The following is a 72,089-nucleotide window of genomic DNA, read 5'->3' as shown; positions in this document are numbered from 1 at the left end:
GTGTTAGGGTCGTGTTGTTCGAGCGTTGAGGTTACTGTGTTCGAGCGTTCGTGAGCAAGAATCGCTGAGACGAGTCTACAAATGTTCTTATCCTTGTTAATTTGAGTTTTCATGCTGTAATTTCGGTATTGATTGCATAACTGTATGTCGATTGTAATTTGTAATGTTCATTCATGATTGTAATTTGGAATGAACTATTTTCTGCTGCTCACGGAAATCTGATTTTGATTTCCTTCACCTACGAGCTTCGAGGAAACTACTAATAGCTCTGATGCTAGGTAATGGATTGAGGCCATGAATTATGAAATGAGGTCTCTTAACCTAAAAGATACTTGAAAACTAGTATCTTTACCTAAAGGGTATAAACCTATCTCATGTAGATGGATATACAAGTTTAAAGAAGAAATTCTAGGAATACAGAAATCAAGGTTCAAGGAAAGGTTAGTTGCAAAGGGGTTCACACAAAAGAAAGGCATAGATTATACAGAGGTGTTCACCCCTATTGTGAAACACACATCAATTAGGCTACTCCTCTCCTTATTGGTTGAGAAGGATCTTGAGTTAGACCAATTGAATGTGAAAACAACTTTTCTACATGGTTTTTTGAATGAAACCAACTATAATAAGCAACCTCAAGGATATGTGAAGAAAATAGAAGAAGAGTAGATACACTAGTCCTTTAAATGGGATTCAAGAGAAGTTCCTATGACTGGTGTGTGTATACCAACACTAAAAATTTTGAAGGACTAGTGTATCTACTGTTATATGTAGATGACATGTAATTAGCAGGGAGCTCTAAAGAAATGCTAAGCCAAGTCAAGATTCTTCTAAGGAAAGAGTTTGACATGAAAGACCTAGGGGAATCAAGAAGAATCCTAGGTGTTGAAATAAACAGGGACAGGAAACAAGATAGACTTTATATAAGTCAAGTTGACTACTGTGACAAAGTGCTGCAAAGGTTTAAAATGAGTAGTGCCAAACCAGTCATCACCCCTCTTGCACCTCATTTTAAACTCTCAACAGCTAATAGTCCTAAGAGTACAGATGAGGATCAACTTTATGAGGACAGTACCCCACTCCCAAGCAGTGGGATCCTTGATGTATCCAATGACATCTACAAGGCCGGATTTGTCCTATGCTACAAGTTTGGTCGGTAGGTATATGTCTAATCCTGGAAAACGCCATTGGGAAGGTATCTATGCTCCTCTAAAGGAGCTCTAATCCTATACAGATAGAATGATCCTTCTAATGATGAAATGTATGGTTATGTGGATGCAGACTATGCGGGAGATCTAGACAAAAGGAATTATCTATCAAGGTATGATTTCTTATGGAGAAATAATCTAATAAGCTGGAAGGCTAGGCTATAATCTGTTGTGGTTCTATCACAACTAAAGCTAAATTCATAGCTCTATCAGAAGCAGTCAAGGAAGGACCATGGCTGAAAGGGTTACTAAACGATTTTGATATCATACAATTTAAGTGATAACGCGTAGAAATACAAGTTATTATAGCTCAAATAAGTAAAACAATGAGAGAATGCGATGGTAAAAATAAGCAATATCATGTCCAAAAGCACTAAACTGAAGAAATTACGATCGCATGTGCCCATCGCATAAAAGCAATTAATTTACTTATTTTGTGCAGGAAAAATGTGATGGCACAAGTAAGATTGCGATCCAAAGGAATGAGGTGTCAGCACGCTTGAAGATTGCAATCGCATGTGCGATCGTGAGAAGCTTCTTAAAAAGGTGGCCACATAAATACTGCGCATCAAAGTGACAACATAATAAATCATGATGTGACGGAAAGCTGATGACGGTTAAATCCGAAATTAGTTGACAAGCCAAGCCACACTGTAGCAAGTACACTCAACTTTCGGTGACCATTAATCGGCGCATCAATGCAGGGGATTTAATGCTCGCTTATCATTGCAATCATTAGAAATGAAGGCTGTTTCACCTTGAGCTCTATAAATACCGAAGGCCACCATTGTAACAAGATAGAGAGATATAGAATATCAAATACAAGTTAGGGAGTCGTTAATCTGTTCACGTACATACTCGTACTTATACTTAGAAGACGGAAACGAACAAGGAGACAAGAAAGCCGTGAGATCATTCTCGGACAGTTCGAGAGACTGTCAGAAAGCATTACAAAGGAGAGAGAGCCAACACTTGCGAGAGTAAGAATATACATTTGGAACAGAGTTGAAATGAAAAAGAATAGTGTAAAAGGCCACGGTAAGCAGGTAGAAATTTGGCCATAAAAATGGGAACTTATTAAAATTAGACCCTAAACTTGTGTACATAAGATTCCTTGAACATTTAATTTGAAAAATTAAACTTTTAATTAGTTATAAACTTGTTAAAGGTAAATTGCAAAATTTACTTAAAAAGTACTAGTCCTTTTAAATTGACCCTTAAACTTATATAGTGGTAGAAATTTGGCCATAAAAATGGGAACTTATTAAAATTAGACCCTAAACATTTGTACATAAGATTCCTTGGGAAGCAAGACATTGCTTACCGGGCTTCTTATCTCTCAATTCCATTTGTTATTTTGTATTCAGTACTTTATTTATAGAAAATGGAATTCTCATTTCAATCTATGTTCTATCTCTCTATATTCCGCATGAGTAGCAAAATTTCTAAATGGGTTGAGAAGTACTTAACTAGCATGACTTAAGATTTACATCTTATACGATCATCTTATCTTGTGTATGCGTCATTCACCCTTTAGAGATACCTGAGAAAGTAGGCTAAAGATAAAATCTAGACTTAATAGAGTAAGATTAGAACCGCATAAGCAAGAAATAGAAACTTAGACATAAGTTCTATTGCTATTAACACATCGCATGCACCCTAGAAATAGGATATGATTGTATACGGTCACCTTGTTTTATGCATGCAACATTCATCATCGCATAGACAAGAATAGATGCTTAGACATAAGTCTTGTCAACTTTTTCGTATACATCGTATGCGTCCTAGAAATAGGAATTATGGCATTCTGCATTGAGAGATGATGTGCTGTTATTTGTGTATAGCATGATCGCATAACTTGTGCATAATTATAGGAAGTGTTAGCTAAACCCCTTCTCAACCCCTTCTTTTCTTACTCATTGTAACTCTCGATTTCATCAACTCTTCGTTCAAACTCCATCGCATAGGAAATATCCTTAATCAAAACACCATCCAACTCATTTGTTTTCACCACCGCAAGAGAATCAAAGTAACTATCGCATATTTACTCAGTAGTCCCTGTGTTCGACCTTGGACTTACCAGGAAACCTAGTGAGGCTTATACTTGGGTCTTATTAGGAAAACTTGCATGTTCACCGCATAACACATCACTGCAAACTCACACCATAATCGCATCACAATTCACGCCCATTACTAAGGTAAGGTCTACTGTGACAATCAAAGTACAATTTATTTGTCTAAAAATCAACAGTTTTACAATAGAACGAAGCATTATGATATTAAATATCATTTTATAAGACAATAAATGGAAAAAGGGGAAATAGATCACAACGTTTTCTTGAATGCTTCTACCAACCCATTTGCAGTAGCATTGTACTTAGATGACTTGAACTGCTTGAACTTGCCTCACACAACCGTCCATCAAGCGATCGGAGAACTACCTCCCATTATCTGTCACAATTGGATGGGAGATATCATACTGGTAGATGATGTGAGTGCGGATAAAGTCCACCACATTTTCTTTCTTAGCTTCTCTCAAGGCGATGGCCTCAGCTCACCTTGAAAAGTAATCATTGGTTGCGAAGATGTAAGAATGCCCTCTGATGACTTAGGTGTTATAGAGATGACAAGATCAAGTCCCCACGCTTCAAAAGGCTAAGAAGCTATAGTCGGATGTAGAGGCTCGGGCAGTTGATGAATGAAGTTTGCATGGTATTCACAAACCTCACACTTCTTTGCATACTCCATCGAATCTTGGATCATTCTTGGCCAGTAGTAACCCATCCTTTTCAGTTGGAACTGTAGCTTTGGTCCAGATTGATGTGCGCTGTAGACGCCTGACTAAAGCCTTTATTGATTCCTATTTTCTAAGGCATCGAAGAAAGAGTCCTTCAAAGGAGCAGCGGTATAAGAACCCTTTGTGATAAATAAAGTGAGCAACTCTTTTTCAGATCTCATTTTTATGGCGGGGATCGTCCGAAAGCCTCCCATGCTTAAGGTAATTTATGGGTTGCTGCTAATTTTCCTCATCAATTAAGCAAATTATTATTGCATTCATTTCTTCATATTGATGCACGCTGGAAACTGTAGCTTATGGGCAATTTATGGGTTCCTGCCAATCTTCCTCATCAGTTAAGCAAGTTGTAGCTTTAGTCCAGATTAATGTGTGTTGTAGATGTCCGGAGGTATAACCCATCTTCGACAAAGTGATGTAATTAGGGATACATCGTCTAAAACTGTCAGGACAGTAGCCAAGTTTGCCAAGGCATCTGCCTTCTTATTTTCTGACCTCGAGACATACGCTAATGTCACGCTGTCGAATTTCTCTATCAACTGTCAGGCGTAAATGAAGTAAGGCTTCAAGTCATTATGCTTCACATCATACTAGAATAAAATCTGATTGATTAACAACTTTGAGTCACCAAAAATCTCCATGCACGATACCCCCAATCTCCAAAGCCATTAAGAGGCTGATTACAAATGTCTGGATTTTGGCGACATTGTTCAAGCACAATATAGCAAATGCAAAGCTATACGGTAGCAAGTGTTTCTCCGATGACATGAAGATGATGCCTGCCCCCGCACCACTTTTTCCTACTCCACCATCGAAGAACATGATCCAAGGTTCCATGATTTCTGTGAAGAGAACTTCATCATCAAGCAAGTCTTTTTGTAACTTCCAATATGATGGAATTGGGTGATCTGCCAAGAAGTCGTCCAATGCTTGTCCTTTGATCGCCTTTTGTGGCACATAAACGATGTCGTATTGCTGAAGCATGATTACCCATTTGGCCAAATGTCTAGAGATGATCGGCTTAGATAGGACGTACTTGATCGGGTCAACTTTCGCAATTAGATGAGCGGTAAAGGCCTGCATATAGTGTCTCAGCTTATCGATAGCAAAAAAGAGTGTAAGACATGTTTTCTCAATAGGAGAATAATTGATTTCAGCTCCGTTCAAAGTTCTGCTTAGATAGTAGAGAGCATGCTCTTTTATCTTCTCCCTTTCTTGCGCAAACAATGCCCCCAGAGCCTTTCATGGTTTTGGTGTTTTCAAGCTGGTTCAAGTGGTTTTTGGCCGGTTTAGGTTGGTTCAAAGTGTTTGAAGCCGGTTCGAGGGAGCTGCTTGTTGAATTATGTAATAATTTAGTTGTTTGTTTGCTTTTAATGCCAAAATCGGTCCATTTTAGTGTTGTTTACTTATTATGCATGTGACGTATAATATTTTTTTATTATGTGTGCATAAAGTATGCCATATAGTTTTTTTTTAAAAAAACACCACCATAGGATAAGCATGTGGTATGCATTTGTTATATATTATACATGCTTTTGTTATATTTATAAGTGTTATAATGTATATAGTATGCTTGCTTAGTTTTAATATAAGTTTTATATTAAAGCATGTTTGTTTAAGGAAGCATGTTATAGATGAATGTTGTAGGGTTATAAATGTTATAAAATAACCTAGACTTTTAAAATCTATAATAAAGATAAGATGCATGCTCACCTAGAGTTAACTGGTTCAATTCAATCGCCTTTTTAAGAGTAAGAATAGGTCGATTACTTGTAAAACAAGAATTGTTTACTTACTCGAGGAGATGTTGTCTAAGGTTGGGGGTACTTAAGTTGACAGTTTACGGAACACCTCCTATCTAAAGATCAAACTGGCATCTAAGTCAATAACCCTAGTTTTATGAGCATGCATGAGTGGTGTAAGGTAATAAAATTAGTTTATCACCTAGACATCATAGGTTAATCTCGATATAAGAGTTATACTAGGAAAAATCACCTAGACTTAGGTTGTTAAATATTAGTCAGTTAATAACCAAGTAATTACCCAATCTTTTATAAAATAGAACACTTCAGTGGGAGATTAATAGTATATGAGATATATTATTTCTAGCTCTCACGTCCTAAGAGTTCACACTGTGAGATCCATACTCAGCTTTGCGTTGTTATTAGCAGGAACCTCCATTCGAAAAGTGTTTGTATGAGTCAATCACAAGATGAATAGGGAAAGTAATTCATAGTAAGAGGGTGAAGGGTGTGTATCAACACGTCCTATGGTCTCTTCTATTAGGTCACACTATGAGATTCCTATGTTGCACCTACTGGTTGGCTTTATATGACCCCATGCTAGTCGTTTAGTGACAACTATCCCTATGAAGGGTTGTAACATAGGATTCGGAACACCGTAAACTCCAAAATGGATAGGGTTACTTAGGTCCATTTCCAAAAAAAAATTTCTCCTTCGAGGGCTTGTTTGATTCCGATCTCTGTAAGTGTTAGTAAAATTCTATTCAAATAAACGGTAACTAAGTACTATAAGGATAAGAGTTATTCTGGTATTAGTATTTAGTCAAGAATGTCTTGATTCAGTGAAAGAGTAGTCGACTGCCCTTCGGTGGGGGCTATTCTAACTCACTGAAGTATCGTAACAAAAGAATAATGAGAATGGGTACATTATTTTTGCTAAATAAACTAGATTAAAAAGAGTTAAATCAATTCTCTAATAATTTGTTTACTTTTTTTACGCAATGTCAACATCCATTATACAACTGCTTGTTGGGGTTGATGCCTTAAAGTCTTGTGTCCTGTAGTTTTTAAACAGTTTGTACGAACGCTTGTGTTGTATAATATATGATATTTACTTCACATTTTGTATTTTCCTCAGTTGCTTGTTTTATTTGCTTTACCATAAACCAATAAACATAAAATCCCTAGTTATCTGTATGTGACTCAAGCATGTATGTGGTGACATACAAGTGGATCATGTCTTGAGTGATAACCAAAATGGTTTGTAGTATATGGATATAAGAGGGAAACCTTGTCCTTGTAGCGCTACGGATGTGACCCGCTTTGTGGAATGGTCACAAGTGTTGTGACTTGTCACAGATGGTCTGATCCTGATAATTCGTGTTGGGGACATGCAAGCGGGGGTGTTATATACAAAGAGTTTGTATAAGACCTAACCACGAAGTGTTAACATCTCGTTATATAACACTATTCATGATAGAGACTTCGTTTTACTAGGATGACCATAGGTAACATAACCTCAATCCTGAGTGAGTTGGAAACTCCTGCCATTGAGGGTGGTCTTTTGATTTGTATAGGTGCGAATGGCCAGATCCCCGATTTAAACCTACCATTTTGGGGATTCATCTGATTTGGGAGCTGAGAACTCATCTACACAAGATGGAATTCACTCCTTCCCCGAGGCAGGGGTAAGTAGATAGGTAGTTTCTTAAGGGCTGATTCCAGGGCTTGAACGATGTGGCACCACACACATTCTCTTAGCTTGAGAGGTGTTCACACATAGTTGGACTATGTTGTATTGTTCATTAGAGGAATCAGTGGTACTTACGGAGTAAGATTAACTACAGGGGCAAAATGGTAATTTGGCCCAGCTGTACTTACGGGCATCTGTGAAAAGTCATCGTATTCGTGATTGGTTATATTCGATGGACACAGAAATACATCTATGGTAAAAAGAGTTCAGTTGTTAGTCTTTAGTGAAATGCCTGACAGTTAACAGATGGTGGATCTCATGGCTAAAGAGTTTAGTCAGCTATTCACACACCGTTGGAGCTTCGAGCCACAGATCCATTAGGTCCCCTGGGTAGCTTGGATAAAGTCGAGAATCAGTGTTCGGGTTAATTTGAAATGTTCAAATTGACAAGAGGAAGTTCGATTATATATGATATAATTGGACTGGTTAATTATATATGATATAATTGGCTAAATGTTCGAGACACATTATTTTGGAGGAAACTAGATATAAATATGATTTATATCAAGTAGAGGAGAAAATACTATTGTAGATATGTGATATCAAACTATAGGTTAAAAATATAATATGATTATTTTATTAATATTTTAATTGGTTAATTATATGATAATTAAGCAAAAAATCACGTTCGGACGCGTGTTAGTGGGAATGCGTCGGTTATTGTAACCGATGAATTAAAATGAAATTGGTTTTCATTTTGAATCGTCAGTCCAGAAAAAAAAATAGAAGTCGCGCGTTGGTGAAATCATAATCGATCACTTAAAATCAAGAGCCTATACGATAGTCGCTCTGCACCTAAACGATCAAACACTAAGTCCTAAACGATCGGATAGCTTTCCTAAACGATTGTATAGTGTGCAGTGTTAGCTAAACGATCGTATACCTTTTCCTAAACAATCGTTTAGTAAAATCTACACGATCGTGTAGCTTCTCCTAAACGATAAGCATTGTGCTATATGATAGCGTCTTTTCCCTCCCACTTGCTTATCGCCTACACGATCTGTTCGTCCTCCTTCCTCTACCAAATTCACCAAAGACCATGCTTCGGGTTCTCACTCCGAGAACACCTAGGGCTCTTTTCTGGTGTTGTCGTCCCCACGACGTTCGTGTTTGTGCGGTTGTTCGTGTTGCTGTAGGTGACGCTTCTACTAGGCATTGGTTGATCGGGTAGAGGTTTCCGCTGCATTAAGTTCCGAAATTTGAAGAACGTCTTCAACTGGTATGGAAACTCTCTCCCTCGTTTATTTTTGTTCAAAGCATGTCTTTAATTGACCGTTTGTTTACATAACTGTGTGTTTGAATGTATATTGTGTATTTTGGTCACTGTGAAATTGGAGCGATCTGAACGCGCTCATGGAATTCTTCGGTAAGAGATCCTTCACTATTAGCTTCTGAAAACCTTAACGATGATAATTATGGAACTTGGAAATCGAATATAAACATGATACTAGTAATAGATGATCTTTGATTCGTTTTAACTCCTAGTCCCAACATAAAAGGAATAGTTCGGGATGCATATGATAGATGGGTCAAAGCTAAAGAAAAGACTCGGGTTTATATTTTAGCTATATATCTGATGTGCTGTATAAGAAACACGAGAGGTTAGCTACTGCAAGAGAAATCATGGACTCTTTACAGGTTTTATTTGGACAACCGTCCATGTATGTCATGCATGAAGCAATTAAATTCGTTTACAACTGTAGAATGAAGGAAGGAACCTCCATAAGGGAACATGTTTTGAACATGATGGTTCACTTCAATATTGTAGAAGTGAACAGAGCCGTCATGAATGAGAAAAGTCAAGTTGGATTCATCATGTAGTCTCTTCCGAAGAGTTATTTTCAATTCAAAACGAATGCCATGATGAATAAGATAGAGTATAACTTGAGGACTCTTCTCAACGAACTCCAGATTTACGAATCTTTATTGAAAAATAAAGATTCAAAGGCAGAAGAAAATGTTGCTTCCACTTCAAAAAGGAAACCCTAGAAAAATTCGTCTTCTTGGAGTAAATTTGGCTCTTCTTTCTCCAAGAATAAAGGTATTCAAAAGAAAATGAAGGAAACTGGGAAGGGGAAGGCTTCAGCTGCACAGAAAGGCAAAAAGGAAGTTGCGAAAGGAAAATGTTTCCATTGCAACGGAAGTGGGCATTGGAAAAGAAATTGCCCTAAATATTTTGTCAAGAAGAAAGATGAAAAAGAAAGACAAGGTAAATTAGATTTACTGGTTATTGAAACATATATAGTGGAGAATGAAGATTTTACCTGGATATTAGATTCAGGAGTCACTAATCATGTTTGTTTTTCTTCTCAGGAAACTAGTTCCTGGAGGCAGTTTGAAAATGATGAGACTACTCTCCGGGTTGGATCAAGGGAGCATATCTTAGCAAAAGCAGTGGGAGCTGTTAAGTTAACTTTTGGAAATAGATATTTGTATTTAGAAAATGTTCTTTATGTACCTTCTTATAAAAGAAATTTTATATCTATTTCCTGTTTGTTGGAAGATTTGTACAAAGTAAATTTTTGTCTTAATGAAGCGTTCATTACAAAAAGAGGTATACAGATCTGTTTTGCAAACTTAGAAAGTCACTTATATAAGTTAAAACTATCTAAAGTTGAAGCTGTATATAACACAGAAATGTTTAAAAAAGCTAAAACTCAAAGAAAAAGGCAACACATTTCTTAGAGTACCTATCTTTGGCACTTGAGACTTGGCCACATTAATCTCAATAGGATTGAGAGACTGGCTAAATGTGGACTTCTAAACAAATTAGAAGATGTCTCTTTATCACCGTGTGAGTCATGTCTCGAAGGAAAAATGACAAAAAGATCTTTTTCTGGAAAAGGTTGTCGAGCCAAAGAAACCTTAGAACTCATGCATTCGAACCTCTGTGGATCGATGAGTGTTCAAGCACGGGGAGGTTATGATTATTTCATTAGCTTTATAGATAATTATTCAAGGCAAGTTACATTTACCTAATTCATTTTAAGTCTGTATGCAACTCTTTCTTTTCGATTTTAGTTCTAATTTCCATTATAACGCTTATAACCGGAAACAACAAAAACCATCCACAACGCGGAGCAACACATACAAGGCATTCATAACTATTATAAACAAGCCTAAGTGTCATGCTCCATGAATTGTTCATTCATTGGTACTTTTATTTAACACTCATATAACAAAGCAACGAACCAAGCATACATGCTTCCATACACCTTTATACTATAACGCTTATAATATAAAGATTGAAGGAAATCGGAAGCGAGATTTCCATGAGCAGCGGAACAAGACTATTCCAAATTACAATCATGAATGAACATATATTTATAGTCGACTTCAAAACAAACAGTTATGCAAATAATACAGATATTACAGCATGAGAATCTCAAATGTACAGAGGGAAAAACTGTATGAACAAATGCAGACGCGTCTCCACACTCCAATGTGCACGATCGCTCGAACAACAACGACCACGAATACTCAATCTACACGACTGCAACACTGCACGAACACTTCACACTCGTCCTCAACTATCTCCTCGGTCACGAAATCCTCCGCAACACGAACGAACTTCTTTGCAGCACCACGAATGGGGTCCAGAAAACCTCGACGGTGTCGAGTTGAATCTGACTCCACTAACAAGGCGACCTTGTACTCTCGGTGTGAAAAAACAGAGGGTGGGCTCGTTTCGGACTTGGTATGAGGCAGACGAAGGAGGAAACACTGATCGCATACACGACTGGGCAAGTGGGAGATGGCTGAGACCTATCGTATAGGTCGATTCCCAATCGTTTAGATAAAGTAAAACGATCGTCTAGCAAAAGCTATGGAATCGTTTAGCTCAGTCATTCTCGTACATACTCTACACAATCGTTTACCTTAGGCCAGTGATCGTCTAGCAAAGCTATGCGATCATTTAGTAAATACTGCACGATAGTTTAGCTCGCACCTGCACGATCGTTTAGCTCGCCCAGCCGTCGTTTAGTAAATTCGTATTTACTTGACGACTTTGTGAGTTTCTTTTGCGCGGAGAGAAAACTCAAAACCTTTTCAAATGTTTGTAAAACTTCTTTTTCAAATAGGAAACCACTTTCCTTTTAAGCTCACAGTTACCATGATCCAATAACCACCTACTACTTTAGTTATTTAAAAGAAAAAGAATTAATTATCCAATAATTAATATTATTATAAATATAAATGATAACCAACTTATCATACTATATTTATAACCTATAGTTTTAATATTTCATCTCATGAAACATATAAACCATAGTTGTTCTTTTTCTATTCCATGGTACTTAATGTAAATCTCATTTACATCAATCCTCCACTAGTTGTATCTCATACATCATACCGATTATATCATATATAATCAAAATACCTCTTGTCAATTTAAACATTTCAAATCAACACCAAGAATTGATCCTCAGCTGAATCCAAGCTTCAACTGTACGTGAATAACTAACTAAATTCTTTAGTCACGGGATCCACCATCCGTTAACTGTTAGTCATAGTACGAGTTGTGGCCACTATGTTCAAGTCCCAGAATCAGCCTTTAAGGGAGCAATCTCTCTAGTCCTAGAATCAGGATATAACATGAAGTCTGCATTGCATAACCTCAAGCTGAGTCTGAAAGATGAGCATAACTTATCATTGACCGAACCATGTCCAACTAGATTTTATTTCTCCTTTATGATACACCATTCTGCTGAGGATTACCGGGGGCCAAGAGTTGGGACGCATTCCCATGTTCTATCATATAGTTATGGAATAGGAGATCCATATACTCTCCATCACGACCAGATCATAGTGTTTTTATCTTCTTACCTAACAAGTTTTCAACTTAAGCCTTATACTCCTTGAACTTGTCAAGGGCTTCAGACTTACGTTGCATTAGGAAGAGATACCCAAACCTTGAATAATCATCTATAAAAGAGATGAAATATTCATACCTACCTCGAGCTTTAACATTCATCGGACCACAGAGGTCTGAATGTACAAGCTCTGAGGCTTCCTTGGCTCTATAACATTTTTCAATAAAAGGTCGTTTGGTCATCCTGCCTTCGAGGCTTGATTCACATACCGACAAGGAGTTTTCTTTTAAACTCTTTAGAAGTCCACTTTTCACCAACCTCGCAATCCTATTGAGGTTGATGTGACCTAACCTTAGATGCCAAAGATGGGTGTTTTCCTTTGGATAAACCTTTAGTCTTTTAGCTGTTGTTGCTGTACTGAACATTTCACTGTTAAACAAGACTTTTATGACTAACGGTCTTAATACATATAAGTTATTTCCATTATACCATAACCAATCTCCATTCCATTCATGAAAATAAACACTTTATTCTCAGAAAAGGAGACGATGTAGCCTTGTTCAATGAGACAAGAAACTGAGATTAAGTTCCTCTTAATATGAGGAACTACAAAAACATTATCCAGTAACAGATAATGTTTCTTATCAATGAATAACTTTAGCTTGCCTACAGCAACAACTGAAACAACCTCACCAGTACCGACTCGAAGAGTCATCTCTCCCTGTGGCAACGTTTGCCAGGAACTAAATCCTTGGAAGAGGAATTTACAATATTGGTAGCACTTGAATCTAGGATCCAAGCAGAATCATCATTCACTACCAGATAAGTCTCCAAGACCAATAAATTATATTTACCATCTTGTCTCTTCTTTTGGAGAGTAGTCGGATAGAGGTCGTTTGCCATGAAATTCGTTTCACACAATTCTTTCCACTGCAAATAATCGGTCATTTTTTAAAAGCTTTAGACGGAAATATTAATGAGTTGCTGAAAAGAAAAACACATTGACCTATGTTAGGTTTTAAGCAAATACCCGTTGTAAAACAAAACAACATCCAATAAAGTTGTAGCAAAACTAACATGAACCCTGTGTGCATCTATTTTCATAATGACGCTTCAAAGGTTTAAGACAAAAGCCGCCAAAGGGAGGTCAGTTATCCCTCCTCTGAATTGAGAAGTTCTCAACTAGTCATTAATACCAGAGCAACTCTTGTTCTTATAACGACAGACCATCATTGATTTGGCCAAGAGATCATTAACTTACTTAACAATCTCCCCTAAGTGTGACTCGCCGTTTTAAGCCCTAGAGGTCTGTCCCAAAAGGCCAATCCGAAGGGAAAAAATCCGATTAGGGCAAAACCTAAAGCGACCCTATCCATTTCTGGAGTTCACCTTGATATTGATCAACAGCACAAACCTCATCCGAAGGGAACGCTTCCAAGGAGACACGAGGGCGTACAAAATGATCTCATGGTGTGAACCAATGATAGAGACCATAGGACGTGTTGAAACACACCCTTCACCCACTTACTATAAATACTCTCTCCGTCCACTTTGATATTGACTCATGCAAACACCATCCAAAGGGGATGCATCCTGGGCATCTCGAGGCCAATCATGAATCTCACGGTGTGAACATACAGGGAGAAACGTGAGTGGAATCATAGACATATATGATATGCCTCTTCCTCCCACTGAGTATTTTTAAACCTATGGTTTAGTTTACTTAGAAAAAACACGACTAAGGATTTTAACTAAGTGACTTTTAGGTTTTCCCAAGAGTAACATTTACCTTGGATAGTTAAACAACTTTTGATCATCATCTATTAAACTCTTTAACAGAATCTTTGACCAAATCGTTGCATGCTTGTTGAAAATCTATCTAATTCACCTTTCCAGGTAGGTTCCTAAGTAGGGGTGTTACATTTCCGTCAACTTAAAAACCCCAGCCTAGCCAGAACCCGCCTTAGACAAAAGGTTCCTTATAGGTAGGTTTACAACAAATTTAATCTTTTATTCTAACCAATTTAATCCTATTAGATTGATTTTAAAAGATTAATATAGGTTACTAAACTCTTTAGAGCCACTTGAACTTAGGTCTATCTCAATCCAATTTTAAAACCCTTTTAAAACAATTGAGTTCACCCTAAGTCCGCATGCAACTCTGAAGTATTGATTTTAGGTCTAATTTCCTTTATAACACTTATAAATGGAAATAACCACCATGCTAAGCTAACACATGCAAGACATTCGTAACGATTATAAACAGCCTAAGTGTCATGCTCAATGTATTGTCCATTCATTGCTACTTATTTTATATAACACTTATACAAAAACCGCAATGAAAAAAGCAAGACATGTTTCCATTCACCCTTAGACTATAACATTTATAATAAAAGGATGATGCATGATAATGCTCAATGCATGCAAAATATAACTCCTATATTGTATGATGCATGCGCATGCTTTCAAGTAATTTCTTCATGCAATATTATAACAATTAAAATACATAATGCATGAATAATTGCACAACCTAAGGTGGGTTTTTAACTATATGACAAACACTTTGGCATATAAGCACCATATATCACATGTATAAGCAATCAAAGTTGATGAACCGGGTAAGATTGCCTTAAAACACAAAAAGGAAAGCTAAATATTACAAAGACAAGGAGTCTCCGGTTCAAATAGGCGAACCGAGTTTTGAACCGCTCGGCAAAGCATCGCTTCTCCTACCATTCATTGTGTACTGAGCACCCCGCGATCGTCTACACGATAAAACAAAAGCTTTGCTCTACCATTTACTAGCACTCCCAGAGTTAAACGATCATTTAGCATTTACTATATGATCGTCTAGAAAAATCCAAATGATCGTTTAGTTATTACTACACGATCGTGTACCTTTACTAAGCGATGAAGCCTGAAGTACACGATCGCTTAGCACGCTCTGCACAGCGCCCACCTTCCGCGATCGTCTAAGCGACTACGATGCCGCAAAGCACCATCACCTAAGCGATCGTTTAGCTAGAGCCTCCGTATCGCATACACGCGATCGCATAGGTAGTAACTAAGCGATGAAGCTTGCTAACTACATGGTCGTCTAGCGCGCGCCTTCTACTAAACGACGAGCATCGCATGATCCCACTACGATCGCCTACCTCCAGCGCCTATGCATTTGCGCAACCAATTCTACGCGATATGGTAAACGATTTACCCCATCGCTTAGCATTAGCTAAACGATCATTTTGAAAATACTACACGATCACCTAGAAAAAAAAATCTAAACGATCGTTAGTTAAATCCCAACGATCGTTTACCTGAGGCTACATGATCCGACAAATGCTTGATCTTCTTCTTCGTTGAGAACTGCATCGCCATGCGCCAAAGCTTCATCACGGACGACTTGACGAACTCGAACTTTTCGAATTACAGACTCGATTGCAAAGTTAATATTCCCCAAAAACACAGGGGCCCTTACAATTAACACTTTGTAATACCGAAAGCTTTAACAAAAAGGCAATTTAAACCCGAAACGTTCATCAAATTCATCCAAAAATGCAGAAAATGGTTAACCACAAATGTAGAAACCCACCGCGACTGTAAAAAGCGTTCAATTTAGATCTGTAATTTGGAATATCAGATAACCGTGCTCTGATACCAATTGAAGGAAATCAGAACTCGAGATTTCCATGAGCAGCGGAACAAGACTATTCCAAATTACAATCATGAATGAACATATATTTACAGTCGACTTCAAAACAATCAGTTATGCAAATAATACAGAAATTACGACATGAGAATCTCAAATGTACAGAGGGAAAAACTGTACAAACATATGCAGACGCGTCTCCACGCTCTAATGTGCACGATCGCTCGAACAATAGCGACCATGACCACTCGATCTACACGATTGCAACACCGCACGAACACTTCCTGCTCATTCTTAACGATCTCCTCGGTCACAAACTCCTCCGTAGCACAATGAACGGCCTCCAGAAAACCTCGACGGTGTCGAGTTGAGTTTGACACCAACAACAAGGCGACTTTGGTATTCTCGGTGTGAGAATCCAGAGGGTGGTCTTTGTTCGGACTTGATATGAAGCAGACGAAGGAGGAAACACTGATCACGTACATGACTGGGAAAATGGGAGATGGCTGAGACCTATCGTATAGGTTGATGCCCAATCGTTTAGATAAAGCAAAACGATCATCTAGCAAAAACTATGCGATCATTTAGTTCATGGTTTAGCTTGGTATATCGCGTACAGACTCTACACGATCGTTTACCTTAGGCCAGCGATCGTCTAGCAAAGCTATGCGATCGTTTAGTAAATACTGCACGATCGTTTAGCTCACACATGCATGATCGTTTAGCTCGCCCAACCGTCGTTTAGTAAATCTGTATTTACTTGACGACTTCGTGAGTTTCTTTTGCGCGGAGAGAAAACTCAAAACCTTTTCAAATGTTTGTAAAACTTCTTTTTCAAATAGGAAACCACTTTCCTTTTAAACTCACGGTTACCATGATCCAATAAAGATGACACATGAATATGCTTACTGCATGCATAAATATAACTCTTATATTTCATGATGCGTGGGCATGCTCTCTTGTAATTTCATCATGCCAAAAACTATATTATAACACTTTTAAGATATGATGCATGAATAATTGCATAACCTAAGGTGGGTTTCAAATCTATATGTCATACACTATGGCATATAAAAAACATACATCTCATGTATATTAAACAAAAATTGATGAATCGGGATAATTAGCCTCAAATCCTCAAAAAAAAAAAAAAAACAAAACAAAACAAAACAAAGCTAACTATTACAAAGCACAATGAGTCTCTGGTTCAAACAGACGAACCAGGTCTTGAACCGTCCGGACGAAGAAACGCATCTCCTTGATCGTGTACCAAATTCTTGTTATCGCCTACACGAGAGAGTAAATGCCTTACTCAATCGTTTACCAACGCTTCCTGAGCTTAAACGATCGTTTAGCAATGATCGTGTACCTTTGACTATGCGATGAATCATGAAGACACGCGATTGTGCAACGCAGGCCATAAATGATCATCTAAACGACAATGATGCGATGAAGCACAATCGTCTAAACGATCGCTGAGCAAGCGCGAGGTATCGTATACCGGGTGACCGTGTAGTCAGTGACATTAGCTAAACGATTGTCTAGTAAATACTACACGATCACGTAGAACTTTTCTACATGATCGTTTTGCCAAATCTCAATGATTGTTTACCATAGGCTACACGATATGACTAACCTTTAGTCTTCTTCCTCGATGAGAACCGCATCCGCATGCTTCGAAACTTTATCACAAACGACTCGACAACTTCAAACACTTTGAATTACAGGCTCAATTGCATGTTAAATATGCTTAAAAACACAGTTACAAATGAACAATTTGTAATAGAAAAGAAAGCTTTAAATAGAGGCAACCATCCCGTAAACATTCATCAACACATTCATAAATACATTTAACTGTTAAACGCAATGCATAAACCTTAAAAAATCCACCACGATTGTAAAAAAAGTCCAAAACAGAAATGGTATTTGGAATATCATAACAACCTAACTCTGAAACCAATTGAATGAAATCATACACGAGGATTTCCATGACCAGCGAAAGGATCGTTTGATATTCCATTTCAATTTAACATAAACAATTATAGTATAAGAATGGAAACTAATAGGTCATGCACAACACGAAATTACAGCATGTTAACAAGAGTATCAAGGGATAGAGTATGCGTACCATTGAAGAAACATTCTTCAAGAATCCTTCGATCAATCTACAAGCGTTCAAGAATAGCAACGCTCGAACGCAACAACACGATCAACAGCAAGAACACAACGAACGACCAACAACTCCTCGAAACCAATTGAGTTTAACTCGATCCACGAACTGAGTGAGGACACTACAACAATGGTTACCTTGGTATTCTCGGTGTGAGAATCCAAGAGTTGTGAGCTCTTTATGATCTTGGCTTGAGAGAGAGACTAAAGGACAACGATCGAGCAAGTGGGAGATAATACACTGTCTATCGTATAGACGATGTGCTCGATCATTTAGTAAATGGTAGCCTATCGTATAGACTATGCCACTCGATCATTTAGCTACAATCAGCTGATGAACTATCGTATAGTCAAAGGTACACGATCATTTAGTCTCTGCCAGCTATCGCTTAGTTGAACTCTTTCACTTGATAGCTTTACTCCGTGAGTTATTTCCAAATAAGGAAACTCTCTAAATTTAGGAAAACAATTTTTCTTTTTATCTCACGGTTACCATAAAACCACCAATAACCTCCCACTCAATCGGTTATTAGAGAAAAAAAATTAATTATCATATAATTAATATATTATAAATAAATATGATAACCAACTTACCATATTATATTTATAACCTATAGTTTTAACATTTAATCTCATAAAACATAGAAACCATAGTTTTTTTTTTCTATTTTATGGTACTTAATGTAAATCATATTTACATTAATTCCTCTACTTGATGTATCTCATACATCATACCAATTATATCACATATAATTGAATTTCCTCTTGTTAATTTCAACACTTCAAACTAACCCCAAGAACTGATTCTCAACTTGAATTCATTGAGCTACCAAGGGGACTTTATGGACCTGTAGCTTGAAGCTTCAACAATACGTGAATAACTGACTATACTCTTTAGTCACAGGATCCACCATCCGTTAACTGTCGGATACTCCACTAAAGACCCACAGCTGCACTCTTCTCACTATAAATATATTTCTGTGTCAATATCAACCAATCAACAACACGATAACCCTTCACAGATCGTTCGTAAATATAGCTAGGCTAATTTACCATTTTGCCCCTGTAGTTACATCTAACTCCTTAAGTACCGTTGATTCCTCTAATGAATAATAAGTCATAGTCCTACTATGACTGGGTCCTCTCTTCTAAAGAGAGGATGTGACCACTATGTTCAAGACCCAAAATCATCGTTTAAGGTAGCAATCTATCTACTTACCCCTACTTTGGGGAAGGAGTGAATTCCATCTTGTGTAACTGAGTTCCTAGCTCCCCAATCAGACAAATCCTAAAAAAGGTAGGCTTGTTATGCTGGCATCTGGCCACTTTCACCCATACTAATCAAAGAACCATTCTCAAAGGCAGAGGTTTCCAAAACACTCAAGATTGAGGTTATGTCACCTATAGTCGTTTTAGTGAGATGTAAGTCTCAAGTATCAACGATAGTATATAAAGAAACGGATCATCTCGTGGTCTGGTCTTATACAAACTCTTTGTATAGGACACCCCTGCTCGCATTCTCCACATGAATGGTTAGGATCAGATGCCCTAAAGTCTCGTGTCCTGTAGTTTATAAACAATATGTACGAACGCTTGTGTTGTTAATATATGATATTTACTTCACATCTTGTATCTTGCTCATCTACTTGTTTTATTTGCTTTACCATAAAAAAAAATAAACATAAAATCTCTGGTTATCTGTATGTGACTCAAGCATGTATGTGGTGACATACAAGTGGATCATGTCTTGAGTGATAACCAAAATGGTCTGTAGTATATAGATATAGGAGGGAAACCTTATCCTGATAACGCTACGGATGCGGCCCGCTTTGTGGAATGGTTACAAGTGTTGTTACTTGTCACAGATGGTCTGATTCTAATCATTCGTGTTGGGGACATGCGAGCGGGGGCGCCTTATACAAAAAGTTTGTATAAGACCTGACCACGAATATTAACGTCTCGTTATATAACACCGTTCATGACAGAGACTTCACTTCACTAGGATGACAATAGGTAACATGGCCTCAATCTTGAGTGAGTTGGGAACTACTGCCATTGAGGGCGGTCCTTTGATTTGTATGGGTGCGAGTGGCCAAGTCGCCGATTCAAACCTACCAGTTTGGGGATTCGTCTGATTTGGGAGCTGGGAACTCAGCTACACAAGATGGAATTCACTCCTTCCCCATGGCAGGGGTAAGTAGATAGATAGCTCCCTTAAGGTCTGATTTTAGGACTTGAACGATGTGGCGCCACACACCTTCTCTTAGCCCGAGAGGTATTCACACATAGTTGGACTATGTTGTATTGTTCATTAGAGGAATTACTGGTACTTAAGGAGTGAGATGTAACTATAGGGGCAAAACGATAATTTGGTCCAGCTGTACTTACGAGCATCTGTGAAGGGTCATCATACTCATGATTGGTTATATCCGATGGACACAGAAATATATTTGTGGTAAAAAGAATTCAACTATTGGTCTTTAGTGGAATGCCTGATAGTTAACGGATGGTGGATCTCGTGGTTAAAGAGTTTAGTCAGCTATTTGCGTACCGTTGGAGCTTCAAGTCACAGGTCCATTAGGTCCCCTGTGTAGCTTTGATAAAGTCGAGAACCAGTATTTAGGTTAATTTGAAATGTTCAAATTGACAAGAGGAAGTTCGATTATATATGATATAATTGGACTTGTTAATTATATATGATATAATTGGCTAAATGTGTGAGATACATTATTTTGGAGGAAATTAGATATAAATATGAATTATATCAAGTAGAGGAGAAAATACTATAGTAGATATGTGATATCAAACTATAGGATAAAAATATAATATGATTAAATTTATTAATTAATTAGTTGGTTATTTATAAGACAATTATGCCAAATTTCACGTTCGGACATGGGTAAGTGGGCAACGCTGGTTATGGTAACTGATGGGTTAAAATGAAAAATGTTTTCATTTTTGAATGGTTCAATCGATCGCCGATCATTCACCCATAAATATTTTGTTAAGCGCACGTTGGTGAAAAAAACGATCGCTCGAGAGCCTATACGATAGTCGCTTCTCCGTCTTAACGATACCACAATCAAGAAATTCATTCTTATTACGTTAACTCATGTAGATAGTCTATCTAGCGCTAAACGATCGCACACTCTCGCCTACACGATCGGATAGATTCTCTAAACGATCGTATAGTGTACCGATTTAACTAAACGATTGTATACCTTTTCCTAAACGATTGTTCAGCAAATCTTACACGATCGTATAGCTCCTCTAGATGATAAGCATTTCTGTTATGCGATAGTGGCCTTCACCCTCCCACTTGCTTATCAACTACACGATTCGTATTTCCTTCGTCCTCTACCAAATTCACCAAAGCCCACCCCTTAGGTTTTCACTCCGAGAATACCCGGGGCTCATTAGTGGTGGTGTTGTCCCCACGACGTTCCTGTGTGGTTGTTCGTGCTGCTTTTGTTGACACTATTGCTGGGCGGTGGTAGATTGCTTTGAGTTTCCGCTGCATTGGAGTTCTAAAGATTGAAGATTGTCTTTAACTAGTATGGAACTCTTTCCCTTGTTATTATCTTTGTTTGTAGCATGCCAATAATTAAGTTTTATTTGTATAACTGTATGTTGAATGTATATTGTATGTATTTCGGTCACGGAGAGATCGGAATGATTCGAATGCGCTCATGTAAATCGTTTACCTGGTTGCACGCATCGTGTAGACGATGAGAAGCTCGCGTATCGTTTAACGCGCGCGCTAGACGATCGTTTAGGTCAGCAAGTTTCATTGCTTAGTGACCGACTAAACGATCGCTTAGCATCGCAAGGTAAATCGTTTACATGCCGTCGCGCTACACGATCGCATGGACGATCAGGCTTCGCAGCCTCGTCGTCGTCTACACGATCGTTTACTTAAGCTTTTATTGTCTAGTACGCGCTGAACAATTGTATACCTACTGAAGTTTGCTACACGATGAAGACATCTTGGCAGTTCAAGACCCGATTTGCCTGTGAACCGGTTTGCTCGATGAAAAATGTGATAGATAGGGTTTTTTTTCATTCCAATTTTTGTAAAGGCTCATCCCGATCCATTAATCCTTTATTTATTACATGCGATGTATGTTTATTATAGGTCATATGGTAATCATATATAGTAAATCCTACCTTAGGTTATGCAATGGTCATGCATCATCTCTTTATTGTAATTTTTATAATTTAGAGAAGCATGATTTAATTATGTAAGACCATGCTCATGCATCATATAATATAAGAGTTATATTTATGCATGCATAAAAAGCATTGACATGCATCATCTTTATATTATAATTGTTATAGTATAAGGGTGAATGATAGCATGTTTGCTTGGTTATTACACGTTATATAAAAGTTATATATAGTAATGACCGGACAATACATGAAGCATGACACATAGATTACTTTATAAAAGTTATAAATGCCTCGTTGTGCGCAATGATTTTAGTTGTTTCTTTTTAAAAGTTAAAGAGAAATTAGAACTAAAAGGGATAAGAAAGACATACATGTTCACTTAAGTTTAATTCATGGCGAAGTACTAAGTAGGGGTGCATCGCCGACTCCACTATGGAGGCGGAGTACGTAGTGGCTTGCGAAGCTGCTAAGAAGGCCGTCTGGCTCAGAAAGTTCTTGACAGACCTAAAAGTTGTTCCAGATATGTCTAGGGCCATTACCCTTTATTGTGACAATAGTGGGGCAGTGGCGAACTCCTAGGAGCCAAGGAGTCATAGACGTGGCAAACACATAGAGCAGAAGTATCATCTGATCTACAAGATAGTACATCGAGGGGACGTGATCGTCACGCAGATCACTTCGAAGCACAATGTTGCTGACTCATTTACGAAGGCTCTCATGGCTACAGTGTTTGAGGGTCACCTACAGAGCATGGGTCTACAGGATCACCCGCGGCTGAATTAGGGCAAGTGGGAGATTTTCTTATACTGGGCTTTTATGCCCTAGTTTATTGTATTATACTAGTTTATTGTGCACCCTACTTTGCTTTAGGACAAGTGGGAGATTGTTGGGCTGATGTCCTAAAGTTTCGTGTCCTGTAGTTTGTAAACAGTATATACGAATGCTTGTGTTTTTAATATATGATATTTACTTCACATCTTGTATTTTGCTCATTTACTTGTTTTATTTGCTTTACCGCAAACCAATAAACATAAAATCTCTAGTTATTTGTATGTGACTCAAGCATGTATGTGGTGACATACAAGTGGATCGTATCTTAAGTGATAACCAAAATGGTTTGTAGTATATGGATATAGGAGAGAAAAATTATCCTGGTAACGCTACAGATGCGGCCCGCTTTGTGGAATGGTCACAAGTGTTGTGACCTTTCATAGATGGTCTGATCCTGATCATTCATGTTGAGGACATGCGAGGGAGGGCGTCCTATACAAAGAGTTTGTATAAGACCTGACCACGAAGTGTTAATGTCTCGTTATATAACACCGTTCATGACAGAGACTTCATTTCACTAGGATGACCATAGGTAACATGACCTCAATCCTGAGTGAATTGGGAAATCTTGCCATTGAGGGTGGTCCTTCAATTTATATGGGTGCGAGTGGCCAGGTCGCCAATTCAAACCTACCATTTTGAGGATTTGTCTAATTTGGGAGCTAGGAGCTCAGCTACACAAGATGGAATTCACTCCTTCCCCGAGGCAGGGGTAAGTAGATAGATAGCTCCCTTAAGGTCTGATTTTGGGGCTTGAACGATGTGGTGCCACACACCTGGCCCGAGAAGTGTTCACACATAGTTGGACTATGTTGTATTGTTCATTAGAGGAATCAGTGGTACTTAAGGAGTGAGATGTAACTATAGGGGCAAACTGGTAATTTGACCCAACTATACTTACGAGCATCTATGAAGGGTCATCGTACTTATGATTGGTTATATTCAATAGACACAGATATATATCTGTGGTAAGAAGAGTTCAGTTGTTGGTCTTTAGTGGAATGCCTTACAGTTAACGGATGATGGATCTCGTGGCTAAAGAGTTTAGTCAGCTATTCACGTACCGTTGGAGCTTCGAGCCACGGGTCCATTAGGTCCCCTGGGTAGCTTGGATAAAGTCGAGAACCAGTATTTAGGTTAATTTGAAATGTTCAAATTGACAAGAGAAAGTTCAATTATATATGACATAATTGGACTGGTTAAATATATATGATATAATATGCTAAATGTATGAGATACATTATTTTGAAGGAAATTAGATATAAATATGATTTATATCAAGTAGAGGAGAAAATACTATAATAGATATGTGATATCAAACTATAGGATAAAAATATAATATGATTATATTTATTAATTAATTAGTTGGTTAATTATAAGATAATTATGCCGAATTTCACGTTCGGACGTGGGTAAGTGGGTAACGTCAGTTATGGTAACCAATGGGTTAAAATGAAAAATGTTATCATTTTTTAATCATTCAATCGATCATCAGTCATTCGCCCAAAAGATTTCGTGAAGCGCACGTTGGTGAAAGAAAACGATCGCTCGACAGCCTATACGATAGTCACTTCTCCGCCTAAACGATCGTCCATCTCGCGCTAAACGATCGCACACTTTCGCTTACACGATCAGATAGCTTCTCAAAACGATCGTATAGTGTGCTGATTTAACTAAACGATTGTATACCTTTTCCTAAACGATCGTTCAGTAAATCCTACACGATCGTGTAGCTCCTCTAGACGATAAACATTTCTGCTATGCGATAGCGGCCTTCACTCTCCCACTTGCTTATCGCTTACACGATTCGTGTTTCCTTCTTCCTCTACCAAATTCACCAAAGCCCACCCTTTGGGTCTTCACTCCGAGAATACCCGAGGCTCATTAGTGATGGTGTCGTCCCTGTTGTGGTCGTGAGGTCGCGTTGATCGTGCTACTGCAGTCGACGTTTCCGCCGGACACTGGTAGATCACTTGGAGGGTTTTCGCTGTGTTGGAGTTCTAAAGTTTGAAGATAGTCTTCAACTGGTATAGAACTCCTTCCCTTATGGTTTTGTTGTTCATAGCATGTCGTTAATTATAGTTTATTTGTATAATTGTACGTGTTGAATTTATAATGTTATATTTCGGTCACGGTGAGATCGGAGCGATCCGAACGCACTCATGGAACTCTTAGATATGAGATCCTTCAATTGGTAACCATAGCTACACAGAGCCTTCAAGCTATCTATAAGTCCCAACATGGTTTAGTCCATGTGTTGTCTGCTTTCTCTTCTCATCATCGCCAACTCGATGAAATAGAATACAACCATCTTCATCGCATCCTTATCACTCTGAAACTCAAGGTCAGAAAAATCTTTGTTCAACTCAGTCCCATTCATGTTAGACCTATCGCCCAAATATTGCCCAAATCTAAGAGCTTTATTCTGTTCAAACTCAATTATATACCTAGGCCTATTACTCAACACTGTCACTATATCAAACTTGTCACGATCAAAAGAGACCTTCTTCCCTAGTAACTTAAAGTTAATAATGGTTTCCCTATCCTCCTATACCTCCCTCAAGAGAATATAATGGCACAGAGACCCATTAAAAACTAACTTAACATCATAAAAAATGACAAAAAAATAGTTTGCCTAAACATGTACAACTACCTAGATGTTAACATCTGCTTAATATTCGAGAAACTTTTCGCTAAATGGAAACATCAAGTCAAATTTGTCAAAAAATAGTCAAAAGTGCGGATTTTAGGTACCAATGTCATCTGCCAAATAGACCACAAAATAGAAGTACGTTGGATAATCAATTATAGAAAACAACAACAAATCAGAAACATTATCTATGGAAACTACCTTAAATCTCGAGGAAAACTCAAGGTAAACTTGGTCGAGATCGTGTATTATTCATGAAGAACTCGGGACATTTACACTAGCGTGCCACGAGATTAGGATTTTATTTCCATTTTGTATAAAATCTCGAGGCATTTTCGGGCCACATATACCCCGAAATTTTATATATAACGATGCTAAAATCTCAATAGTCAGCCAAATGTTGGGACACATTGAATGAATCTCACTGAAACTTCATCCAATCTCATCAGAGATTCAACTAGATTTCGGATGAAGTCTCCAGAAAATCATCGAATTAAGCCAAGATATATTAAAAAAAACAAAAATATGGAAAGAACGCAACTATATAACATAGATTTCTCAGATATCTCAGAGAACTTCTAAAAACTCTAACAAGCGTTCAATTAAAACTAAAGTATCTAACTAAACCAAAGAAATAGTGGAATTCCTCTACAAAATGAGGATGCAAATAACAGTGAATATGAGCTAAATTTGAAAGCAAGTTGAGCGAAAATTCGGATGAAGTGAGGACTTAGAATGGTTTCCGTAAAGATGCAGAGTTTTTTCAATCAGGGGTATTTTTGTCATTTCACAAGATTGTATCAATTGAATTCCTAACGTTTCAAATTAAATCTCGGTGAAGATTTCGGCCGAGAAGGTCGAAGAAAAACCATTTAACCGACTATTAAAAAATGGTCTATTTTGGTATGTCAAAACTTAAGGGGGTTATTTTGGACAATTTTCCATCTTTTTCTCTCTATAAATCTCTCACTCACAAGACCCACTATTGCCTGCCTCTCCTCATGTCGTTCGCTCGATCAATGACCGCCACGTCTGTGATACTGTTCATTGAACTCCAACGTCCCTCGGTCTCTGGCCATAGTAGCACTGTCATTGTCCGTACCTCTGCCGTTCTTCATAAGAGTTGTGTTTTAGACCTAAATTATGTTTACCCATGATATTTAGGCTTTAAATTGGAGTATTAGAGGCTTTTTGAGGTGATGTTCGACAAAATTAAGATTGTTTCAACATATTGCAGGTAAGTATTAAGGGTTTCAGAACCCTTTAGATTTAATATTGCTTGCTATAATTTGAATTTAAAACATGTATTGGTGGTTTATGTATAGTTTGGAATCACTGTTGTTCATAGTGTTGGAGTAAGTTTGGATCAAGTTGCAATTTGGGTAAGTGATTTGAAGACATCTTAAGGTGAATATATGTTTTGGGTTTAAGCTTAAGTAATGAAGTTAATTTTGGTTTATTAAATTGATACTTTGAGTTATGGTGAGTGTGACATATATTTATCATGAAATTTATGAATGGCATTTATTAGCAAATACATGTGGTTTGTGATTCTAAAGCAAAATATTTAGACACTTTGACATATGGTTTGTGGGTGTGAAAAGTTTATAATATTTTTTTGTGACTTTGTGATTCTAAAAGTTTGTTTTTTCATGAACTTAAGAAATAAATGAGGCATGTTTTAAGCCTCAATCACTTTAGTAACATAAGCAGGTCAAAGAACATTATTTTAACTTGAATGATTGGATCAAAGACAAGATATGAGTTTCAATCCCATGTTTATACAATTTGACATTTCTAGTTGTACTACTAACAGATAAGGTAGTCGAGATAAATATGACTTGTTAATGATTGTTAAGGTGCCCTAAATCTAGCTTGTTTTGTAACTATGATGTTTCTACTATTGCATTAAACCGGAGAATCTTCCTTTAGTATCGCCTTGCATTCATCTTAGATTGAGCTTTTCTCTAGCTCTCTTGTACTTACATTCTTTTAATGAATGCATATCTTTTGGTCGTGGGATGTATTGATGGTGCTAAAGATGTGTAACTTAGTTGAGATATCCCAATGCATATACTGACCCCTCATCTTGTTACTTATTAAAAAAATGATTGTTGTGGAATTTGTTTATTTATTTTTGCGGAAATGCATATGATTGAGGAGTCTAAGGTCAATTTGATGGGACATATATATCCCTTTTGCAGGAATTAATTAAAATACATCTAGTCAAACAACAAGATGTGAAGACTAGATGACGTAACTCAGAGAAACTAAAAAGGTTACTTTGGGCCGTTTAATAAAGTTCTCATTTCTTTTTTTATGTTTCTATTTTGAAACTAAAAAGGTTATTTTGGACCGTTTGATAAAGTTCTCATTTCTTTTTTCCTGTTTCTATTTCTCATGTTTGATACCTGTTCCTTTTTTTTGTTTCTAAAATTTAAGAAACGTTTCTAAAACTAGAACCAAATTTGAGAAATTACAAAAAATAGTTTCTCTTGTTTTGGTTTCTATATGTATTTAAGTTTTTTATACTCATCTTACACATTTGCTCCATTGGTAACAGATGCCCAGATAATCTTTTTGTATTTTATTTCTTTTGTTTTCTTTTCAGAGATTTTTGTTTTCTTTTTAAATATTTATTTTGTTTTTATTTATTATATTTCTTAACCTTTTTTTAGACTTTTTATATTCTATTGCTATTCTGTCGCTTTTGTCTTATTCATCATATTTCTGAAGTTGGCTATATTTATATCAGTTTAATTTGAATTATAATTTTTTCAATTTTAAATTTATATATTATTTTATTTTTTAATATATAAATTATTTTTTAAATTTTAAATTTTGTAGAATAGTATAATTGAGTTAAATGTAAGTTAAGATCATTTAAGACAATCGGTCGAGTGAAGGTTTGACATTGTCAATTAAATTTGTGTAATATTTTAAAGATAGATATAACTTTGTTTTTGTATTTAGTTGTGTGTCGAGACTTATATGTATTAAATTATATAAACTTTTAATAATTTTTTTATAATTAATATATGACATATCATTTTATATATGTATCATATTACTACAAAAAAGAGAAAAAAAAGAACAAGAAACATAAAATAGTTATAAAACAAGAAATAGCCGTTTGGCATGTGCACTCAAGGTCATCCATGGCTTTCACTGTCTTGGGTTTAATTCCCACGTAAGACAATTTCATGTTATTTGTCTCGTTTTATATATTTTTCTTTTTTATATATCTTGATTTGTTTATTATTTTTTTATATTCATATGTTAATTTAATTTTGAATTTTGAATTTTTTTCAATATTTCAAATTTTCATTAGGTATATTTAAATATCTTTTGAATTTTGAATTTTGAATTTTCGAATATTTTGATTTATATGTTATTTTGATTTTCAAATTTCAAATTTTTAATATATATATTTAAATAATTTTAAATTTTAAATTTTGTAATATGCATTGCAAATTTAAATTTATTGCTTTTAGTATATTTAAATCGGTTACAATTTTGCAATATATAAATTTGATTTAATAAGACATTGATCATTTAGATTCACTTTGATATTTTACAATCACAACATCTATATAATAATATAATTGAGTTGGGTTTGAGTCAATACCATTTAAGACAAATGATGAGAAATAATATTGCAAATCAAATTTTAGTAACATGTGATTGATAGAAATAGTTGTATTATAGTTATTAATTTTGCATAAGGACTTATATGTATTTGAAAATGTAAATATTTTATAATTATTTTGTATTTTAATATATATATATATATATATTACATAATCAAATTATATTTAAACTATAAAATAAGTAAAAATGTTAGAGGAAAGAAAATACAAGAAACGAGAAAGAAGAAATGATTATCAAACAAGTTTTGTTTCTGCTTCTTTCTTTTTTTCTTAATTTTTTTTTTAAAAAAAACAAGAAGCATAAATAGTTATCAAACGCATTCATGTTTCTAGTTCTTAAAAATTTAGAAACATGAAACAAGAAATAGGAAACAATGTTATCAAAAGACCCTTTTTGTTTTTTTATTTACTATAATGTAATTCATAGTGTTGTAATAATTAAAGAGTTATACTATGAGTGATATATATATTTATACTCTTACTTTTATGTGAATGTGCTTATATTAAAAGTTTTTATGTTAATTTACTTTGTAGAGTGGTGTAGTTGAGTAAAGTTGTTATTTTACAGAAGTTGTTTGAAGTTGTTGCTTTATAAGGTTGTGTAGTTATATGTTAATCTGCAAGAGTTGTGTAATTTTTGGTTTGTAGTTGTGCTACAAACTTTACGTAAGTGATTTGGTATATGTTGTTTGTGTATAAAATATAGGTTGGGTACTATGAGTTCCATGTGTGAATGCAAATTTCGAGTTAAAAACTTCTTTTTTTGGGGGGGGATTACATGTTGCACTTGACGGGTCCCAGTGACCCCATTTTTTTTATTGGTATAGTTGATGCTTAAAAACCATCAATAAAAACATATATTGATGGACAATGATATAGTTTTCTTGACATGCAAAAAATTTAATAAAAAGATCTTTTTGACGTTTTCAAAAAATAATTGATGGACAAAAAGTCAATATTATCTTACTTTGACGTTTGAAAAGTATTGATAAAAGAATTTTTCTTGATGATTTTTCCATATAGATGATGGGCAGAAAACGTCAAAGTACCTTTTCTTGATGGCCAAAAACATCAAGAAAGGGTTTTTTGTGACATTTTTTAGCCACCAGGAAAACCACTTGATGGTCGGACTTTCTTGACGTTTTTTAGCCATCAAAATAGACATTTCTTTGACATTTTTTGCCCATCAACAAAAGCCAAATTTGCCGTACTATTTTAAATTAATAATTTTATGTCTAAACTTTTATAGAAATAATAATTCAATCTTTAATAGTGAGCTTAGATCAATGATAATCGACATGACTTTCCATTTTAAAGGTGAGAGGTTCGGTCCCTCATTCCTACATTTGTTATACTAAAAAAAACAATTTAGTCTTTAATCTTTGGTTGGTGATGATTTAGTCTCTAATATAACGATTTAGTACGTTTCAAAATTATAAAAAGATAAAATGAAAAGATTATGTGTGTTAGAATGAGAAATTCAAGCTAATCACGAGTTGTCACATCATCACAATGGAAGCCCTAGCCTATCCCAAAAATTATAATTGGGATCAGGTCCACCAATTAAAGAGAAAATTCATACTTATAGCATTAATTACACTTTTATTTGGAAAAATAGCAAAATGTAGAATTGTTTTGAATTATAACAAACTACATCATTTACACGTGATCAGACTTTCTCGAAATCCCAAAATGCCCTTCATAATCCGTAAAGTGTAATTAAATTTGATGGTTATAAAGATTTCATAATCAACTAAATTTGACTTTATCAAAAAAATCGGGATGAGTTGACTTGAATCATGAATTTTGATAAACTCTTTATTTTCAAATATGAATTTATCGAATCATTTCATTTTATTCACATATTTTTGTATATTTTAGATTTTATTTTCAAATATCAAATAATCTCAATTTATCTAATTATTTTTCATTTTCTCTTCTTTCTAATTTATTTTTGTGTTTTCTAATTTTAATAGTTTATATCATTTTATTTTATTTTATATTTTGAACCCTTTAAACACATGTATTTTATTGAAATTTCAATTTTTTTTCAAATTGATTATCATATATTATTATTTTTTTCAATTGATTTCAAATAAGCATTCATAACCCTCTTGTTTTTTATTTACCTGAATCAATTCTTGTATTTGTTGTTTTTCCAATTGTTTCCAAATAAGTATTCATAATAGGTGGGATGATACTTTGTAGAAAGCACCATTGATTTCTCTTTAACGACTCTTTGAAGAACAATGAAGCTCGACTAAAAAACAACTTGTTTGAGAATGGAAGTTTATGAGTTAATGAAGGATCCTAACTTCAGGTTCGATTTCTTTTTTCCAACTCTATAAATGTTATTTTCAATGCTAATATCGCCCTTAGGTTCAAAATTTTGTTCAAATTACACATAGCCCACGAATTTGTTTAAATTTTACAATGTCGCAAAGATAATATCTTACTTTCTTTTAATAAAATCTATTTTAAACACTAATAAAATCTAGGTTGTTGTGATTTTAAAAAATATGTATTTTTGGAATAAATTAATTGTAGATACTATATAGGATATTACTATAATCTAATAATTAGTAATTAATTAAATCCAAATTAGATTGCTATTTTTCATAATAAAAAAACATCTTGCTATTTTCCAAAATGAATCTTAAAATGTTATTTATCTTGTTAGCCCTAATTAAAGTCACTTGGGTCCAACCCAATTAAAACTCATGGTGAATATTTGGACCAACTAGCAGATTGGGTTCATGCTCAACTAGAGGTCTTCTCGCACCATTTTATTGAGGTAGGAATAGTTGAACGTTGAAACTCTGAAGCTCCAAAGATCTAATTAAAGATCCAAAAACTAAAGCTTAGAAGGTCAAAAGGTTCTAAAGCAAGTTAGAAACTCCAAAGGGGCGATGCAAGTTCACCGACAAGTTCAAAGACGATGATCGACAAGCTTAAGAATTAAAGTTTACTTTTCGAGAAAAAAAATCAAAGAATAAAATATTAGAAAGTGTACTCATTATACTATACTAAAATTAATACACATGCAAAGTTCAAATTCCACAAATTAAATTTCTCTGAAAATCTCGTCGAACAATGTGTTTCACTTATTACACCTACTATATTCGCATATTCATTCCTACTACTAATGAGTTCTTCCAAGTTCCTCATGGTTACGCTTGATGGAGATATTTACTGTTTCGATTTGGCTTCATCCTTACCACAATGCAATACAAATTGTTTAGAGTTGGTATAGAAGAAGAACCTAATTCCAATTCCACAATGGATGTTTTGACGTTCGGTAGAAGTGAAATCATCAACCTTAAACAATACAAATGGAGTCATCTGTACGCTCTGCTTATTGACTTCCATTATGGTGGTACTTACATGAATGGAGTCGTCTATTAATTGGAAAATATACTCTTGATGTTAAAACTGAAAAAATTAGATTGGGTGTTATCTTGGAAGTTGGTCTCTTCTCCAATCCCAACCACACGTACATACAATAATTTATGGCAGTGTTTATGCAATTTTTCACATCTACCAAGCAACTAATGGGAGCTTTCAAGTGTGGAAAATGCAAGAGAATGACTCATGGATTAGAGATTTTGTTATTAATGATAGACCATCTTAAAGATTTGGGCTCAATTACCCTCATGAAAGCCTATAAAAATTGAGATATTATATATATATATATATTTTTTGTATAATCCTTTCACCAAGAGGAAGAAGATCATAACAATGAAGAGCAAAAAAAAAAAAGGTATTCATAGGCATTTGTCAAATAGAATCTTTGAATTTTGGCTCTCTCCTAGAGCAAAATTATGAAAAGGAGAACCATGAGAAGCAAAAGGAAATTGATGAGAAGGATACTGATGAAAAACAGAAGCAGACTTTAGAGAAACATTTTGATGAGAAGATTATGATTTAAATTATGATTTTTTTCCTTAGAATGTTCACAGCTAATTTTGATTATATTTTTATTGGTTTATAGTATGCATAGGAGTTTAAAATTAGGTTCAAAATAATTCTCTAAGCAATACAGTCCATCACAAGTTAAAATTTGTCAACTTTCAATATTGAAAGGAAATTAACAAATCATACCTCAATCCAATTATAGAATATGGTTTTGCTTTCCACAAAATTCGAATGATTACATGTCAAAATATCATATCATGAACAATATATTAACGTTGAAAATAAAGAAACAAAATGAATTTTTAATAGAAATAGGTACCATTCTTACGATTTTAACAAGTCAAAAAATGTTTATTTTTTATTTCCTCTATACAAAAAGAAAAAACAAAAAACAAAAAATAGAGAAAACTAAGCTATTTATTCCATGGAAGAGTCGCCATTGAAAAGAGTTGTCAAAAGTATATAAAAAAGAAAACAAGGCAACTTCCATAGAAGAATAGTTCTAAATAGCTTCACAAATCCAAAAGAAAGCAAGCAATTTCCATATGGAAGATCAACAATCAAGAGCCCCTAAAGAGGGTTAGAGCAATCTATATGACTATCAAGAGTTTAAAGCTATGACTGGTCACCTCAACAGGTTTTATCCAACCATTTGACCAATTCACCATTTTATCGTCAACATTTGAATGAAATTTATAAAGATAGTATTGGCTCAACTAAGAGGATTATGTAATATGAAACAGATGATTATTTTATTTTATTAAAAAAAATTAACTTCATCAGAGACATGTAAACTCAAAGACAATTACATTTTAACCAACTGAGTTATGTTCAGGTTAGCAACAAAAAGGAAAAATTGACACTGCAAAAAGAATCAGAAAGCAAAAGGGGTGACATCAAATACTGGGAAGCTATGGAAGCAAATTAAGCTAGGCTTAATGGGCATTCTTCCAAAGAAAAATGTGAAGTAATTATGGTTTTATCTTCTATATATGTATATTTCCATAAGTTACATTCACTTTGTATACTTTTATGTAACAACTAACAAGGAAAGTCTTTCCGTTAGCATCTCTTACGAACATTCTTCACTTCATGCATATCCCACATTTGAAAAATGGTGTTAATGATGCTTTAGCAAATTGGGGATTTTAGGAGTCTAAATCCCGAACTTGGATTTCTAAATTTCCAAATTGATTAACGACATTAGTAGATCGTGATATGCTTTGATGATTTGGTTTCTTAAATTTAAGTTTGTACTTCTGGATTTGTTTTAAAAAAAAAAAAAAAGGAAAAAGAAAATAAAAAGAAAAGAAACTAGACTTGCTTGGGCTAATTTTGATCTGCATGTCTTTAATCCATAATATAAGCTTTAGCAAAACTATTCTAATTCGTAATCTTATTCATATGATTGTATTTTAAATTTCATCAATTAAACTTTAGAATTACTACAAAGTGTTTCGATTTTTATGGTTTTATTTTTGCTAATTCATGCACTAATTTTAACCAACGGTTACTAGACATGCACACCCAAACTATTATAAGTCTCAAAACATTTACTTTTATATCAAATGACATACTAAACTTACAATTTCATGTCTAACAAATCTCCAAAACAAAATTAAAAATTTTGAAAAAAAAAACCAATTAGATATAAATTTAAATCCAATAGAACTCTATACATTCCATTTGTGTTGTAGTTATATGCCAATGACTGAAATTATATTTTCAACCTTTTTCATATTAAGAAAATCTAAAAGAATTGAGAATTGACGAGCAAAGTGCATATACTCAAAGCAGACGAATAATAAAGTAATTACGTTCCCTTTTAAATTCATAATAAATTTAAATTAAATCAACTGCATTCCAACCCATGAATCAACCAAAGAGTGTGTTTGATTTAACTTTTGAAGAGTTAAATTTTGGAAAAAAGTCATTTTCAATCAGGAAAAAAAAATGAAGTGTTTGACAAATCTCAAAGTATATTTTTTTCAATATTTTTTAAATAAAAAAAGCTTAAATAATAATTATTAAAAAAAATCTCTAGGCCTCAACTTTAAGCCCATTTGAGATTCAAGTGAATTTGAATGCTAAAAAAAATCTATTTATTGTAACATCTCACTTGGCTCCACACTATGGTATCTACTCGACAGTAAGAGTAAAGTAATAATTGATGTACGTGCAAACTAACTTTGGAAATAAAGTGTAGACCTCTTAAAATTTGTCCTCCATCATATCTGCCCACATATTACTTGAGATCATAATATAAAAAGTCACTGTAAAAAGCTCCTAAGATAAATTAAGTCAAAGAAAACAAACATTATAACCATTCTAAATAAAGAGTCTTAACTTTTTGTTCCTGGTCGGGCAGGACCCAAGTAATTCGTCACTAATCCCATAATAGCAAACCTGGATTCGAGACCAAAAAATAGTTAAAATCAGAAAATGGGTGTAAACCCGATGCTATTGAATCATATTAAAATGTTTTTTCTTAGTACAATAATTGGGGATTGGGGGATTCGAACTTGCCAATCACCATTGAGCTAAGCTCGCGCAAATCATATTAAAATGTTGATAATGTTAAAAGAAAAATCATTCAAACAAGATGGTTCAAGATGATATACTTAGACTTGACTTTATTAGATGCTCCAGAAAAACAATTTGGAAACCCAAGATGGCCGGTAAAACTCAATATGGGTAAAAACAAAATGCTAAATTATAAAATATAGGTAAAAATAAAATGCATCTAACACCTTTATATAATAAATTTTCAACAATTGTTTTGAAAATGTAATGAAAATCACCTATATCCTCAAAACTGTTGGGTAACATTATTATAGACAATCATACTACCATCTCTCCCTTATCTTAAAATTCTTAACCCATCATCGAAGGGAGAAACTAAGAGATGTAGTTTCACATGTCAGTTGGCCTCATGGGACACTGTTACCATGCCACAACTCAGGTTGGAGGAGCAACAATTTGAATCAACACAAGAACAATCAATAAATGGAACTCATTATTTACTCGTAGCTAGTTTTCTGCAGCCTCTTTTTTTATATCTGTAAGTGTCCGAGCCAGCTTACACGCACCTCGACTAATCTCACTGGACAACCCACCTGACCCTACAACATTCGGGTGTCAAAGAAACTCGTAGGATATTAAATCTTAAGTAGGTGACTACCATAAATTGAACTTATTGCCCCTTAACCATTTGGCTATTGACCCTTTCTCTGCGGTCTCATTGGTCACTCATACCTAAATTTAACAGAGTAGATGTAGGAAATATTATTACAATTCTAAGGGCATATTATCATATCATTAGCTAAGGAGTTTGCTAGTGATAGATGATTAAAAAATAGAGTGAGTGGAAGCGGGGAAGGCTACATTTATTTAGTACTCTTGGATAATTTACTGTAGTTTCTTATTTTGCAAATTCTCAATCTAAATTTCATTTCAATTCACTGATTCCTATTCCCATGAAAAGTATTTTTTATGATAATTAATCCCGATTTATAAGTTACCTAGTTTATGCTCTAAACTCATACATAAAGGAAAGGGTAAGAAGCAAGTACAAAAAGGAAAATGTTTACTACTTTGATCATACTTTTGGTTTTGTTCATTTTAGTTCATATACTTTGAAAATGTTCGTTTTGTCCTTAGAGTTTCATCTTTGGTTCATTTTGGTCCTTAAATTTTTCAAAAAGTGACAATTTTGATCCCTTAAAAATGATATAACAATGAAAAATGAAGAGACCCAAAATGGTAACTTTTTCAAAGTTCAAGAATCAAAATGCTCCAAGGTTGAAAGTATGAGGATCAAAATGGACATTTTGAAATTACAAGAACCAAAAGAAACCAAGTATAGGAACCAAAATGAATATTTTAAAAGCACAGAAACCAAAATGAACAAAGTCAAAAGTACATAAACCAAAGTAGTATTTAAACCAAAGGAAAATTAGAAAAAGATAATGGAATATGTCAAGGGAGGAATGTTCATGGTTTGCATACAACATTTAAGGCTGACTCGAGGTAAACTAAAACTACAATGATAAATGCCAAACCATATCTAAGATTCAAGGTTCCTAAATCTCAAGTATTGAGGACGCAATCAATTCTGAATCTGAAAAATCACAAAACACGATTGCTACTGTAAACTATTGTAAATACTCTCTCTTCTTCTTATAACGGTGTTGCAAATTAGATATTCATGAACTTGTAAAGCAAGACAATTAGCAACTTTGCAAATTTTGGTATCTATAAACTTATAGGATATAAACAACTAACCAATACCCTGAGTTAACACATGAGAACCAAGTCACCTAACATGACCAGTGTTCACCTAACACAACCCAATACCCTGAGTTAACACATGAGAACCAAGTCAGGACACCTGTATGAGGGCAGTAACATTTGGGATGGTCCAAGTTTCACTAGATTTCAGTAATTTATGGGTCTTTGATTAACTTTTCAAAGTTTAAATTTGAAAATTAGCTATTTTGAAAAAATTGAAGTATTTGGCAATGGCAATCACTTAAAATAGCCTTTGAAATACTTTCAAGTTCATTTTAAACCCTTTTTTTTTCCTTTATAAAAAAAAATTAAAATAAAAATGCTTTGAAATTTTTTTTTTTCTCTAGTCAATCTAAACATACCCATATGCATTGATTGATGTTAAGAGAACTCACTAACAGGAAATCCTATATTTTATTTGTTGTTGCAACTGATACATTTGTTTTTCATTTTCTGTTAATTAGTTGCTGGGTTGTTTATTTCTTTTTCACAGTGGGTTCTCGATATAAACTCATTATGTTGGTCACTTTAATCACTTGAATAAAGATGCATTTTGTGATCAAATTCCCTGTTATTAGAATTCTGTTTTCTTTAGAATTCCTTTATGGTATCAGAGCTTGAAGTCTAATCAACTGAAGAAAAAAAAAATTTCCCCTTTTTCCGATAGGTTTCTTCAGCAATGGATACTCCCACTAGAGAGCAAATTTCGTCTGAAACAATTTCTTCTCCAACTCCATTCAAAGTTATCAATCCTAGAAGCAAGATTACAACTCTGAAATTGGATGAGAGCAATTTTTTATCCTGGAAACTTCAGATTACAACGACTTTGAGAGGATACGGGCTTGAACGATTCATCGACCAAGAAACTATTGCTCCACCGAAGTTTATATCAACTGAATCACCATCTTCTTCTACAAGAATACTAAATCCAGAGTATGATTTCTAGGTAAGGCAAGACAGACTTATTGCTTCTTGGCTTCTTGGAGCTATGTCGAAGGAAATTTTGTCTGAAATGTTGGATTGTTCAACGTCTCAAGGAGTCTGGAGTATTCTCATTGCAAGATTTGCTTCACGCAATATGGCTCGTGTTCTTGATTTAAAAGGAAAATTGGAAGCAATGAAGAAAGGGAACATGAAATTGGAGGAGTATTTTCAGAAAATCAAAGCCCTAGTTGATTCGTTAAAGGCAGCCGCTCGAAGAGTATCCCACAAAGACCATGTTATGCATATCTTAGCCGGATTGGGACCTGAATATGACTCTACAGTGTCAGTAATCATAAAAGGGTCTACTCTCAATTACTTGTTCAAGAAAATCGGATTGAAAGACACGGCTTGATTAATGCAAATGGCTCTACTCCTTCAGTCAATCTAACCACGCAAAATCAATCAAAACAACCTTCCTCTTCTCAGTTTCAATCCAACAACAATGTTGGTGGTAACAGACGAGGTAAGAATCCAAATGGGAAGCAGAACAAACAGTTTTGGAACAATAATGGTAAACCTCAATGCCAAGTATGTGGCAAGTTTGGACACACAACTTTAAAGTGTTATCTTCTTCTTGAGAAATGGTTTCATGGACCAACTTCAAGCCACAATACACAGAATGCTTCCTCAAATCATCAAGGACAGAATATAAGTTCTTCTTGTGTGAATACTCTATCAATACAAAATGATCTCAACCGGGAAAATCAGTGGTTTCCAGACTCTGGAGCTACTAATCATGTCACAAATGATGCATCAAATCTGACTTTTGGAAATAAATATCTTGGGGACAACAAGGTTGTTGTAGGCAATGGTGCGGGTTTGAATGTTTCTCATATTTGGACCTCTTTTATGCAATCTTCTTTTCCTAATGCTTTTTTGAATACCATTTTCCAGCTTAAGAATCTTCTTCCTGTGCCTAAAATAACCAAAAACCTTATAAGTGTCAGTCAGTTTGCTAAAGACAATCATGTCTATTTTGAATTTCACTCTAATGTTTGTTTTGTGAAGGACCTCAATGGCCAAACTCTTCTCAAAGGCAATCTTATTGATGGACTCTATTGTTTTGCAATGGAAAAAGCCAAGTCCCAGAGGATTTTCTCCAAGCATAAGCCAACACCAAAAGCTTTTTCTCAAGCTCTTCACACATCAATCACAAAATGTAATGGCAATCAGTCCTTTGTTCTTTTTTTACTTGATATATGGCATAATAGATTAGGCCATCCAAGTTTAACTACTGTCGAGCATGTTCTTCAATCTCGTGATATTTCCTATTCCAATAAAAATACTTTCTCTGTTTGTCATGATTGTGCAATAGCTAAAAGTCGTAATCTTCCATTTATCAATTCTCAAACTACTTACTCAAAACCCCTACAATTAGTTGTAATGGATGTGTGGGGACCATCCTATCAAACTTCTAGGAATGGCTTCAAGTATTATATTAGCTTTGTTGATGCCTTCTCAAGATTTACATGGATTTACTTTCTTAGAACTAAAAATGAGGCTTTCAATGCATTCTTATCCTTTAAACAAACTGTGGAAAAACTTTTAGGTCATTCCATACTTTGTCTTCAAACTGATGGAGGAGGTGAATTTCGTTCATTCATCCCTTATCTAAAATCTCAAGGTATTCAACATCGAATGACTTGTCCTCACACTTCTCAACAAAATGGTATGGTAGAGAGAAAGCATAGACATATTGTAGAAACTGGTTTAGCCTTGTTATCTCATTCATCTCTAAATCTTGACTTTTGGGATGATGCTTTTTCCACTGCAATGTATTTGATAAATAGACTTCCTAGAGTAGTCCATCAACAAATATCTCCTTTAGAGAAGATTTTTGGCACTAAACCTGACTATTCATTTCTAAAAACATTTGGCTGCCTATGTTATCCATCCTTGAGATCTTACAATCAACATAAACTTGATCCTCGATCCACTCCATGCCTTTTCTTAGGATATAGCTCTATTCACAAAGGATATAAATGCCTATCCCAATCAGGAAGAGTGTATATTTCAAGGCATGTTATCTTTGATGAGTCAAAATGTTCTACTTCAGCTTTTCTTCAAAATAGTACATCAGTGTCCTTTCTACCAGCTTTTGCTTCAGACCCTCCTATCCTATAACATTATCAGTCATCAAATAGCCAACCAAATGTGTCAACTCTGTGTCCTGCTATCAATGACTTGACCAAGTGTCCTTTAATAAATTTTGATTGCCCATTGTCTAATGACCATTCTATTACCTAGTGTTCAAATGAAATGCATAGTAGTCCCACGTCTGTGCCTTCAAATACTCCCTTTTCTTCTTCCCCTAATAATGACAACTCTTTGCCAGAGTCTTCTTCTCTACCTCCTACTCAAAATTCATCTCCACACCGCTTGCAATCCATTTCGACTGTCCCAAATGAAAATGAAGGATCATTCACTCTTGTACCTCTGCCGAGCTCTTCCTTAGTTGTTAATCAACATCCAATGGTCACTCGGGGCAAGAATGGGATTTTTAAACCCAAAATATTTGTTGTGGAGTATGTCGAAGAAGAGCCTCCAAATGCTAAAGAGGCATTAAAATGTCCTCATTGGGTTCAAGCTATGACAGAAGAATATAAAGCGTAGATTGCTAATGACACATGGTCTTTGGAGTCTCAACCCTCTGAAAAAAAGGTAATTGGATGAAAATGGGTTTTCAAAATCAAGAGAAATTCTGATGGTTCTATTGCTCAGTATAAAGCACGGTTAGTTGCTAAAGGATATAATCAAGTTGCTAATCTTGATTATACAAAAACTTTCAGTCCAGTTATAAAACCTATAACTATTAGGGTGTTATTTACTCTTGCGTTACACGATGGATGGAATCTGAGACAAGTTGATATTAACAATGTATTTCTTCATGGTATATCAGAGGATGAAGTATACATGACTCAACCACCAAGAATGATTGATAAATCAGCTCCTACAAAGGTATGTAAACTAAGAAAAGCACTATATGGTCTAAAACAGGCTCCTCGTGCTTGGTTTGATCAATTAACATCCTTTCTCCATCAAAAAGGGTTTCAAAATTCTAAAGTTGATTCTTCTCTACTGATTTACAACAAAAAAGGGTGTTATGTTATATTCTCATATATGTTGATGATATTGTCATTATAGAGAGTTCATCATCTATGATTGATAGATTGATTTTTGAATTAAACAACAAGTTTTCTCTTAAAGATCTGGGCTGACTGAACTATTTTTTGGGTGTTGAGGTGTCATATCCTGAGTCTGGTGGTTTGTTTCTATCACAAAAGAAATATATATCAGATCTGTTATATAAAGCAAAGATGCAAGATGCAAAATCTATTGCCATTCCAATGGTTAGTGGGTCTATTTTATCAGCATTTCATGGTGAAAGGTTTGATGATGTAAGGCTGTATAGAAGCATAGTTGGAGCTTTGCAGTATGTAACTTTAACAAGACCAGAAATTTTATCTTACAGTGTAAACAAAGTTTGTCAGTTTATGCACTCTCCAAATCGTCTTCATTGGCAAGCTATCAAGCGAATTCTAAGATACTTAACAGGAACAATTGATCAGGGGCTATTGTTTAAGAAGCCAAAAGATTTGACTATTCAAGGTTTTGCTGATGTTGATTGGGCCTCAGATCCAGATGATAGGAAATCAACATATGGAGTTTGTGTATACTTTGGAGGAAACCTGATACAATGGACTTCAAAGAAACAAACACTTATTTCCAGATCAAGTACAGAGGCTAAATATAGAAGCTTGGCTCTTGCTTCATTGGAATTGGTGTGGTTACATTCTTTATTCACAGACTTACATATTAGATTATCACAACCTCCAACTTTATGGTGTGATAATTTGAGTGTTGTTCACTTGAGTGCAAATCCAGTTCTTCATTCTTGTACAAAATATGCTGAAATAGACATTTACTTTGTTCGTGATCTTGTGCAACAAAAGAAGATTAGAGTTCATCTTCTAGCTAGTGCTCAAATTGCAGATGTCTTCACCAAGCTCTTATCTCCTACATCCTTTCTTCCATTAAGGGACAAGCTCAATGTGTGTTCTTCTCGACACATAGGCTTGAGGGGGGTATTGAGAGAGCTCACTAACAGTTGGTTTTCCTATATTTTATTTGTTGTTGCAACTGATTCATTTGTTTTTCATTTTCTGTTAATTAGTTGTTGGGTTACTTATTTCTTTTTCATAGTGAGTTCTCTATATAAACTCACTATGTTGTCACTTTAATCACTTGAATAAAGATGCATTTTGTGATCAAATTCCCTGTTGTTAGAATTCTGTTTTGTTTAGAATTCCTTTGATTGAATAGTGCATAAATGGTTGAAGTGTGTGCACGACTATAAATGTGGAGATTATCAAAAATATCATAATCCCTAATACAGTAGGTGGCAAAATTTGCCACCCAGCATGGATGAACCCTTAAGAATTGGTTCGAACCCTAGCTCATAAACATTAATTCTTGCATCTACAAAGCGACGGAAAAATCAACCTAGAGAATTTAGAATGTTTAGATTTCAGACAAACTCCAATTTAACTATTGATCCGTATGAAGTAAGTGTGAAATAGAGATCGGGAAGGGAAGAAAACTCACATCATTGCCATGGAAATCTGCTTAAGATCGTTCTCAACATTCCTCATATTCGCAAGCGATTGGGCGCAAAATATGATTGCCAGCCACGAACTAAGCTTGTACTGTCCAATTTCAACCAAAAGGAAGAGCGTGGAATGAGTAAAAAGTAAGATCGCCATAGTAACCGTATGAGTACTCGAAAATAAACAGAAATTACCCTGAACATGACACCGGCGATGCCGAAAACTACGGCGATGAAACCGGAATAATCGACGGGGAGATCTTGCGGATTCACTGCCGGAGCAACAAAAGGCTTCGCCGCCGACGGCTGCCGTGGATCATTCGCTTGTGTCGACATCTCTTGACTGGCTCTCAAGTCTCGACGACTCGGCCTCTCTCCACTCGCCCCGATATAATTGCTTTGGTGAATCTGATTCTTGCGCATATAGAAAATACCGGTTGCGGTCCGGTCTATTTTCGGCCTGCATGATAAATATGGACTGATTCAACTAAACCGAACCGGCTCGTCCAATACAAAATGATATTTAATTTTTTTTTTTCATCCGTTATCAGTTTATTCCTCCAACATATATTAATTTTACTCTAAACTTTTAATTTCATTTAATGACACTCCAAAATTACAAGTTTTTCATTTGAAAATTCTTTAGAAAAAAAAATATTCTCATATGTTTTCAATAAATTATAAAATATACGTGAGTACAAAATGGAGAAGACTTCAAAGAAAAATAACAATTAAGCTAAATTTTTTGTAATGCTTGATGAGTTTGTCAATATTGTTCCATGGTTAATCTGTACCTTGATCAAATTTAAATTTGTATAATTTATTATTATTTTTTTACCATATATGAAATGAATTTCTAACTTCAAGATTAATAAAATGTGCACTATGTTAATTGAATTATATTTTATTTTGATAAATTTGTGCAATATTTAATATTATTTAGAAAAAAATAAGTTTATGAAAAAAAATTATCTTGTGTTTTAGTTAAAACCAATCGGTGAATTATGTTGTGTTTTTGTTTTTGTTTTTTTTTTAAGGTAATTTAGGATATTGTATCTTATATGTCCATTAACTTTTGACTGTATAACTATTTGGTTATTGGTCTAAACAACAATTTTTAAATTTATAGACTTATTAGACACAAAAGTACATATTTAGAGTTATAATAGGTACAAAATTTTTACTATACTTCTCATTTGGATAATCTAACAATTAGTCAAATTTGATTCATTTATGACAATTTAAGAGTTTATTTAGTATAACTGTAAGTCTCACACAATTTTCTTTTAACGAAATTTAAATGACGACATAAATTGATACGATTATGAGTTTCAAACATTTAAATTGAAACAATTATCAGTTCATAATTTAATTAATACAATTTTCAAAATTCATAAGTATATATTCATAATTCTCTTAACACCTATGTAAAATTTATCAACCTCAATTTTGTATCTAATAAAACTTTAATTCTCAACTTTTTATAGGATAGTATACTAAAAAAAATTAATCATGAGATAAATTTATTATTGTGAAAAACAGTCAATGGACCTTTTTAAACTCAATACCAAGTTGGAAAAAATAAATTTGTTAGCCAAAATAAGCATAATAGTTTAACTAACACAAAACTTTACTCGGCCTCATAAATTAAAATTTTGATTATTTCACTCCTCATGTTGTCAATTAATAAAATAGATAAAGATACGCCTAAGAAAATAATTATGTCCAGAGTAATCCTCTGAATTTTTCATGTTCTTCCCAATTGAAAAGAGACACACGAGTTCAGGTCAAATATACACTGCCCATTAGTAGAAAATAAAATAATAAAAGAATATAAAAGGGAATATTACAACATATTGATTAATGTGGAGCAAAAGGACCGAAATAAGCATAACAAAACGAGAACAGCAAAGTCTTCTAGAACCCCATTTGGAAATTGCCCGATACACTCCACCTCAGTTATCAAATGTTGATGAGTCTTTAGTTGGATGGGAAAAATTCTAATCCTACGGTAGTATGGACTCTTCCATATCTCTCTTTTCATGAGTGATATGTGTCACCATTATATTTTCTTATATTAAATTTTCACATGTCACACCTTTAGTTTTAAACAACCATATTTGTCATTTTTTTCTTCAATTAACAACTTCCTCTCTCTATCTTTCAATTATTTTTTTTTCATTTGCCTAATTTTAATTTATTTCATTCTCTCTTTTTTATATTTGATTTATAACTCTTCACAATTCCGCTTATTTTTATCTTCTTTACCAATTTTCTCATTATTTTCATTTGAAAGCAAATAAAAAAAAAAAGAGTTGATTTTATTTATTGATCTCTAACAACCCATGTATTCATATTCTTCTCTAACAACCCATATATTAATTTTTTAACCTTTATTTTCAAACTAATTTCAATTCTTTCATCTCTATTCCTAGTTTTATTTGTTTTTTTACTATTATTTTAATTTATTTTGTGTACTTTTAAAATAAAAAATAGAAGAATAATGATTTATTTCAAATTAATTATTATATTTGCGTTATATTTATAATTATGCTTATCCATTATGATATTTTTTTACTTGTAACTTTATATTTGAATAATTATTATTTTTTACAAATTAAATCAACGATTAATTAAAAAAGAGACTTTAATGTGAAAATAATAAATTCTTAATCCCAAACAAGCTAAATTAAATTTTATCTTATCTTATTTTATCATGATAGACTAAAATTCTGAATGAAGTAAAATAATTGGAGTGCAAACCTTCAAATAAGGATGATGAAGTGTGAAATTGTATTGAAAATTGATGGAGAAGAGACTAGAGAAGAGAGGATGAAGATCAGAGTGTGACATTGTTAAAATGATATGAAAATAATGAAGAAATTGATAAAGAATATAAAAATAAGAGAGTGGGAAAAGGAAAAAAAAAACAAAAATAAAAATAAAAGGGAAATCAAATATAGGAAAGAGAAAATGAAATAAATTAAAATTAAGTATATAAAAAATAATATAAATTAAGGATGGAAAGAGAGAGTTTTTAGTGGAAGAAAAAATAAGCAAATACAATTGTTTAAAAGAAAAGGTGGAGCCATGTAAAAATTTAATATAAACAAAAGTATAATGGTGGCACATGTCATTCTCTAGAGAGGGAGAGTATGAAGAGTCCATAGTAGATTTTTTCCCTTGAGGAGTCACTATCTTTAATATTATCAAAATAATGCTAATAACAATAATAATAATAATAATAATAATGAACTTATTGTTGAACATAATTACGAATCAATCCAAAAAAATGAACCAATCAGTTCGGTTAAAAGTCGGTTTTATACGATTAATAGGATGAGATTCGGTTTGGTTTTCCAATATCTTAATCTGGGAAAATCAATTCGGTTTGGTTTTCTAATATCTTAATCTAGGAAAATCAATTCGGTTCCGAATTTGATCAAAAGCAACTTGGGTCTCTCAGGTTTCGGTTTGAGCATTTTGTCTTCCTCGGCCGGCCACTCCTTCGATAACCCTCGACGGCTGGATAAAAACCCTAATCACTATGGAGGTTCAGTATTTCTCTACGCCTCCTTCTTCTAAAGGAGCTACTTCGAAATCTGGACGCGTTGCAACGCCAAGCTCATCGCCTCAACTTTCATAGGTAATAAGGCCATGGAGACCATCGATGTAAAGGAACATTCGGAATCAATGGTCGAAGCTGTCTTCACTCAAACAACAATGGATTTCTTCTTCGCCTATGGGGCGATCTCATGCTACCTCCATTGTGAATGCCTATCTATCTCAAAAGTACTTCCATAAACTCCAACTCCTCTACTTGCTCTGATTTAACATGACTGCTAGGTTTTAGTTTTTTGAGATTTTTATTGTTGATTTTATGGTTTAACATTCAGGTATATGCCTTCTGTGGAGCTAGGCTCTCTCAATGAAGCGTTTGATATACGAAACAAAGCTTGGTTGAAATTGTCTTAGCAGCAGGTAATTTTTATCTTAGCTGGTAGTTTGCTGGATGTCATGAACTTAGTTAATCCTTGGGTGTGTAATTTTGATATTCAATTTCTCACTGTGATTGCCCTATCGGCTTAATTTTGTTGGTTTGGTAATGATTTTTTATATGCTCCAAGAGTACAAAACCAAGAAGTTTTCTGTTCTGAGTCTGCTCTAAACTATTGGGTAATTCATGACTTTTGGCATGAGGAGAGGAATATAATCTTTCATGTTAGCATCGTTTATAATTTTTGTTATTAGTTCACATGGGATTTCAAACCACTTTTCTCCCTACCATATTTTTGTTATTAACCAAATATTGTTTTTTTTTAACAGTTACTCATGTTTTCATAAGGCAAGGATTGAACATTTTTACCATATACAAAAAAGTAAGTCCATCAAATCCTTGCATTTTGAGTTGTTTAGAATGGAAAAAAAAAAAAAAAGGTTCTTAGCTCTACTTGATGTGTGCTTAGTTCCTATTTTCTTGATGTTAGTTGTATGAGCTAGAGGAAGTCGATCAAATAAAGTTGTGAAATTTGATGACTTCATTTGGCATTTGGAGGCTTTGGTAAAACCATATTTTTCCTTTTTATTTAGAACAATCAATAATCTTAGTGCATATTTGGGAGCAATTTGTGGTATAGTTACACAATTAATGCAAACATGAGATCAAACTTCTCAATTAGTCAAAATGAGTATAACTCAACTGATATATTGCTTGTATTATCAATCTCAAAGTCGAAGGTTTGATTCTACTACCTCACATATTAATTCAATACCTTTAAAAATAATAATAATAACAACAAAAAACAAAAAAACTTCTCATTTAATTAAAGTAAATCAACAAAACCACCAACCTCATTGTAGTTCGTGGAATTTTGAATAATCAAATCTAATGATACCAAATTGAGAAGTATGGAATATCGATATGTTAATCAAATATGTAGGGTAGACTGGCAAATGGCTAAAATAAAATGACATTTTAGAAAAATGACCAAACAGATTTTTCTTTGCGAAAATGACCAAGAATAATTTGGATACTATTTAAGATATAACAATGGACAAAAGTATCCTTATTGTGAAGTCCAAACAATTATAACAACCTAAAACAAGATCTAACAAACTAAATCACCCTAAATCAAGTCGCCTCCTCCAGTAAGGTAGCTGAGGGTTCTAACGATGATGTTGATTAATTGTTCTTTGAGAATAGTGTAAATAAACCTCTCCCGCATTTATCTAGGACCTTTCTACAACTGAAATAACGCAAGGCTTGCGTTAGTTTGTCATAAAATCCCCGTGTTCGACCCTGGACTTACTAGGAACTTGAGTTAGATTTATACTGGATTTGATTTAGGAAAAGTTTGTACACATTATACAAAGTGCTTAGCATCATCTCAACGCATCGCCTAATCCTCTCACCCAGAGAAGTGATTCATCATTCATTTCCATCTATCTCAACCTCACTTTTCACCCTTATTTATACGCACTTTTAGATACAAATCACAAGGCAAACAAAAATAAAAGAAAATATGGATTTTGGAAAAAAAAAAAAAAAAACCACTAAAGTGGGTTTTTCCACTAGCATGAACATCACACAATTCTACTCAAATCTCCAAAGACGAGTGGCCTTCTTGAGGTTTTTCCTATTTGCATGGATAAAAGGGATAAAACTCAGTTAACCTAGAAAAGAATATGACGATAGTAGTTAACAACCCTTTCATGACACTTACTGTCTAACTAACTTGTTTAGCCTAGGATAACATAACAACATTCAAAAGCTCGCGGAACATCACACATTTTAAGCAACCTCAAGCACCATACATAGCAAACTCGTAACATATTTATAGAAGCAAGGTTCAATGGATCCCACCCTTAAAACTAGTCCCCAATATGCAAAAAATATGTACAGTTAAAAACAAGGTAAACACCAAGACTCTTCTTCAACTATATCTTTAAGTGACAGAGCAGTAGTGTAATTATCCTCTAGAGGGATGACCACTACCTAGGAAAAGGAAGACATTTAAACGAGTGAGCTACTAGCCTAATGAGTGACTAATAAAACATAAACAACATGCTTTAAAACAGAAACTTGCCAAGCAAACTCATACTTAAAACTTTCATCTTGATATAGCTTAAAACATAACCTTTCACCGTTTCTAAGTTGAGAGAGAACCCTTTTGCTCAATCCCTAAACATTAAACCTTAGTTGATGTAGAGTGTTATCAACATAACCAACACCGAATCTACCAGCATGTACATGGTTATTACTAAGTACCGTCATTCCTTAGGTATTATTTCCCGGATATCTTCTCATTGTCCTTCAGTATCAGGTTCTGGTAATCATCATAGTACTCATACTTTGAAGTAAATCTTACTTTGAAAGCATAGCATCATAAATCATATGCTTAAACATTCTTGCTATTAAGCATTACTTCCAACACATGCTTCTTGAATATTAAGTATTAAAAAACTTAAGTCATGCTTATAAACTTCGTTAAAATTAGCATGCGTTAATAGTTTAATGAAACATAGTTTGCTTGGAAATCATTTTAAACATTCTTTAACATAGGCAAGCATGAATCTAAACATTAAGTAAAGCATGTATTACTAAAACATTTGGAAATCATAAACTTTTGTCACTCATAACCTTAAGTGTTTCTCTTAGGGTTGATAGACTTCTCCTATTGGTGTTAACCCTATGGATATAAACACCATGTTTAGTTACTAGCATTGGCCTCCTTGGGAGGTTAATTTTCATAAATGAGTTCAACATATAACTTAATATAGGGTTTCATATCAACGCATACCTATATGCATTCAACACTTAGAAATTTCCCCTTGAAGTTTAAGCCTTTTCCAAGCGGCCAACACACATCACCATCGCACACACTCATGCGTCAATCGCATGTCCTAGGTGCCCCTTTCAGCCGCACATCAACGCACACACTACACCTTTATGTGTTCAAGCCTTTAGCAAACGTCCACACAGCCCAACGCATAGCTCAACGCATGTTGGCACTCAACCTTACCCTTGCATGCACGTTAGCCTAGTGAGCTACCTGCTTATTCAACCTAAGCAGCTACCTGCTTGTTCAAAATTTTCAGATTCAATTTTAAGCTCAAATAACTTATTATCCAGACTTTATCTTAAAAAATTTCCTTCTACAAACGTGTTTAAAATTGTCTTAACTAGATTATCTAAAAATTTGAGCTCAGAATTCTTTCAACTTCCACCTCTGGCCTAGATTCATTCAAGAGTGTGTCCTTTTTGTAATATCTCCAGCTTCCAACTTAATTCCTATGGAGGTTTCTTTTGGAAGCCTTAGGATATCAACTAGACTCACTAAACCTTTAAATGGCTCTAGAATCACCTCAATAGCACGAAAGAAGAGTTTAAATTGAACCTTTGAACTGAAGTTTCCTTCTTTATACCAAGCTCTAAATGACTTCAAGCATTCTTAGGCTACCAAATCAATCACTAAGTGGGATTAACTCACTTAAGCTTGATAGATGGTCCATTATACCCAATGATTGAGTTGCTACCACCGTTTGATCAATGCATGGCTTAACCTTTTCTTGACACAATCAACACATGCCTTTGGCCTACACATGGCTTCAACGTAACTAGCCCCTCATTTGGTCTCACTCCTTTGTCGTGGCCCGTATTTAAACAACGCGTAGACTTAATTAATGCAATGCAACCTTGTCCCATAGCTCCATTGCTAATGCCATCGTGTAGCCTAAGTGTCATCGCATACCATTTTTTGGTCGCATGCCCTTCTCAGCCATCGCATGCCTTGCGCCCAACGCTTGGCCTACGACCTTCCATTCTCACAGCTCATGCTTAGCCAATGCCTCATCATGCCCACCGTCTATCGCACTTGCCTTGCACATCATTACCCAACTAACCTCGTATGGCTTATTCAACGCATTGCCTATGTTTAGCGCATGGCAACCTCACGACCACACTCATCTTCATGGCATGGTCTCGCGCCCATCACTGCTCTAAATAATCTCTACGAGCCTTGGTTACCGCACACCCCAAGCTCCATGTGCCAATGCCTCAAAATCCAATGCATGGTCATTCTTGGCTTCCATACTTAGCCAATTTTCTTCATCCATTGCTCTTTTGAATTACCACTCGAAAGCCATATATTTCAATACTTAAAATTGTCTTCCTTTCTTCCTTAATCGTCTTCATTCTCTTCCCTACAAACATAACATTAACTCATGCTTAACATACTAACATATTAATAAATATACCTATGTAATGAAAATAGGGTTCGTGGTTTACAATTTAACTGAATGATTAAGGCATGCAAGGTAATTTTGAAGCTGAGATTGACTGAAGAAGTGTTCTTGTTTTTCTCAGCAAAAACTCTTCTCTCCTAAAATTTCCCAAAAATTCTTACTCATTTTGGTTCCCACAAGCCAATCTAAGGTCTAGGAGAATAGTAGGGAAGAACTATTGGTGGTTTACATCTTGTACAAGAGGAGACTACAGCTGATTTTGTTGATTAAAGTCTTCAAATGTGAGTTATTATGAAATCCTTCTGATATTCTATGAACATGCTGATTTTGATGCTAAAATTAATAAATTAGAATGCTTAATGATCCTGATTTCTTCAGCTGTTTGCTTGTTTAATCCAACAGCCGATGCTTTGGAACAGATGTCGAACTATTTGAAGTTCATGAAGGAAATGCTGTCAAAGAAGAAGAAATTTGAAAATATGAGACTATGAGTTTAACTGGGGAGTGTAGTGCCATACTGCAGAAGAAGTTACCTCATAAATTAAAGGATCCTGGGAGTTTCACTATCCTTTGCACTATAGGGAATCTTACAGTAAGTAAAGCTCTTTTTGATTTAGGAGCATCGATAAATCTAATTGTTGGGTTTTATGTCCTAAAAACTCGCAGTTTGTAAAATAATAAACATTTTCTATTATCAATATACTTGTTATTGATCTCATAAATTGTATGAAAGTCTAAATCCAATTAACTAAGACCCATGACTATTGTATGAGTACTTGAACTTTATGTGAAGACATAAGAGTGGATCAGGTTCGAGTAAATAGTCAAAATGATATATAATACATGAATGAGGTTGAGTACCTTATTCTGGTAACACCATTGGATGCGGCCTACTCTGTAGTTGTTACAAAGAGTTGTAAAGTACTACATATGATGTGATCCTAATTCGTATATGTTATGACATGAGGAGTGAAGGTGTCCCATGCAATGAGTTTGCATAAGATCAGGACCAAGAAATAAGTCACTCTTACTTTATAACGTTGTTTACTATTTAAGACTGATTATTTCACCTAGATGACCTAGGTAACTCAATTTTAATCCTGAGCTAACTATGAACTCCTGTTTATTCGAGATTGCCTTTAGATTTGCATAGTTGAGGGTTGGTTCAACAGCGCCGGCTCAATAAAACTCCCATTTCAGGGGTAAGACCAAATAGATAGTTGGGGACATAAGATGCAAGACGGAGTTTACGCCTACCCGATTTAGGGATAGGAGAAAAGTTGTTCTCTCAAGTACTGAATCCAAGTCTTGAACAAGGGGCCCCACCCTCTCACTGGGCTGAGAGAGTTTGGTTTAGTGATTGTATCACAAACCAGTTGTTCATTAGAAGATCAGTAGGGACTTGAGGAATAAGACATAATCTCGGGGGTAAAACAGATATTTGACCCAGCCGTTATTATGAACAACCTGTGAAAGGTCGACTTGCTGATTATGGTTAAATCATGTGGACATAATATATCTACAGTGAGGGAAGTGCAACTATGGGCTTTAGTGAAGTGACCCATTAGTTAAAGAATGGGGATTAATTTGGCTTAATGAGTTTAGCTAATTAATCTCGGATCATTGGAGCCCATGATCTGTAGGTCCGCGAGGTCCCCTACTAGCTCGTAACGGACTAGCTCTAGAATAGCGTGATAAGTTAATTTGAAACATTCAAATTAGAATTAAGGGAATTAATAATTATATAAAATATAATTATATGTTTAATTTTAAAATTAAATGAAATAGGAGAATTTATATATTTAAATATGATTTAAATATATAAAGATAGATATGTGTTAAAATTAATTTAATATTTGATATTAAATTAATTAAATTTTATTTAATAATTAATGTATGAAATTAATTAAATTTTTCATTTTAAAATCAAAATAGATTTAATAAAATCAAAATTTGATTTTTTGAGATAAAATTGAAAAAGGAAAAGAAAACAAAACACTTAAATGGAAAATGAGAATATTCCATTATCCATCTTTTGAAGTAGCTCACACAAGAAGCAATATCTTTGCCTTTTCTTCTCCAAGCATGAGCTGCAACTCATGCAACTTTTTTCTTTGCATGTTGATCTACAATATAATGAAAAGATTGAAGTGAAAATCGGGCATACAATCTATAGAGAATTTTAGATAAAATTCATGTTGAAGAAAGGGTTCTTCAACAAGGTTGTTGCAGTGAGTCTTTCTCCTTCATCCTTTGATTCAAACTTGTTTTGAGTCCCACAACTCAATCTAGAGCACCAATAGAATAGTAAATAAGATCTTGAGGTGGTCTACAACAAGATTTGGAGAAGATAGCAACTGGTGAATGAGCTTTGAAGAAGTTCTACAAGAGGTATGTCTTGAAACCCACTTGTTTCTGCAAAAACATGCATTATATTTTGCCAAAATTAGTGAATTTGAGTGCTTAGATGATTCCTGTGCTTCTGCTGCTGTTGATGCAATCCTACACTAATGTCATTATTTGTGTACAGGAAATTGGATATAGGGGAAATGCAGTCGGCGACTATATCACTTCAGCTAGCAGATTGTATAGTAAAGCACATGTTAGTTAAAGCTGATAAGGTCATTTTCCCAGCAGACTTTATTGTGTTGGATATGGAGGAGGATGCAAAAGTTCCAATTATTTTGGGACGACCATTTTTGCCAATAGGTAGCGTTTTGATAGATATCCAGGAAGGTAATCTCACATTAAGAGTAGATGATGATGAGGTAAAATATAACATCTTCCGGTCTCTAAAATTTGTTGAGCTTGAGAATTCTTGTCATAAGATAAATGGAATAGATAGTAAAGTGGATGCTCCAGAAAATTGTGAAAAATTAGAACAAAATCTTGGTAAGAAAAATGATAAAGAAAATGTGTTCAGTCCTAAAAGACCTCCCAAATATGGTACAATGAACTTTCTCGATTATGTCCATAAAGGTGATGTAAAGTTAATTGATCAAGAGAAATTAAACTATTCATTTACTGGTGATTGCAATTCTGCTAATATTTTTTGTGAATGCCAGTGTGGGCAAAAATTGATGATCTCAGGTGCTTCAGTGCATGGAATAGTGAAGCCCTCTTGGGATCTTGTTTGACTTGGACACCCTATCTAGCTAAAGATGTTAAACTGAGCGCTTCTTGGGAGGCAACCCAAGTGTTTTTAGTTTTTATTTCCTTTGCTTATTTTTTTTTTTTAGGATAAAGAGCTATCTCATGTTGTTTTTCTTATAATCTTCAGGATTGTGATGATGTTTAAGTTTTATCAAGTACTAGTCCGCCATCCAGATTCGTGGATCCCCACTCATGCCCAGACTTGTATCACTCATCTATTGTGTGGTTTATCTTATTTTTCATGCACTGAGGACAATGCATCATTTTAAGTTTGGGGTGGAGGGCGTTATATGTACTTGGTACTTGTGCTGTTTGTTTAACTAATATGTATGTTAATTTGAGTTGAATGATTTATGCATGCTAAGTTTTTTATTTTTATGTTAATGAAAAATTCTTAAGGATGTTTTGAAAACGGGTTAATTTTGGTTAGGAATAATGCCTAGACTGGTTAAATTTGGATCTTTGGTTGCTTATTCTAATGATGATGGTTGATGAGTCACTCTTGGTGTATATCACGCTTTGAAATGGAAATTGGATAACATAGTCCTATCTTGAGTTTTCTTTGTTCTAAATTCTTCTTTATATCCTCTGTTTATTCTGAGCACGAACTACTTTCATTTAAAACCTTTAACTGAACAAGAAATTAATTTAAGTCAATTCGGTTGTCACTTCAAAAGACCCCGCTGGTTAGAGAGTGTCTTGCATGATGGTTAGTAATGTTAGACTGGGGAAGGTAAAAAAGAGAGAGATTATTTTGCCTGGAAAAAAAAAAACTTAAAAGAATGTCATTTTGGAAAAAAAAAAATTGTAATGTGTATGCATGGACAGGGGTAAAAAGAGTTGTCATTCCTGTGATCAGTTAGGATACTTGGGATTTGACTAGGTACGAGTCCCTATAGTGTTTGTATGAAAGCTAGTACCCCTAGGTAAAATGATGCAAGTTTATGGCCCTTTTAGAGTGAGTATTGCAGGCGCTTTAATTGATATATTACTATCTTGAGTGTGTTGGTGCTCGATGATTGGTGCTTGGGCTAGAGTAGGGGGAAAACTGATAAAACTTAATTAAATCTTAAGTCAGTTAATGAGTTTTAAATTAAAGGAGGGGTCACACACACACGCAGGGGAGAAAGAGTTTTGGCTTTAGAAACTCTCAATGGTTAGGATGTGTATGAATTTTTCTGTGGATAGGTGTTGCATGTATTGGGAATCTGATGAAATTTGAGTGAGAGCATACATACCTAGGATCTTGGCTATGCAGTATTTGTTATTCTTCTTATTTTTTGTTCCTTCCTTCTTTCATTTGCTCAAAAATACTAAAGTTTTAAGTTTTTGGTGGTGAAAAGCACCTGAAAAGTTCTTTAATTACTTTCAATAATGGAGTTACTATTGCTACTTTTGTATGGTTTGATGTGGTTTATTGAGTGATTTCAGGAAACCAAACAATAGGAGCAAATTGGGCAAAAAATGATCAAAACCCGTGGCAAAAGTCCAAATATGAGTATCTAGGGGTCAACTATGGAATTAGGAAGGAAGCTAGGTCAAATTTGAAGAAAAAGAGACAAAATTTAGAAGAAAATTTGGGGGGTCAGCGTTAAGTTTGTGTTGCAACGCTGCCCCCCGACGATGAAGACCCAAGAGTAGAGAACAGGGCAGTGTCACAATGTTGTGATTCAGTGTTGCGACGCTACGAATGGCAAGTGTGTGGTACCATTGCTTCGAATGTCAGCATTGCAACACTGCGATAATTCTTCTTAAAGAGCAACAACGCCGTCTGAGAAAGGGAGAAGAGAAGAGTTCTTGGGAGATAGTTCGACCTAGGGTAGAAAGCACTCATCTGGAAAGTGATTATGAATAGGAGATCAACCTGGAATTCGTTGGCAAAGGTCAAGAAGATCGTGACTGAGATCTAGTTACGGTGAAGGGAGATCATTTCTTTAATTCTTTAATTCATTCTTTCTCCACGGCAAATTTTCTTTGTCTAGGCATTATTAGTAGTAGAATCATGTGTAGCTAAACTATAAATTCTATAATGTTGTTGATTTTTGGGTATCTTGAATGGGTTCTTGATTAGATTTCTAAATTATCTATTCTTAATGCTCTTGGTTAACTGCCCATTAATCAATTGATATAGGGTTAATCCTTCTGCTTGAGAAAGAGATTGATTTGCTGGATATGGTTATTTAGATTGTTATTCAAAATTGCATGAGAATGATTCAAGAATAATAACAGGTGTAATTGAAGAGTTTTAATGCAACACTAGTTTAGGCAATAGGAAGAAATTCAAACTTGATAAACTAGTGTTAGAACATATTGATCTTGAAAAAGAATTTTCGAATTTAGAACTTCTAGCCTCAACTAATCTTTATTAGTTAATTGCATGTCAATTTCCATTTGTAACACCCTTAATGAAACAACAACCTGGAATCGAACTCCTCTTAGTTGTCTCTTTCTTTTTATTAGTTACACTTTAATTTAGTTCACAAATCAATATTTTGGTTGCCTAATTAAAATCAATAAAGAACTACAATAGCTAAGGTTTGGAGAAACTATTCACACTAGTCTCTGAGGACGATTGATAGCTCTCAAAAAGAGCTATTATTCCAAGCTTAATTCAGACTCATTATTGGATTTTATGTGTTTATTTTCCTATTTTGTAGGTACTGAGCAATCAAGATGTAGAATTAGTAATTTGAAGCTGAACGGGGTTAATTTGAAGCAATTTGGAGGTGATTTGAGCATTCGAGCTTCAAAGAAGCAAAAATTATGAAAATGCCACTGTCACAGAGTTGCAATGCTAGCCTGACGCTTGCCTGACACTAAAAGGTAGAATGTGCAGCACTGTAACACTATGAAGTTTGCACAACGCCAGCGCTGCAACGCTCTTCCCAGCGTTGCGACACTGCGATGATTTCCATAAATACCTCCCTTTATCTTTAGGTCAAAACATGCTGACTTTTGGGGGCTTAACTGATGAAAGACGAAATTATTCTTCATTCTTCTTCCTTTCCCTTCATAATTTAGTGTCTTTAGGTTAGTTTTTCTTTTTGTTTTGGGTTGTAATACATGGATCGGATGTGTATCTCGAATTTTTCTATGAATTAAGTGGTAAATTCTATCTAATTTTCTTTGAGCAAGAGCCATATGTCTAATTTCTTGAGTTTTCTGGAATTAAATTGTGATGTTCTTCAATTCTTTATTTTTCTTTGAATAATGATGAATTTAGATTTGTATTTGTGTATTGGACTGACGACCCTATCATGATTGCATATCTTCGCTAGTTAATTTTGAGCTCGCACGTTTCCTTGTAGTTCGTCTATGCTTTGATTTTACCCCGGTAGCAATGGTTTAATGTGTATGTTTGAGATTTATAGGATGTCCTTGAATGTTGGCCTGCATGTTTAATCCAGATTTGAAAAATAAATTGGTTAATTGAATATGGCTTTTCCTGACTTTTAACCGACGTGATTAAATCCTTATTCTAATGTATATATTTTTCTAATTCTATATGATCGCTGAGAACTCAGTAGAATTGAGAGCATATAGTTTAATTAGGACATGGTCTTTCCGACCTTAATTAATAATTTGGACGCATAATTGATTTTGATTTAATTTATTGTCAACCTTTGTAAAGATTAGTTAAGTCGAATCGATTTGGTAACCGTGCATGCATATAATTGAACGTTCGTTTAATTATCGATTTCCATGATAGAAATTACATAGGATTTTCTCTCTTTCTCTAGAAATTAGATAGATTCCTATTCTAGATTAAATTTACCCTTTTATTTTAATTTCACACGTTATATCTCTTTCACACCAAAACCCTCCATTCACTGCTCAAGTTAGGAAATTAACTTAAGGAAACAAATCGCACTTCCCTGCTGATCGACTTGGACTTATCACTGTTGCTACGTCTTTGTAGTGATAGAAGTAGTTTGATATTATACAAACTTTCTTCGTGGTTTGGCCAAAAACTTCAAACCCTCATCACTGGCTCAGACTTACCTGAGAGTTCGACCTTTCTGCAAATTCTTCAATCTTCAACTCAATTCCTTTGAGATTTCCTTCTAATAGCCTATCTCATCAACTAGACTTATCAACTTTCAGATGTTAAGAATCACCTCAATAGCTCGAATGGATTGCTCAAACAGAGCTTCTGAAGTTAGTCTTCCCTTATATACCAAAGGTTGCATGATCAACTTTAAGTCTTAGGCTGCCACCTCACCCTATAAGTGAGATTAATTCATCTGATCACGACAGTTGGCCACCTTAACCGTTGATTAAGCTGATTGTATAAAACCCGCACCTCACTTTCCCCTTTTTCATGATGTTAATTGTGTAAGTAAGCAAAATGTTGGGTTAAATGTTTAAGTTAGATTGGATTTGTGCGTTTGAGGTAAATGATAAGTTTGAAGAGGGAAATGTTTAAGTATGGGAACTTAACTCTCAGTTACTTACTAATCTAGCCTTACAAAGAGAATTTATGGCTAAGTGTTGGTCGTGTCGAGGGGTGCTTGAGCATCAAGTAGGCACAAGGCAGGCATCGAGTAAATGTTATCGAGCGTCGAGTATAAGGAATTGAGGAAGGGTCGAGCGTCGAGTATAAGGAATCGAGGAAGGGTCGAGCATCGAGTATAAGGGATCGAGGAAGGGCCGAACGTCGAGTATAAGCGATCGAGGAAGGGGTCAAGCGTCCAGGGTAAGTGAGGATGGGTCGTGCTTCGAGTACGAGCGATCGAGTAAGGAGCGTGCATCGAGCGAGCTCCCAGCATCGACTTTCCCATCGAGTATTGAGTCCTTCCATCGAGTATTTGACAGAGAGCCGTGGAACCTTTACTCGAGTAAGGACCTTCCTCCATTGAGTTTTTCCAACGAGGATCGAGTTAGTCGAAACACTTAGTTTTAAACTTCTATTTTAGTTATCCAGATAGATGGCTTAATCTCGACCCTTAATCTCCACTAATGGATGAGGTGGCTTATGGAGATTTCATGCAAAGAGTTGGACGTGAGTATAAAAAGAGAGGAGAACTTCTAGGGCTCCTTTTGGGACGAATTGTTCGAGCAAACAAGATGAACTTAATACCATTAGAAAGCTCTTTGAGTCTAGTTTTTGAAATTGAGCCATTGGAAGGGAGTTCTCGCTGGAGAGAGAGCTAAAGAAGGAAGAAAGAGTCGAAGGTTCATTTTTCAGGCATTTTTTAGGACTCGACGAAGAAACGTAGTTCTAGACCGAACCACATAGAATTTCAAGTTGAAAATTTAAGGTAACATTGTTATCACTCTTATGAGTAAGTTTGTAGAAGAAACTTTTACAAGATAAGGCTTGGGGTTTGAGTTACATATTTTAGAATCTAAACTTAAAAAGTGTTGAACAATCAGACAGCTTCATGGTCTAAGGCCACTGGGGAAGATTTAAAGCTCCAGATCAAACCATGAAGAGTTATTTAAAGCTACAGATCAAACCACGAAGATTTTTACACTGAAACTTTGAGGCAACATTGCTAACACAATTTCGAGCAGGTTTGAAGAAGGAATTTTCTTAAAATGAGTTATGGATTTCGAGTTATTGACATTAGAAGCTGAATCTAGAATTTGTTGGGCGAACAGGCAACTACTTGCTAAACGTGGGCTTAGCACCCCAAAAACCCTACTAAGTACTGGGTGTGGGCGTAAAAAAGGAGGCGACCCGCTGAAGTTTAAGCCCTTTTAAATTCGACTAAGTACCCTACACCCTAAGGTAAGTTAAGAAGAGTTGAAAGCGAATTGTATAAATGTGAGCTTAGCGAGTCTAAAAAGGGAAACCGTGACTAGTAACTAAAGTAATTTGATGCATTCACAAAGTTGACATTAGTAGGAGAAACTCATCAATCTTAAAAGGATTTCCCAGTGGCTGTGAGCGACTATAATTTTTATAAATGTTTATGAATGATTTGACAAGTCATGCTTTTATGAAAAATCATTTGTTGATAGCCAGCCTCAAACATTTACCTAGCTATTTACCTACTTGATGTTTACGAATGCTTGGTAGGTTAATAACTTATAGAGTATGGATAGTTATGGTCCAGACATGATGTTCTACAGTAATTAATGTCTAGTGCTTATAAAGTATGTTACCCTAGACAGAATTTGAATGGTTAACGTATGCTACTAGGGAAAGTTGGATCTATAAGATAAGCTAAGTGTGAGGTCTAGGTGAAGGACTCCTAGTAGAGTATGTTTAGCTCAATACCTCGAAATGATAAACGAGTTTAGAGACAGTTGATGATGGGATCCTAGCTATGTAGACGTAGGGTCAGTATGACTAGAAAGGTGATGGACAGAGGATCCACAACCCAAGAGATGAATTCAAGTTTTAGTCAAACTTGTTAATGAAGAATGTTATGCATTGAGTTGGCTCTGTATTAGCAAGGACTATGAAGAGGGATAAACTATGTCATTCAATGATAATTGTTGATAAGTTTATAGGTTTCAAGCAATTAAGCTTCATGAGATTGCTTAGCATTTTCCTCAAGTATGTACTTGTTTGATCGCATGCTCAGGTAATATGATTACCTTATTTCATATAAAGTATTCTATGTTGAAGCATGCGTTCTAAAGACTATAGCTAAGTTTCCATAAATGCTAAGCTTAAAGGTACGTTCTGAAGGATTTATAATATATATGATGTTAAAGCATGATTTGTCGTTAGAAAGTCGGATATTGAAAACATGGAAGGTGTCCAGGAAGTACCTAAGGTGTTGATGGTACTTAATAACTCCACATGCACGTAGAAAGTTCTGAAGAAGAGGCCAAAGTATGGTTTCTTAGGCTATATTTGAAAGGCTGATGTATGAGTCTCTTAAGCCATATTTTAGTAACCGAGGTCAAAGTATGGGTCTCTTGGCATGATATAAACAATGGGATCTTGAGCGATGAATGCTCGTTCTCAACTAAGATTCAAGAAGTATCCACAAAACATTATTATATTTTATGCTTCAAGTGTTATGAAGTTGCTCGATGAGTTACTGTTAAAGACATAAGTAATGATCAGAAGTGACACACCTTGACTAAGGTGATAATGGAAGTTGGGCCGGAGGGTCCCTCCCTCAACCAAGCTGAGGTTCAGTAAGGTTACGCTCAAGAGCAGACCAAAGGAGTCGCTCTCTTGTAAAGATATTTAATGTGGAAGTTGAGGCCTAAAGGCCACCCGGAGCTGATGCCTATGTTATGGTTAAATTCTAGTAGAGAAGTTTTATGTAATTACTTGCTTAGCTAATTTCTCAGTTTTCAACTACGCTTTTCAATTCATGATCTATTTGTTAAGCATGATTTATATATATGTCTTTTACATTTCAAAGGTTAGTCACTCACTGGGCTTCTAGCTCACTCTGTTTAAATTTCTTCTCCACAGGTAGTGGTCACTCCCTAGAAGACAACTATGTTGTTACTCTGCCACTCAAGACCAAAATGCTAGAAAGTCTAAGTAAGGGTTTTGTATAAAGTAGTACATATGTATTATGTCATGTAGGGACTAGTTGAGTATGTTAGGTTTAGTGCTTATGTAAAGTGTATAAGTTGTATTATTGGAGAGTAATGTAGAACTCTATTAATGTTTGTCACTTGTCTTAAGTTGATGATTGAGTATATATATATATATATATATATATATATATATATGCATACCAAGGTTCTAAGTCAGGTTAAGCAGGATAGTAGGCAGTAAGTACTAGTAAGAGGATTGGTAACTGCTGCGGTCACATTTCCTTACAGGTCTAAAGGGTAATCTGGGAGGGGATGTGACAAATTGTCTTCCTTTGGTTACCAGTGGATAGCCCCTTGCCATCAACACTCGTCAACGCAAGGCTCTTACCCTTGCCATTGCATGCTACCCCTTGGTCGCATGCCCCTCTTGGTCATCGTATGCCTTGCCTAAGGCCAACGCCTCACAACCCCTCGCCTAGGGCCTTGCTTTGCAGCATGCACAAGCTTGCGCACACTCTCGTGGCTTGATCAACGCGTTGCCTATGCTAGCTCATGGCAAGCACTTCGGCTAACACTTAGCCTCATAGTCTCACGTCCATCATGGCCTCACTAACCTTTACAAACCTTGGCTGCCACACACCAAATGCCTCATGCTCAATGCATGGCTCCTTCACTTAGACAAAATTTCACCTACTTAAGGCCAAACACTTAGTATAAAAATCATCTTCCTCCATGCCTATCATGTGCTCCACTAACCTCCATAGAGCATGGATTCCACCCACAATGCCTTATGCACCTACGCATCAACTCTCCCAACGCATGGCCTACTTTGATTCATACTTAGCCAATTTTCCTTCACCAAGTGCTTTTTAGCATATTATTCGAGAGCTACAATCTCAACATTTAGAACATTTTCTTCTTTTCTACTCATTCTCAAACTTCTTCCTTACGTACATGATATTAAGTTGCTCTTAATCTTACTTTACTTACTAATTATCACACTTAAGTTGGGAAACTAGGGTTCGAGGTTTATAGGCCTGGTCTCAGGTATCATATATTGACAAGATGCTAGTAAGATATTCGATGCACAATTTCAAGAAGGGTTTATTACCTTTCAGGAATGAAATTGTATTTTCTAAGGAACAATATCATAAGACTCCTCAAGAGATTGAGGAAATGAGACGAATTCCCTATGCATCAGTTGTTGGTAGCCTTATGTATACAATGTTATGTATCGGACTTGACATTTTCTATGCATCAGGGATTATCAGTAAATATCAATCCAATACAAGATTAGTCACTGGACAATGGTCAAAACAATCCTCAAGTATCTTTGGAGAAAGAGGGACTATATTCTTGTGCATGGAGATAAGGATTTGATCCTTACGAGATACACAGACTCTGACTTTCAAACTAACCGGGTTTCTTGAAAATCCACATCAGGGTTAGTGTTTACTCTGAATGGAGGAGCTATAGTTTGGCGAAGCATCAAGCAAGGATGCATCGCAGACTCCACTATGGAAACCAAATACGTAAATGCTTGTGAAGCTGCTAAAGAAGTTGTTTGACTTAAGAAGTTCTTACTAATTTGGAAGTTGTTCCAAATATGTTTTTGCCCATCACACTTTATTATGATAACAGTGGTGTTTTGGAAAATTCTAAGGAACCTGGGACTCATCAAAGAGGCAAACACATTGAACAAAAATATCTCTTGATTTGGGAGATTGTACATCAAGGTGACGTGACTATCATGAAGATTGCTTCAGAGTACAACATTGCTGATTCGTTTACAAAGTCTCTCACGACTAAAGTGTTCGAGGGTCTGGGTCTACAGGATATGTGACATGTTTTCTAGGGCAAGTGTGAGATGTTATAGGGGTATAGTGTATGCCCTAGTTTATTGTATTTTGTACTTTATTTGCATTGTACATTCAACTCCCTAAACTTTAGGACAAGTGGGAGATTGTTGGGATTAGTGCCCTAATCTCTCTTGTGTTCTCGTAGTTTGTAAATACTGTATAAACAAATTGTTATTAATAAAACAATTGTCATTTTATGAGCATACACTCAATCTAATAAACTAAGATCCTAGGTTACTTTTTGTAATTTAAACAAGTATATAGAGACATACAGGTGGATCTTGTTTAAATATTAACCTAAAAAGTCTGTAGTTGTTGGATATGGCTAGGTATCTTATCCTAGTGATACTACGGATACGATCATTTTGTAGATGTTAAAAGTGTTGTAAAGTGCTACAAATGATCTTATCCCGATCATTCATGTAGAGACATGTGAGTAAGGGTTTCTATACAAAGAGTTTTATATAAGATTGAACCACGAAAGGGTTAGTCTCATTATATAACACCGATAATAATAGAGACTTACATTTTACTAGGATGATCATGAGTGACATGACCTAAATCCTGAGTGAGTTGTGAACTCTTGCTCATGAAAGCAGTCCTATGATTTGTATGGGTGAGAGTGGTCAGATTGCCAACTTGATATATCTACCATTTTGGGGATTCATCTAATTGGGGAAGCTGGGAACATAGCTACACGAGATGAAATTCACTCCTTCCCTGATGTTGGAGTAAGTAGATAAATTGTTCTCTTAAGGACTAATTTTGGGGCTTGAACAATGTGGCCACACCCTCTCTTGGCCTGATAGGACTTGGTCATAATTGAGCTATGACTTATTATTCATTAGAGGAATTTGTGATACTTGAGGAGTTAGATGTAACAACAGGGGTAAAACAGTAATTTTGAATCAGTTGTACTTACGAGTTTGTGAAGGGTCATCGCATAGTTAACTGGTTATATCCAATGGACACAGAAATATATCTGTATGTGAAGAGTGCAGCTGTTGATTTTTAGTGGAATGACCAACAATTAATGGAAGTTGGGTAATTTAATTAAAGAGTTCAATTAATTATCCAAGTACCATTGGAGCTTCAATCTAGAGGTCCATAAGGTCCCCTCTACAGCTCAATATGGATTTAATTGAGAATTAATTTTGGATTAATTTGAATTGTTCAATCAATTGAAGAAGATTAATTATATATGATATAATTATTTAAATTAATTATATGTGATATAACTAATATAATGTATTAGATACATTATAATATAAAGTATTTTGAGAGAAATTTAAATATGATTCAAATACTAATTATATGAATGAGATTCATATAAATATGATTTATGTTAAATACCATAAATAGTTGAGAGAAAATAAAACTATATGTTATGTGTTATATTTCATATAACATATAGTATATATATGTGTGTGTGTGAATTTTAATTAAATTTATTTTTAATTTAATTAAAGGGAGGGAGTTATAACTTTTTCCTTTAATTTCTCTCAAAACATATGTGCAGTGTGGGGGTGGTTTTAAGGGTTGAATGTCTCACCATTTTCTTCCTCTGGATTACAGAGAAGAGTTCTCTCTAAAAAGAAAAAAGAAAAAAAAAAAATCTTCTCTTTCATCCTCTCTCCCCTCTTCCAGAAAGTACATAGCTTACCACTCTTGCATTATTCCCAATCCCAAAAGAATACAGAGGATTCTTAAATGGTGGTGCCTTAGTTGAAGAGGATCGTGATCTGGATCGAGGGAATAACGTGAAGAATTATTAGGCTTCAAGGATAAGTAATTATTCTTCAATAATTCTCTTTGTAAAAAGCATGTTGTAATTTTAGTTTCTTAATACATAATTTCCCTGTCTTCATTTTGTAATCTGAAATTTTGTAAAAAATAAAATGAGAATGATCCCCGCTTCCACTAAGAAACCTTTGATGGTTTCCCTTCAAAGAGTGCAGCTACTGTGTTTTAATGGAGTGTCCAGTAGTTAATGAATGTTGGTTAACTAGGTTAAAGAGTTTAGACGGTCAAACTTATTGAAGCTTATGATATATAGGTTTATTAGGTCTCCTGCTAGCTCATATCGGGTTAAACCTTAGATCAGTATGATGAGCGAATTTGAAACGTTCGAACTTCATTAAAGGAATAAGGGTTAGTTATATACGATATACTTAAACCGAAAGTCATTTAATTATGATTAAACGACAAAGAGCATTGAAAATGTTTAAATTTGATTTAAATATTACTTTTTAGAGAAGTCGGGATTAAGTGTGAAAATATTAATTTAATATTTGATATTAAATTAATTTAAATTAATTAATATTTAATTCATTACAAATGTTTCATTAATTATTATTTAATTAAAATTTTCAATTAAATATTATTTTATTAAGAGGTTTAATTAAATATTTAAATATTTAAAATTAATTATTTAAATTAGTTCTAAAATAATTTTAAATTCAAAGCGCGTTTTGGAAATTCAAATTAAAAAATTGAATTTGAGACCTTCAATTTTAAATGGTTAGTAGATATAGATGGTTTTTTTACTAACCTACTTGCTTAACAATATCTTAATCCACGACTTGCCACATGAATTTCTCCAAAGAAATTGGAAATTTTGTTGTCAATTTGTTGTTAATTCTTCATATATAACTTCGTCTATAAATAGAAGAAAAGCGGATGAGATTATGGATGGAATATGTGGTGAATTAATGTCAAATTTCTCTCTCAATTTTTTTTCCAAGCAAGAACACCCAAATTCCAAAATTCCTTAAAATTCATCACAATCCGTTCTAAGGCCGATGAATAGTACATGTTCGTGATCAAAATCATCAAGAGGAGAGAGAGGGAATTTTGAGCTATAAAGATTATTATTCTTAAACTTTTTTTTCATGATCAAATATGTTTAATCCATGAAATTAGTGTAATTAGAATATTTTCTTTTTATCCAAATTGTTTCTGCTACAATGTTCATAACTCTTTCAAGTATAAACCCTAACAAGTCGTATATTATCACCAATTTCTATTTTTTTTTAATAGGAATTTTGATGTTTGTGGTGCAACATACATTATGTTTAGGATGGATGTTCATCGAATTGGCTCTCTTTACAATCCCATGATGAGGAGTAAATTGAGAAAATAAGAAAGGGAGATTTAATCTTATTATTATTATTATTATTATTCAAAATGTAAGTGGTGATTCAATAACTGTATCCATTTCCCTTTTATTTTTCACTCTAATACTTTAAATTTTCTTTTATTTATTTTGATAGGTTAAATTTGTTGTTATCCGGTCAATTAAGGAATGTACATTTGTAAACTCTTTTTATATTTTTTTAAATTAATGAAATAGAATATCATTAAAATTTTATTTCCTAGCGTTGTCTTGAGATGTATGATTGATATTAAAAAATTATTATTGACTTTTTTTAATCAAACCGAAAGAAAAGATTTTATGTGGGGTTTATAGAAAGTTTTAAAGTACTAAAGAAACTCATTTAAAAAATAATAATAAGAAGGAAATACATTTTAATAAATAATGAGAAAAAAATCAAGTTCATCAAATATATAAATGTTAAAATTAGAATTACATGATTTTTTAAAGTAAAAAAATCGTTTAGTGTTTTAATTGAAAATTCTTAAATGAAATATATTTTTTATCATTTTAGATATAATATAATATCACGTAAATTATGACTCGTCTTATCTAAAGTGAGAAATCAAATAAAATTATAATGGTTAATGTGTGAAAATTAAATATTAAATTTATATAATTGTAAAAGTTAAACTTTCTCAAATAAATTGTTAAAATAGGTTGTTGGTCAAATTTGTTAATTCATAATGGTAAGGTTTAAACTCTTGTTAAAGATAAAAGTTAAATTGGGTTGTCAAATTTGTTAATTCATTTAGTTAGTTATTGAACATTTCTTTTTGAAAAAAGGTTTTTAACCAAACATTTTCAAAAGAATTAAACTATAGTGAAAACAAATTTTATGAAATTAAAAAGGGCATCCTTAAAAAAACAATTAAGATGAGTTCGAGGTGTGATTATGAAAGGGTTTTAATCATGTTTTAATATGAAAAAGTGTATTTAAAAGTCTAAAATTAAACATTATATTAATTCGAGTTTAAAGTCTAAGACAAATGTATCCGTATCTTATATTTTTTTAACTTTTTATTTTGAATTATTCTCAAATTTACTCTAATAATAAGAGTTGTGCTATTTTTGTAGGAGGAAAATAAATTCTTTTGAATCACACAAGCATGCTAACAAAACATATGTTCCAAGTGTTTTAAATATCCTAACAAATGTGCAACTCATTTTATATTGTTGTGAATCAATCTAAAATAAGATATATATAGTTTTGGCCATTAATTATTCTATTATTTTTAATTCTTAGGTTAGATATTTATTATTTAAGCTTAATAAAATATACATTCATTTGTTAATAAAAATTCACCAAAGAAGTGATATTCTAAAGATTTTTAGTCGCGTGCGTCGTGTTTTTTTGCTAAGCATGTAACACAACTTTCGGACACCTATAAATAAACAAAGAACAAAGTTGCTTTAAAGTACATAATTAAAATAATTTAAAAAACAATTAGAATATATACAACGCCTCTTCTTCCGCTCCGCCCCTTCCCTCAATATTGGGATTTTGGAAAGTAGTTCATTAATGTGGGATCCACACATATTTATGGAAGCAAATTTATAGTGTCAAAACACATTTGGTGTATCTCTAGTTGCACTTGCACCTTCTTAAATACTACGGGAGTACTAGAAAATTTTCCTATTCGATATATCTCTGTGTTCAAGCATGTACTCCTTAAAAAAAAAATTCATTTATTTTGCTTGAATTCTCATGCTTTTTCGTTGGAATTCATCTCATATAATTAATATAAATGAAAATGATATGAGATTCTAGGGTTTGTTTCGAAAATCAAATTCTCTTGAAATTTTGGTTGAAAAATTAAAATTTTGAACCAAAATAATAAAATAACTCTTGGACTTAGTCTACAAGCAAAGTATAACCTACCTAAATCTTGATATTCTTTTTTTTTTTTTAAGGAGTCAAACCTTCAAACCTATAAGAAAGAAGATTAAGAAGTGAATGGAAAAAAAAAAAAAAAAAAAGTAAAATACTATATTGGTCCTTAAAATTTGAAATTGGTTCAATTTTGATCTATATATTGTAGGATCTAAAGGCCACACTAGAGGAGGTGAATAAGGTTGACTACCAATTTTTAGAAAATAATTTTATCTTCAAACAATGCTCAATAAAGTTAACCCATTAATTTGATTAAAGAAAATTTATACAAGACAAAACTTAAATCATACAAGCTATGATAACTTCAAATTTAAAGACAATTTAATCAAGGATAAATTTAAATAACACATTAAAAATTAAATCATGCAATTAGGAAAGATTAAAAAAATAACTAAGACAAGAAGCAAAAAAAATTTGAAAACAAGAAATAAAAGAGAGAGAGGAAGAGAAAATACCGGAAATTATAGTGGTTCGGCAAATTGCCTACTCCACTCTCTAAGACTCCTTGGATATTTCACTAAGTGATCCTCTTGCAGTGAGGACCAAACCGACACGACCCTCCTTTTCCTAGGCTAAACAGAAACCCAAGATCCTTTTTAGTGGTTCAAGATCAAACCATTTCTTTTTCTCACAACCCAAGGTGTACCCACACCTTAATACAATTCTCAAAAATTAAAAGAAAACCTCACAATATTACCTCTTGAAGGCTAAATACACAAGTTGAGCACTCAAAAAAAACTCACAAAAATAACTCTAGGCCAATTTAGGAGCAAGGAAGACAAGAATTTGAGAGTAGAGAGAATTGAGAACTTAAGACTTGATAGCTTTTTAGTGTGTCAAGTAAAATCAAGTTAAATTTATAGGCGAGGGGGATAAATTTTGGCCATTGGATATGATTGCAAATGAAGAGTGGAGATTGAATAAAAATGGAAAAGGAAAGGATTTGTAATTAAGAGAGGAATTTTGAAAGATGACAATTTAGGAAGGAAATCAAATTTGAAAATACTGAAATTTGGTGAAAATTGGATAAGGAAATTAAAAAAAATGAAAATAAAAATAAGACAATAACTGGATGATATGGGCACCACGCACACAGAAGAGAAGATTGAGCGTCACGCGCCACATTCTGTGAAGAAATCGCAGGCACGTGCGGCGCACGCGCGTGTCCGCACGTGAAGCTGGGTGACCGCCACTTGTCATTATCTCATTCGTCCACGGTCGCCACGTTACTGCCACATCATTTCCATGCCAGCAAAAAGTGACCAGTTGAAGTACCACGTCAACAATATTGACCATTTGTGTGCCACGTCAACCGCCACGTCGGATGCCACGTCAGCAAGGTGCCACGTTGGATTTCCTCTCAAATCTTCTTTTACTTATAACTTTCTCGTTTGAACTCCGATTTGAGCGATTCAAATTGCATTGGAATTGTCTTTCCGAGCTCTACTAGATAGTAACTCTGAAGCACTGAAAATGTTAGTATAAAAAATCTGAATTTGTTATCATCAAAATACTTGGTTTGATTGAAGCCCTAAAGCTAACAATCTCCCCTTTTTTATGATGACAAACCACCATAATACCAAAAATACTTCTCTCCCTTTTGTTATCAACAAATAGATATACCAGTGAATTTTCTCCCCTCAATAAATTAAAACATATAAATTCATAGAAATATGAATAATGCTCCCTCTATCAAACATAATTAGGCAGTTCTAATAATACCAAGTGCAAGTCTATTTTTACAAAAGACTTCTTCATTTAATGCCTTTGTAAGAATATCTGCTACCTGGTTCTCAGTATTAACATAATTAATGACAATATTCTTATTTTGCACATACTCTCAAAGAAAATGATGTCTAATATCTATATGCTTTGTTCTAGAATGTTGAATGGGATTTTTAGTTAAATTAATTGAACTAATATTATCACAAAAGATTGGTACTTGTTCAAAATTTAAATCAAAATCACGCAACGTTTATTTCATCCATAAAACTTGAGAACAACAACTAGCAATAACGATATATTTAGCCTCAGTGGTAGATAATGCAACAAAATTTTGCTTTTTACTATACCAAGATACTAAAGAACTACCTAGAAAATGGCATGTTCCACTAGTACTTTTTCTATCAGTTAGACTACCAGCAAAATCAGCATCAGAATATGCAATCAAATCTAAAGATGCATTTTTAGGATACCATAAGCCTAAATTAACAGTACCAAGTAAATATTTTAAAATTCTTTTTACAGCATGCAAGTGCGATTCTTTAGGACATGATTGAAATCTAGCACACATGCATACACTAAACATAATATCAGGCCTACTCGCAGTTAAGTAAAGCAAGGATCCGATCATACCTCTATAAGCTTTAATATCTATGTTTTTACCTTTTTCATCCTTATCAAGCTTTGTAGTGGTACTCATCGGGGTCTTTGCTACTTTTTCATTATCGAACTTAAACCTTTTAAGTAGATCCCTTGTGTACTTCTCTTGATTTATGAAGATTCCATCTTCAAGTTGTTTAATTTGAAGCCCAAGGAAGAATTTAAATTCTCCCATCATGCTCATTTCAAACTCACTATGCATACACTTAGAAAATTCTTCACAAAGAGAAGAGTTAGTAGCACCAAATATAATATCATCAACATAGATTTGTACTAATAAAATATCATTATCTTTAATTTTGATAAAAAGAGTAGTATCAACAAGTCCCATTAAAACTATTTTCTAGCAAAATTTACTCAAACGGTCATACCAAGCTCTAAGAGCTTGTTTAAGACCATAAAGTGTTTTATTTAATTTAAAAACATGATTTGGATTATCAAAGTTTTCAAAACCAGGAGGTTGTTCAACATACATTTCCTCCATTATGAAACCATTTAAGAAAGCACTTTTTACATCCATTTGGAATAAAGTAAAATTCTTATGAGATGCAAATGCAAGCAGCATGCGAATAGATTCTAATCTAGCAACAGGAGCAAATGTTTCCTCATAATCTATTCCTTCTTCTTAACTATAGCCTTGAGCAACTAGTTTAGCTTTATTTCTAACAATATTACTAGATTCATCCATTTTATTTCCTAATATCCATTTAGTACCTATAACAGGAT

The 72,089-nt window shown here is 34.4% G+C and overlaps 1 protein-coding gene and 1 long non-coding RNA gene across 5 annotated transcripts; one reads left to right on the top strand and one right to left on the bottom strand.

The window, feature by feature from the left end:
* Positions 1 to 35,527: 35,527 nt before the first annotated feature.
* Positions 35,528 to 43,659, bottom strand: LOC120072028 (asterix-like protein). The gene is made up of 3 exons (XM_039024448.2): positions 43,415 to 43,659; positions 43,219 to 43,319; positions 35,528 to 35,745 (listed from the first exon to the last, which is right to left on the bottom strand). Exons 1-3 carry the CDS (start codon positions 43,640 to 43,642, stop codon positions 35,682 to 35,684), a joined length of 393 nt encoding a protein of 130 aa, XP_038880376.1. The 5' UTR covers positions 43,643 to 43,659; the 3' UTR covers positions 35,528 to 35,681.
* Positions 43,660 to 46,645: 2,986 nt separating this feature from the next.
* LOC120070613 (uncharacterized) lies at positions 46,646 to 56,686 on the top strand. Of its 4 annotated transcripts, none has more exons than XR_016527533.1 (5): positions 46,647 to 47,011; positions 47,116 to 47,200; positions 47,546 to 47,598; positions 51,866 to 53,854; positions 53,994 to 56,686. It is a non-coding gene; the product is annotated as an uncharacterized LOC120070613 (long non-coding RNA). The 4 variants fall into 4 exon arrangements; XR_016527535.1 differs by adding an exon at positions 51,585 to 51,744 and having other exon boundaries at positions 46,649 to 47,011; positions 51,866 to 56,686; XR_016527534.1 differs by having other exon boundaries at positions 46,646 to 47,011; positions 47,546 to 51,744; positions 51,866 to 56,686.
* The last annotated feature ends 15,403 nt before the right edge of the window (positions 56,687 to 72,089 follow it).

This window comes from Benincasa hispida, chromosome 2, assembly GCF_027475165.1.
Source record: "Benincasa hispida cultivar pf3 chromosome 2, pf3_genome.v1.1, whole genome shotgun sequence".
Taxonomy (NCBI): Eukaryota; Viridiplantae; Streptophyta; class Magnoliopsida; order Cucurbitales; family Cucurbitaceae; genus Benincasa; species Benincasa hispida.
Note: the sequence above shows the minus strand (reverse complement) of the source record. Positions and strands in the feature narration are given on the sequence as shown.

Excerpts from the sequence above, each read along its gene's own strand:
- LOC120072028 (XM_039024448.2), bottom strand. The coding sequence starts at position 43,642 with ATGCGCAAGAATCAGATTCACCAAAGCAATTATATCGGGGCGAGTGGA. Across the intron at positions 43,320-43,414 it reads TCGCCGGTGTCATGTTCAGG|TACAAGCTTAGTTCGTGGCT; the intron begins GTAATTTCTGTT and ends GAAATTGGACAG. Across the intron at positions 35,746-43,218 it reads CAGATTTCCATGGCAATGAT|GTTTGCTATTATGGGATTAG; the intron begins GTGAGTTTTCTT and ends TCTCGAATCCAG.